The sequence below is a fragment of the Vulpes vulpes genome, chromosome 9, assembly GCF_048418805.1.
Source record: "Vulpes vulpes isolate BD-2025 chromosome 9, VulVul3, whole genome shotgun sequence".
In the NCBI taxonomy this organism is placed as follows: Eukaryota; Metazoa; Chordata; class Mammalia; order Carnivora; family Canidae; genus Vulpes; species Vulpes vulpes.
The window spans coordinates 74,232,883-74,304,971 of record NC_132788.1 but is presented as its reverse complement, the minus strand read 5'-3'; positions in this window follow the sequence as shown (position 1 = coordinate 74,304,971).

Below are 72,089 nucleotides of genomic sequence, written 5' to 3'. Positions count from 1 at the left end.
CATGTAAATGATCATGGTTATAATTTTACGTCACCTGATCAATTGTCTGATGTCTACTTCTTGGACTGGTGGCTCCCTGAGGAAAAGAAAGGCATTTATTTGGCTCATTATTATATCCCATGAAATTATCCCAATGCTTCGAATGTAGGGACTCAAAAATATTTCTGAGGGAGGGAAGAAATGTCAAGATAGGTTTTGATTATGTTTTCCTATGTTACAAAGGCCTGAAGTCTATAATATAATCTCTGGTGGAGCTCATAAGGAGTATCGAGGGGACTTGTTTATTATTCTGCCATTACTGGTCAGGTTAAGTGGCCCTAGTGTTTGTAACACACAAGCCCAGCATTTGAGCACTTTGACATAACAGAGGTTGATATTTCACTCTTGGCACCCCCCAAATGAGGATTGGGAGTATGGATTTGCTCTGCTCCACAGAGTCATAAAGAGACCTGGATTGTTTTCTCCACTGCTCATCCTCCCCTTGTTAAGTCTCAGAGTCCTCCCCTGAATACTTGGTATCTATCAGTCAATAAACAAAGAAACAGAAGGATGACACCAGGAATTGGATGTATCACTTCTTTCCACACTCTTACCCAGGGTACAGTCATATGATTGCACTTGATTGCAAGGCAGGCTGGGGAATGTAGCTTTCCTAGTGCAACACCTAGCTCTGTTTCTGCTACAATTAAGTATGATAAATACAATTTGCCAGCAGTTACTAGGTACTTCAAGAATCATAGCATCAGTGAGAAAAGGAGAACCGTGCTTACAACCAAACTCTCACGTAAGGCAAGTGCCAACATTAAATGGATTTAGTGGTATTGTGTCTGTCTAGGAATGTGCTACATGATTTGGTAAATACAGTTTTCCTACTGCAGAGAATCTCAAAACAAGTACATTTTGAAAATGAACTTTGAAGAATCAGCTGGAGGGTATACAGATTTTCATATTCACTTAAGGATTTTTCATTTTCATATTGTACTAGTTAATGTGCCAAAATGAAAATAGCTTTCCACAAAATGGAAGTTATACTATAAAGTTGGAATTGGTATTATCTATTGCTGAATTTCAATGGAATCTTAGAGTGATGTAACTATGAAAGCAGAATCCTCTCTCTGGATGTTTTCCTAAGATTGTGTCAAATAGATCAAGAAAACCAAATGTACGCAAGGTTGACTTTTCAATCAACAGACACAAAAAAGACTCTGGTAGATAAACCAGCTGAAAGAGAGAATATACAATAACTGACTGGCAGTATTGTAAAGACAACTTTTTATGCTTGACATTGAAGATATTCTCGAAGAATAATTTATCAGAAAGAAAATCAACTTGCTCTATACAACTGCCAAATTTACTATAACTCTACCTAATGTGTTGACATCAACCTTACTATTTGGGAAACATTTCTCTTTTAATTTACTTTTTTCTCTTTGGGAAAAATGTGTGGCATGGACCTGTGTTGTTCTTCAATATAAAAAGAAGACATTAAATTGGATTTCAGGTTAAGTGACAGAGGCAGACTAAGATTAAATGCCCACGTCATCTATGGAATCGATGTATCACGTGCTAAATGGCGACATCCTTTGCATTGAGAAATGCTTACCAACTTCGTACTTCGTCTTTGTCAATCTGCAATTCATTGAATATCTTTTATTATCTTTGCGTGTTGCTACTTGTTGGGGAGGGAAGATAGTGTCCTTGTTAGCCAATATTTTCGTCCCTGTATCTCTCACTCTTTTCTTTTCCTCACTTTCTTAGACAATGAAAGGTGATGTCTAAACTTAGTTCTGCATTTCGCTAAACCTAAGATACTGTCAGTTGTAAGATGCGCCATTTTTATTTACCACTAAGACAGAAAACACAGGGCTGCTTAAGCTAGAATGTAATGCTTTCTTATCACCTAGAATTTTTATTCTTTGCTTACCAAAAGAACAGTTTTAGACTTAGACACATTTTTATCATATTTCACACTTGTACAAACATAAAAAGTAAAACATAAGTAAAATAAATTGGTTAAAGTGTTCCTAAAATCTCCACATATTTATAGTCCAACTCTTCTGAATTCATTTTTGACACAGTTGTTGATGTTTGTGTTTTCCATACACTCTCATCTTCTGTGCCATCATGAACATTAGCATCCTTAAAAGAATGCTCCACTATTATCCCCAAGACTTTCTTCCAAGTCGCTGACAGTCTCTCAGACAGTAAGTTTTCATGAGCAAGCGCAGGTGGTATTAGCTTTGCCACAACCACTGCCCCACCAGCAGTGATGTTAAGATAAGTTCCACAAAGATGTGGAAAAGTTTATCAAGAATTTGTTAAATACTACTGATTGTTTAAGGTACATACGCAAGCATAACCCAACAGCTTATCTCAATTCCCTAATATTGTCTAGTGTTTTTGGAATATAAAATATCACTAGCATTACATATATTTTCTTTCTTTCTTTTAGCCTTTTATAATAATATAGATGTTTAATGGTAAAGGACACTCTCAAATTATTTTCACAGAAACAATAAACTGCCCATGAAATTCATGTAGGGAATATATATTAAAATCTTTGTCCCTGGCCTTACTCAAACTTTTTAAGTTGAAAATTTTAACTCTCTGTAGCCTCTCAAAATCAGTGATAATTCATTGTGGGCATTCCTGACATATTGCATTATTGTATTCTTGAAGAGCTCTGACTAAATCAGGTGTTCTTAAATAGAACCATATTTTCTACCACCTTAGATTTGTACTTCAGAATTTCTTTTCTTAATTTTTACTAGATCCTCACGTTCTACTCTCTCCCCAAGTGGGTCTTTAACTTTATCTCCCTCACTCTTGCCTCCTCTCTTTTAAAGATAGATAAAGTTCTGCAAACTTTAGCTTAACTGTACTTGGGAGCACTCAGTGTTTGAAATAAGCTCCCTAGAAATATTTTTGTGAAGTCTTAAACCTCTGTGTATTGTGAATAATAAACAATGATTATCTGGTTTAGATTTGTTTTTGTTTTACAGGCTGGCTTACAAACTGAAGACATTTTGGTTTCCATTTATGAGTTAACACCCCTAAACATGTCCTGTCGAACACTGTAATTGTGTCCTAACAACTTTGCCACAAAAGCAAAGAATTCCTTTTTAACTCCATTATTTTTTATTTGTTTTTTTCCTATGTGTTTGTGTTTTAAAATATATTTTCCATGGTAGTGGCTATGTGAATCTTAGAAATGCAACTAGACAGATGTACTGACCATGGTTACCAAGGGAGCAGTTTCCTTGGCGATGGCCAGCCGTCATCAAAGCAGACTACGTTCTGAGTCCTTCCCACGTGACTTGCTCTCACATGCTGTCAAACTTGAGTAGCTGAAGCAGCTCTTTGTAAATCATCAGCCCTCACTCACCCCTACTCACCCAGCACATCACTAATTTTCATGATGCATGCAAGTAAGAGCAGGTGGTAAATTGTTTGTGATGTTCTTTGAGAAGTTTTACAAGATCCTCAGGCCATCATTCACCATGAAGGATTTCTGGTTTCCCCAACTTTCAGTTTCAATCCAGAATATACTCCAGTCACTTGAAGAAGACCCAAAAACGTATCAGCCAATGCCCTGAGGTCAAAGCTGCAAGAGATCCAATAACAAGGGAGAAATTTTACAGAGTAAATATTTTCTAGTGGTTAAAGGGAGAGGCTTGAGTCAGGCATTTCCTTAACCATGACTTCCAGTCAAGCTACATTGCCTCTTTGCCTGTATTTCTGCAAGACATGAATGAGAATATTAATACTTGTTGGTTTTGTGTTTGATCCTCTGATAAAAGTGTATGATTAAGATTGGTTGATTTTTAAATCCTAAGAAAGATTTAAAAAAAAAAAAACATTTTGTTACTGGAGTGCCTGGATGGCACAATCAGTTAAACATGGGACTCGATTTTAGCTCAGGTGTGATCTCAGGGTCCTGAGATAGAGCCCTGCATGGGACTCCCCACTCAGCATGGAGTCTGCTTAAGACTCTCTCTCCCTCTGCCCCTCTCCCCCAACCATGTTCTCTGTCCCTCTCTCTCAAATAAATAAATAAATCTAAAAAATACTTTGTTACATTCTTGACCCCTGAAAAATTTAAAGTGACAAGCTAACACTACAAAAGACTATTGTTTCCCAAATGTAACTTGTAATATAGATGGTATGTATTTGCTGAGAGTGAGATCCCCATGTTACATGTCCTTATGTGTGCTGTGTCATTTTCTTTTTATAATAACTCCAGTTAGCAGACATTAATTTTCCTAATTTGTAGGTGAAAAACAGATCTTGAGAGAGAAAATAGTTTACCGAAGTCTAAACTAGTAATTAGTATGAAGATTTGAACTTTAGGCAGATTGACTACAGATCTCACTACTCTACAGCACTCCCTCATATATGTACAGACATCTTCCTTTGTGTGTCAGATTAACACACCACAGATTGCTTTTCTTTTTTTCTATTCTCCTGCCTGCATATATTAGGGTAGTTGCAACCATGTATAAAATCCAAGATTTTGATATATCAGCTTCAAGCTTTTATAAACATAGAAAATGGGCTTTTAATAAACTTCTAACTTTTCACCTAGTCACAGATTTTGGAAACAGGGAAATACCAGTGGAGACATTCATGTCCCTAAAGGTAGTAAAAAACATATTTACAATAGGAAGAATAGACCAAAGGTGCCTGGGTGGCTCAGCTGGTTAGGCATCAGATTTTTGGTTTCAACTCAGGTCATGATCTCAGAATCATGAGATCAAGCCTTGTGTGGGACTCTGAGCTCAGCTCAAGTGGAGTCTGCTTGAAAATTACCTCCCTCTATCCCTCCCGTGCTCATGTGCTGCTCTCTCTCATGCTCTCTTTCTGTCTCTAAAATAAATAAATCTTTTTAAAAAATAGATAAGTTTTCTTAAACTTAATCAGATTTTCATGCATGGTATTCTTTTTTTCTCACACCAAAATTTCAGCATGAACTTTTCAATACCTTTTAGTTTCCAGGTCTGAGTATGAAAATGCTGGTGGGGGAAAAAAAGAGCAGAAAAAGTAACAAAAATACTAATATTAGGAATTCATTCTGAGTATACAAAGATAGATCAAACAGTGGTTGTCATCATACACTACAGGTGTTCTTTGTAGACCTGGCTGGGTCAATGAAATAAGAAGGATTTGAGGACCACCTATACCTCCTTCAACCTGAGCAGGTTTGATGTTTTATATTAAAATTTTATTTGAAGAGAGATTTCTTAGGCCAAAACATTTTGAAAATAGTAGTCTCAGAGAAGAAAAAAAGATGTGATTTTTGTATCTCAAAAAAAATATGTAATATATTAGAAGCCATTCTGTTTTTACTAGGGACAAGAAGAAGGGAAATAGAGTTAAATAACATTTGAAGGAAAGACTTAAAAGGAAATGCTCCTTGATTCTGAGAGCATTGACTTCCTACAGAAATAGCATTTATGTGAATCAGACTAATTGAGATCTTCCCTGGGAACTTTACAGGTGACACAGAACTTTTCAGGATGTTTTCATTTTCACCATTTTCACTTTTACCCTGCTCCGAATGAGTCATTCTGTGTTGCCAGCTATTTCCTACTTGGGGAAGTTCCTACATGCCCCACTCAGTTCATAAACCAAGAATTGGGTTCAAGTAGGAGAGAACTGAACCATCTTTTGAGAAAGGTCTCAATCAATCTGATTTGTGAATTGGTTATATATGATTTTAAATATTTGTTTTTAGATGATCCTTTTCCCTTAGTTTATATCTTACTTTTAAAACCTAAATATGAAACTGTCCTCTGCCTTTCAGAGAGAATTTAGAAGCCTTTCCTGATTTGGCAATCGGGCACTAAGTATCAAGTATTTATAGTACTTTTTTTTCTTTATAAAAATGGAAGCTTCCTAACTATGGCCATTATAACTCCATCTTTAATAGCCACGTTGTGGTTTGGGGGTTGTTGGTTTTGTTTTTTTTAAGTGACACAACATGATTGATGTAATCTGGCACGATTCATTACCATGTCAAGCATCAGCAGAACATTTTGAAAAAATATTCATCAAAATCTATTACTGTAGAAATTGCCACTTGCAGATTCTTTTTCTGGCTAATTTCCTGCGTGGTGAAACAACACCTCGTTGACGTCAGAGCACATGCTTTTAGGAAGTGTGGTTATTAAAATAGGTGTTCCTGAAGTCCTGGCATTGCCTTAAGGTTTATCATTAAACAGCTAAGGAACATCAGGTAAAATCTTAAAGGTGTTTCTTCCATTTCCACACTACGTCTAACTAAAAGAAATACAGTGTTATGACTGGTGCGCCTGCCTAGGATCCTACTTCTTGATTACCAGGGATAAAAAATCCTTACGTTCAGGTTGGTTGCAACTTAATCAGATGATGACAAAGAGAAGCAAGGAGCTGAGTCATGGGCTCATTGGACTGTCCATTGCTGTCTTAGAGAAGATATTTGTTGCACAAAGCTCCAAGCCACAAGGCAAAAGTCTAATGCCTCTCTTTTTCCTCTCTAGTGGACACACACTTTGAAGTAGCTTCATTGTTTATGATGTGACTAACAGCGATCCAGATGGAAGTCAACCAAAGCCCTATTTACAAACACTCTAAAACCAGATCATTCTGACAGTCACAAACTCCCCAACGTATAATTCCTCATTCACCTGGTTTATGGTTTGGTGCCCTTCCTACATGCAAGATAGTGGAAGGGCTATAAATCAACAGATATTCTGAACAAATACGTTCCAGAAGTACATTATTAGATTAAAACAATCTCCGGTTTCAATGTAAGATTATTTCATTTTGCATTTAAAACATTTTTTTAAAAAGCATCTCTCCAGGGGTGCCTGGGTGCCTCAGTCAGTCAAACATCAGACTCTTGATTTCAGCTCAGGTCATGATCTCAGGGTCCTGGGATTGAGCCCCAAGCCCTGAGTGGGGCTCCACACTCAGCAGGGAGTCAGCTTGAGGATTTCTCTCCCTTTCCCTCTTCCCCTTCCCTTGCTCACAGACACTCTTGCTCTCTCTCTTTCACTCTTTCTAAAAATAAACAAATCCTTACCAAAAAAAACCCCATTGCTCTAAAAGTACTACTCATCTATCTGTGTAAGCAGATTCATTAATTACTGCATGAAGCCTCATGTTAGCCAGTATTCAAACATCTCTTCAACTGGTTTTTAAAATATTTGGTGTTCAGCTAATTTTTTAGATTGTAATCCTATCAGTCAGAAATGGGTTCTTTTTTAATCCTATCAATCAGAAATTTCTTTTTTTATCTTTGCCATACCATGTATTGTTAAAATCTTATCATTTATAAAAGATGTGAACTAAGGTGAATGTTTCAAGATACATTTTTACACTTATGGGAATTTTTTTTAAGAAAGGCCTTTTGGAGTAGCTTCACAATTCATTTTCAAAAACTATTTTGGCATCAAAAATCTCTCCTGCCTCAATTTCATGTGTGTTACCAAAATACACACAAATGTTTGCCATGACTTTATCTTTTTAGCTACCCCACCCCCAATTTCATATTCTGTGTTTCGAGTGTGGCATACAGAAAAAGCACTCATTCACAAATGTTTACTGAGCACAAAGTAGGTGCCAGTCACTGTTCTAGGTCCTGCTGACATGCAGTGAACAAGGCAAAGTCCTCCCCACTGGGCTTGTATTCTGTGAGGAAGATAAGCAGTAACTAAAATGCATACATCAGTATATAACGTGTCAGATATGATGAGTGCTAGGGATAAAACTAAATTGAAGTGAGTATATGGGGACAAGTCGGGACTCTCTAATTCTTTGGTCATTAATTCAAAATATACATTTGGAATGCACTGCACCCACTATGTACAAGGCACAACACTGGGAAGCAGGCAAGACAGACACAAGCCCTGGCTTATATAGCTCATCAGAGGAGTCATAAACTTAAATGTAACCAGATTATTATGCATTTCAAACCCTTGGGGGGGTATGGTAATCAGCCATGATGTGGTAAAATCATTACTTTCAAGTGTGCCCTATCCATGTTTCTTTTCCCATTCCATGACAGATATGTGCGAATTCTCCAAAATGTCCTACAAGAGTCCTCTTCTATGTAGCCTAAGCCTTTTTGATGCCTTGGTATTCCCCCCTAGGTTCGACCCTAAGTCCCTACACCTCACCTCTTGGCAAACAACCTTCTGTGCAGACAGCCAGTAAAATTGCAAGTACAGCCTGGTTGGTCCACTTGAGCCACAAAAAACCCAAATGTTCTTGTTGTTGAGTATAGCAGTCTAGCCAGGTTCCCTACTGTTCTCTCTTTACCTTATTGTCTCTCCCATTTCATTTTCTCAAACTCAAAGGGCACAGAGACAGAGAAGAAAATGTGCTATACAAGCAAATGTCCAGCCAGGAAATAGATTCCCAGTCTTTCTTCCTGCAAATACTTACCATCTCTACAAGAAAGTGTCCTGAAGCCCTCACTCTTGGTTAGGAAAATGGAGCATTCCACTTTCATTTTCCACAGGAGGAAAGGAAAAAAGGCACAACCCTGTTCTCAAAACCTTTAATCTGGGTGGGCAGCCTGCGTGGCTCAGTGGTTTAGCACCACTTTCATCCCAGGGCATGACCCTGGAGACCTGGGATCGAGTCCCACGTAAGGCTCCCTGCATGGAGCCTGCTTCTCCCTCTGCCTGTGTCTCTGCCTCTCTCTCTCTCCCTCATGAATGAATAAATAAAAATTTTTTAAAAACTTTAATCTTTCAGACTCTACATTTTATACAAACAGAAAATTTTATATTATGATATATGAAAAGGAATAAGAAAAAGTAACACCTAATCAAAAGAAAACATAACCAACAGAAGCAGATCAATAGATGACACATTCATTGAAATTAGCAAAGGCTCTAAATAACTCTTATGCATATATGAAATGGTTTATAGGAAAAGATGGGTATAATGAGAGTATTTCTGCCAGGAAAATGGAAACTTACCCAAAGAACCAAATGAAAATTCTAACACAAAAAAAAAAAAAAGAAGAAAAAAAGAATGATAATGCACTATTATTTCTGAAAGTTCATGGAAGAGGCTTAGTATGAAATTGAAAACTGAAGGAGAATGGACTAATAAAGACAGGTAAATTGAAAGTATTCATACTGAAGCCAAAGACAGGGAGAGGTTGAAAGAAATTAAATATATGTAGAGAGCATTGACTAACTATGGGAAAATGAACTAGTTGTATAATTGGAGTCCTGAAAGGGAATAAAGAGAAGACATGTTGTTGAATTTTTTCCAAGTGATGTGAAAAAAATTCAACCCATAGATCCAAAAAAACTCAACAAACTCCTAGCCAGTATACATGCAAAAGAAATCACAGTTTAAAATAGATATTAGGTTAGATCTGATAGGTTTCTTCTCTGAAGCCCTTCTTCACGTCTTCAGCATATACATTACAAAATTTTAACAGGGGAATATAATATACACATTTTGCAATTCCTTAAAAAAAGGAAATGCTTTTTTTAAGAGGGTTTTTTTTTTTCTCTGAGGCTACCATTCCCGGGTATTTATATTGTTAATTCCTGGAATGGTGATAGGGAGAGATAAATAAACAGACCACAAATTGGAAGCTTCTTTATAGTAATGTGGAGAATATGCTTTATAAACACAACAAATAGATCAAGCAGGGTTTTTTTAAGATTATTTTGGGGAGAGAGAGAGAGACAGCCATAGGGGTGAGGGCAGATGGAGAGGGACAAGGGAAGCAGACTCCCCACTGAGTGGGGAGCCCAATGCAGGGCTTGAGCTCATGACCCTGAAATCACGACCAGAGCAGAAACCAAGAGTCGGACATTTAACTGACTGAGCCACTTAGGCGCCCCAGATCAAGCAGTTTTACCTAAGCTGAGAACAAATGTACAAGTGAGCAAGATGATAGGAGTAAAATACCAAAAGAGCTTCTAAGAAAATAAAAAATTCAGTGTGACAGAAGGTCAGGATGCTGCAAAGAATGGCTAAGAAAAGCATCATAGGCTAATTTGGGGATGGCTTTGTATACCAAATGAAGGATTTTGAATTCTACCCATTTTTTTTCTTTTGCAAAAAGTAGGATAGGGTAAACAGGGAAAAAAAAAAACAAAATGAGGGATGGTCAGCTTTTTAAGAAAATTTAGTTTGCCAGTTATGTGGAGAATGAACTGGTATGAGGCCATTGGTAATGGGTAACCAATTAGGAAGCTACTAAAATAATCTAAGAGAGTGGGAAGAAAAAACAGATGTAAAAGCTGTCTAGAATTTCTCTCAGTGGAAAGAACCTTCTAATGATGATTAATTTGATGTGTCAAATTGACTGGACCAAAATGTGCCGAGATATTTGTTCAAACATTATTCTGGGTATATCTGTGCCTGTGTTTCTGGATGAGATTAACATTTAAATCAGTAGACCGAGTAAAGCAGATTGCCCTTCCTCATGAGAGTGGCCCTCATTCAATCAGTCAAAAGTCTACATGGAGTAAAAAGACTGACCTTCGCACAAATAAAAGGGAATTCCTCCTGCCTGACTGACTGCCTGCCTGAACTCGGACTCCAAGTCTTTTCCTGCCTTCAGATTCAGTTTACAACATTGACTCTAATTGGGTCTTGAGCCTGCTGGGGTTTTGGGGGTTTGTTTTTTGTTTTGTTTTGTTTTTTAGATTTTATTTATTTATTCATGAGAGACACAGAGGCAGAGACACTGGCAGAGGAAGAAGCAGGCTTTCTACAAGGAGCCCGATGTGGGACTCCATCCTGGATCCCAGGATCATGCCCTGCACTAAAGCCAGATGCTCCTCTGCTGAGTCACCCAGGCATCCTTAGCCTACTGGCTTTTAAACTGGAGCTTACCCCATTGGCTCTCCTGGTTCTCAAGCCCTAGACTCAGATTGGAACTACACATCAGCAGTCAGGGTCTCCAAGGTGCCAACTGCAGATCTTGGGATTTCTCAGCCTCCATGATTGCTTGAGCCAATTCCTTAGAATAAATCTCTTTCTGTAAGTATGTACGTTCTACTGGCTCTGCTTCTCTGGCAAACCCTGACTAATATATACTTGTGTTGAGCTTCTGGCCACTTTTGTTTGGAGAGGATATCTCTGAACACATGGCTGGAAGAGTAAGGCTTAGCTACAACTCAATTTGCCTAATTTACCAACCAACAGAAATTTGGTGTTGACAATGAGAATGACTGTGAGAGGTAGGAGTAGAACAAAGCAGAGAGGGAGGAAAGACCTATAACATGATGGCTCTTTTTATTTTAATCAATTCATAAGTCATGATGTGGAATAAACCGTGGGCCCCGATGCCAATTCAAAACTGCTGAGGATCCAAGGTCCACAGGATGCTGGAAAAGCAGCTTCCTGCACAAAATAAGCCTACAGCCAAAGTAGTATCTCTTGGGAAAACCCAAATGTCATTTGGAGGGAAAAGGAGGATTTTTTAAAGAGAGTTAGTAGCATTTGGTTAGGTCTCACAGGAATGTCCCAACTCAGCCCTCATTATTCATCCCTTCACCCCAGAGTTCAATTGTAACCCACAAAAAGTTATGTTCAAGTCCTAATCCCTTGTACCTAGAATATGACCTTAGTTAAATATAAGGTCTTTGAAGATGTAATAAAGATGGACTCATACTGGATTAGGTTGGTGTCCTTTATAAGCAGAGACACAGGGACACACACAGACACACACACAGGGGGAGCACCATATGAAGAAAGAGGCAGAGACTGGACTGAAGTAGCTGCAAAGCAAGCTGTGCCAATGATTGCCAGCACCCACCAGAACCTGGAAATGGTAAGGAAGGATTCTTCCTTAGAGCCCTCAGAGCGATCATGGCTCTGCAGATGCCTTGATTTTGGATTTCTAGTCTCCAGACCAGAGCTGTGAGAATAAATTCCTGGTGTTTTAAGCTACCACACAAACTGGGTGGAAACTAGTACAGAAGTATGAGTCTCTGAACCATATAAAATTGTTCTTTTCCTAAATATAGATGAATGTCAAGCCATTTCTATAATTTAGTCTATTAGCACTTTTTAGATGATGAACTATGCTAGAGACATGGAAATTCACATTTCCAAGGTCACTTAGGTAGAAATAGGCAGAGCCAGAATTGGGATTCAAAATCCAGCTCGAGAGCTCATAGTTGGATCATTTTGACACAGTAATTAGAACTCCAGAGTGTAAGTGAGTGATAAGTCTGGAAGGATTGGTTTTACTTTTTATGTTTGGTTTTGCTGTGCTGCTTTTTCTTGTACTATCATCACTGAGGAGCAGGGACCTATTTTCATCTAGATCTGATGAAACAGATGTTGATGAACATTGGAGAGAAATGGGAAGATGTTGTGATAGACTTGGCCTCCATGTCTACGGCATTACAGCTATTTTGAATCTGGTTCTGGTTTTATTCTACAGAGCCTTGTGGCAAGCCCTTTGGCTGAGTGCATTTGACAGTGAGACTATACATTTCTCCAGGTGCCACATGGACTATAAATATCTGTTTCTTGGTTCAGATCCTTGGAGGGGCTTTATGTGGGAAAAAATACATATGTAGTATAGTCTCTGCACATCATCGACACGCTGATGCAGCAAACTCCGAAGCAGGCCAATCATTAAGTTTTTCACAAAAAAACACCACCTCATTAATTCATATGTGGCCTCACTTGGCCTCCTCTGTCTCCCAGAACAACCAGAAGTTCTACCTGTTAGTTATGCAGGTTTCTTCAGAGAACCCCTGTGTACTCGCTTGAATTTTTGAGGTCAGTCAAAATTGACACTTATGGGAAGGTGATCTCATGCAAAATCTTTTTTCGTGTTGGTTGTGCCTCTTCTTGCTGACCTTCCAAGACTTTTGTTACCAGTCTCGAGGGTTTCTAAACTTCCTGAGGTGGAGAATATTTTAACAATCATTTTGACTCCCCCAGAAAAATGCACACAGGGTAAAACATTGCTTATGAGTTCATGGATTTGATTAATCTTCTGAAATCCATCTTGGACCACTTACCTTTAAAAGGGATTCTTCTCTTGAGCTTCAGGACCTAAATAAGTAAAAACAGTGTGATGATATGATGTGAAAAGTCGGGCTAGAAATTTTTCCACTTGCAAGTGAAAAAACCCACCCTTAACGATCTTAAATGCTAGAACAAAACAAACTAGAACAACATGGTGGCAAAAGTACTGGAGGAGATAATGGTTCACATAAATCTAGGGGTAGCACTGGCGTGGCTTGATATAGGTTGCACATGATTTGACCAAGTTCCGCCTGTTGTTTCTGCTTCCTCTGGATTGGCCTTTTGCTGAAAAAATGTAGTCCAAGATGTCTGTCAGCAACTGTTGGGGCTATTTTCTGAAAATAGCCATCCAAAAGAAAAGAAAATATTTCTTCTTTTAACTATTGATTAAGCATCCTTGGTGTCAGAGATTCAACCATCTTGGTTAAGGTGTTCACTTGTAAACCAGTCACTACAGCCAGGAAGGGTGGGCTCACTTTGGCTTTCTCATTCCAGAACTTGGAGTGAAATCAACTTTCCCAGGTTTAAATAGGCAAGGAGAACTTAAATAGAAGTAGCTCCTAGGAGGCCAAAAACAGCAAATGTCTACCACAAGGATACAAATCAGGGTTGATATCTGAGATTTATACACGAGTCATGTTTGAAAAATAACTCATTGGTTCCCGGATGTGGATGGCCATGATCAAATCATGTCCCTGAGTCCCAACAACATGTACCACAGTGAGCCAGTATCAGTTGGTCACTGGTGAGGAGTCTGTACCCTTCCCTTCCACCAGTATTTTTTAAAAAGATCCCACTGAAGTCATTTATATATTTCAGAGTACTTAATGTGGCCCAATGGGCCTGCAGCAAAAGATGCATTTTGAATTATCTAATGAGTAAATGGGGCATTTAGTTAGACACAGTCTAATTACTTTAGGTCTTTGTAAAATATTAATTTAAGGCAACTGCAACATTAAGGAGTAAGTTTGCCAAGTGGTGCTCAGTGATTTAGCTTTGCGACTGCCATTAATATCAATAGAAGTCTCGCCGCTCGCTTGCCGCCCATTGCTTTGGAAATGTACCCTAAGGTATAGAAATCAGCTACTGTGAATTTTTTTTTTCAATTAATGTTCCAGGAGGAAGTGTGGCATTTAGTTTTTGTATACAACTGTATCACCTTTGCTGATGGGCCATGGTCTCATGGGGGCTGATTGAAGTCCCTAATCTCAGGTTCACCTTCCATGCTCTGCCGTATTGCTGTTGCTGAATGTCTGGTGGCAATGAAATCCCCAATTCAAGAATACACCTGTAAGAATAAAACGGATTTTTTTTCGACATGTGAACATGATTTGCTTTGGAATTAAAATACCTTTTGGAGAAGATACGTTGTGAAGATACCACTCCAGATTTGTCTGCGTGTTTTCCTAAAGATGACAGGTAGTAAGTGCAAACCACGTGACATGAACCCTGAATACTCTGAATTGCCACTTACAGAAAAGTACATCTGAACCCTGGAGTTACCTTGTGCTGGGCTGTCTTGTGTAGGACAACCCCCTAGCTTTTGACTTGGCTGGTTTGGTGCCGATGGACGGGAATGAACTGGTAGTTTTGTGTGCCATTCCGAAGCATCTGACTCTGTCTAGAGTGCCCTCTCAAACACCCATCAGTGGCTTACTTGCCTGACACTGCTTTATTAGCCTCATGAATGAGTCCTCCAAACCTGCTGAGGAAGCTCTTCTGGGAAATAAGTACTCATCCTTTGCTCCTGACCCTTACACCATCTCAGGGCCCAACTCTAGAGAGGAGCAGCATCCATGATGTAATGGTGTGCAATGAGCAGCTGTTGGGGCGGGAAGGGGTTTGGAAGTGTTGTAAAGTTGAGCTGGGCTATGCTGGTTCCTTGGGAGAATCGCTGATAGGGAAGTAGCTGCAGAGCAAGCAGCTTAGTTCATAGAAACCCAAACCCCTCAGAAAACGCAGAAGCTTTCCTGCTAGGCTTTGCAGTAAAAGTTTTCCCAAACCATTGCACCGATGCTTTCACATGGAAACCACACGTATCGTGTAAGAGAACATGTAGCAAATGCATAATTTTGGAAACCGTCCAGGACCATCCATTATCATTCATGAATTTATTTATAGCCATGCCACATACCTTCATGTCTAACTTTATTCAATCCTTCTCTTAGAAAGTCCCTGGTATCATTAGTGTCTGGATCCCTTTGCAAATTGCAAGAGCTAATTTAATTTGGGGGCGGGGAGGCTAAGTCTCTATGCTCCCTTTCAACTCCAACAAATATTTCATTGTTTGTAATGCCTCTTAATACGCTAAACAATATTTATGCCGCACTCTACAACATTTTATAACTTTCTTCTAATTGCCTTAGCAGTCTTTAAAACCAGAGCTTAGCACTTCGATAATAAGCGTATTAATTTGTCTAACGTTTAAGTTCTTACAAAGGAAGAGACAAGCATTAATTTTGTTTAGTTAAAACAAGCTTTGCTTTTGAACAGCAGGTGGTAATTGAAACAAAACAAGGACTCATTAGAGGAGCGTCTGGTGGCTCATGATACAAACAGAGCACACTAGAAAACCCAAACACAAGAGCCCTGAAATAAAGTGGTCATCATCTAATTAACAGAACATGTTTTAATTACCGAGTAAACCATGCAGCGCCGTGTGTCAATTTAACTGATGTGCTAAGTGCCAGTTTACAATATCAGAAACAGACAAATAATTGGAATCTAATTACATGCAGGTCTATTGCACACCAGCGCCTCCAGCCCATCTTAATAAACAAGTTTTTACATCAAACCATGAATAGCAAATACAGCCGTGCTGTTAATTGCTACATTGTGATATTGGGACTTTGCCAGCTCTGACTATTAAAATAAGCTCTTGTGTGGATTGCAGTTTCTCTGCTACGCTTTAATTAGAATCAAATGAGAGGCAGAGATCGGGCTGTATTACTGCAATTCAATATATGTAAATAAGATAACTGGCTAATCTTTTTATTTTATTTCTGAGCCTCCATGCAATAGGCGGTTTAGTTATGGTAATAGGTTATCACTTTGCAAATGAAGTAGACTTGCTCTGTGAGATGAATCAAGAAACATGTAATCTTTGCTAGAGAGTCTAAATATTCCCCATCATCGCACATGGGATCTGGAGAACTTTCTTGCCCAAGATATATGATGCTATATTTTTAATGCCCATATTGGCCTAGTTTTTCAGCGATAGCTTTTGATGTTGTATTTCACTTGTCTAAATAAACGCGTGATCCATAACTTGCTATTTACAATGCTCAGACAGATATTTCAAGATAAACTCTTTTAATGGAGAATCATTTGTTTGAGTACTTGAAAGGTTGCAGGGAAGGTCTACATAAATACTGTATAATGCAAATTTTAAATTAAGACCGAGGCACAGATAATGCTCATATTTCATACTGTATATAAATGTGCTGCTTGTCAGAGAGCTAATCAAGGATTCAGAAATACTGAGTATGAAAATGACATCTATGGTAGGGACGCTGATGGGCCATTTTTCTGTATTTTCCAAATAGGGAAGAAGATGGTATAGCTATTGTTGAAAAATTACCAAGTAATGATCTCCTGGGAAGATCTCCTTATGTTTCATTAGAATTGTAATTAGAAGTGGCCATGACCTTGGGAAACCTGCTTCAGGAGCAAGCTCTCCTCTCTTTTGTTTAAGAAAAACCTCTAAGTTTCCCTTACTCATGGGCCCGAGGCAATGTTAACTGAACTCCACAGAAAGAACATAATAAAGCATTTAAAATGCACTTCTCTGCTGCAATAAACCGAAATAAGCAAATACAGAATGGATTATCATCCACTTAATTTTAGTTGTAGTTTGTCATTGTGAATTAAAACCATCCAGAGCCTTCTTTCTTGGAGGTATTTTGTGCCGTTTCCTAGATTGAGCCAGTCCTTAGAAATACCTTCTGATGAAGATGGGGGGTGCTTTATTAAGTACCCAGGACTTCTAAGACAACCCTAAGCCATTTTCAACTTCTGCCTTGAAGTACGCAAGCCAAGCCACTCATTGGCTTGAGCTAAAGTCAGCCTAAAACAATGCTCTGCAAACTTGGCGCGGGTCCTTGCCTATTTAAATTTCCATCACACCATTGTTGAAGGCTCATGCCTTTCACATGGTTCGCCTGGTGGACGTGTTCCAACTCCCAGAAGGGAGCAAGTGCACCACACAAAATACTGGAAGAGCCCACATGTTTCCAACACCTCATCGGATACTTTAGTGCAGGGGTAAAAACATTCCTGGTACTCATGTTGTTGGCCAAATCACAAAGGATTTCAGGCTGGTACCTCATCCATCTCGGTTCATAAATGAAATGGAGCCTCCTGGTCAATTGTCACAAAAACAAAAAACAACTCCACGTATCCCCTAGTTTTCTCTAGTCCTTTGTACCTTCTGCAAAACCATGCCAACCCTGCTAACAATATATAATCAAAATGTTTAAAATGCAGAGTAAATGTGTATTAAAAAAAAAAACGTACGGGGGCTGGAAAAGGAATGTAATAAGGTTAAATTTTACAAGCATAATTCCATATGTTGAAAGCATCTTGTAGTTATGTCAAATACAGATGAAGCTATAAATTACCCCAGAATCAGAAGTGTCAAGTTTCAGGCTAATGCTGAATATATATATATATATATATATACACACACACACAGCTTCAGAATTCTTATTAAAATATGAAAACATGCTAAACATAGAAAAGCTAACAATTGTACCAAAAGTAAGACAAAGTGTTACTAATGTCTGCCAACTGGTATTACTCACCAGAGCAATCAATCACATATGAGCAAACCTCTATGGCAGGCAACCAGGAAAGCTGAAACCCACCTCTCCCCCCATGGTTGTCTTATTTGTGGTTACTTTTGCAAGGATTCCACTTTATTCCATTTGCTTGCTGTTAACCCTGAGAGGGCATGGTTAGCAAGGGGAAAACGTTTATTCAATTATAATGTCTTTATTTCTACTTAAAACACATACGAAACTGTCAGCAATAGACAAATTAGTACTTTGGACTGAAGCATGTGCTTAGTTTATTCTATATTTGAATTCTAATAAATTATGTCCACGTTATTACAAAAATTATAACTGACATGCTGTCAGTGCAGTACATGTATATGCCTAGCAATATACATAATGCTTTGAAAGCTGTCACATTCAGTCCTGTTGTAAACATCACCCTCATTTGCTAAACAGTGTTGTTATGACTTTGGTGGGCTATAATTTTGCCCCCACATATGAGTCCATGATTCTGAATACGTCTCAACTCTACAGAAAAATAGTGTCTACCCTAAGAGTTGTAATGACCTATCACAAGCTTCCACGGAGCATATGGAAGTGGTTTCTTTCTAAACTACCCTATACCAACTAATAATATGGGCTTATCTGGTGAACTCAAAATTGGTCAACACTTTCCAACCTAAGTGATGACAATGTTTCCAGCAGACACCTTTAAACGGGTCTTCTTCAATATTTGGAGAAATAGCATCTGCTTTTGCTAATTTGGATGTAAGTGGTGGCCCTTCCCTAAAAGTTGAAATAACTATCACAAAGGTAAAAAATGTGACTTCACAAAGACAGTGACAAAACAGCATGCATTCACTGGGAGAAATGCTTTTGGTATTCATGCATTTCTTTCCCTTGTAGCTCATGAGTGCCAGCTGTGTGCCCAACACCATGCTATGCTGGTGGCCAAGGCCCTGCCTGCATAGAGAATATCATCTGGGGAGAATTCAGACAGCAAGAACCAAGTGTGAAGATTATGACCAAACGAGCAGCACTGGGTCCAGGCCCACGGTGCTAGAAGCCAATATTCACTTTTCAGCAGAGAAACAATTGGGTAAGAGAGCATTTTGCTGGCCTCTAAAGCCTAATAAACATGTATGAATTAGTCATGCTTAGGCCAGAGACCGTGTATGTTTTTCTTAGAGCTCATGGTTGCAAGCAACAGAAACCAGTTCTGCTCATCGAAGTAAAAGGGAGTTTATCAGAAAGAAATTTGAGGTGCAGATGCACAGAATTAATGGGCAGAGAACTTGGCTTTGAAATGGACGGGAAGAGAAGGCTGGACAGCAGGAACTAGGGTTTAATAGTAGAAATGGCCATGGTGAGCTGGTTGCTGACTTCTGATCAGTCTTTTCATCTTCATGTTATCTCCTCAAGATCCAAAGTTCTGGGAAACCATTCGCAATTGGTTAAGCTTAGTTCTTATACCTCCTCCTAGGCTGTCTCCAGGTCAGAAGAAGGTGAAGGTGATCCGTGATGACTTGCTTGCAGTGTGGGATCATCACATGAAACGGCCCTTTCACCAAGAGTACGTGCAAGAGGGAAGAGCTCATTTCACCTCCCCCTCTCAAAATGGCAGTACATCAAAAAAGCGGGAATGGACGTGAGGCTACAAATGACCACAAGATACACTCAGCCACTTCTTGTTTATTTGTTCAGAACCTTGAAGGAAATGTCCGTCCTTTGAATTGATCAAATACTAGTAGTATTCTTATGCTACTTAATACTTATTGTATTAATAATATTATATTATCAATATGATCAATAAGTATCAATATACTTATAGTTATATTGATCTCCATGACCAACTAATTTTGGATCAATATAGGTGGTGAAAATGGCTCTATCACACTTTAAAGGGGGGAGTTTCTGAAAGTACAAGTTTTAAATGCTTTAATTGGTCGTGATATTTAGGCAAAAATATCCTCAATATAAATTTCTAAATTTATGAATTCATAAGCAAAGTGCAGTATAGGGATAAGAAAATTACAACAGTTGATGTCAGAAAACCTGCCAACTGAGAATCTTAATAAGTTCTTAGTAACTGTTGTTTCATTTGCATGGAAGTCACACAGACCAAAGGACATATATGTAAGTCCTTAAAAAGAATTGTACTAAATTCAATGTGGAATCCTTGATTAGATCCTGAAACAGAAAAAAAAAAAAGTATAATCCAAATGAAGTCTGTACTTTAATAATATTATCCCAAAGTTATTTTCTTAATTTGATAAATGTTCTATGGTTGTATACAATGTTGCCATGAGGGGAAGATGGCTAAAGAATAAATAGAGCTCTGTAACCTTTCCTTGCAACTCCTTTGTAAGTCTAAAATAATTTCAAGATAAAAAGGATTTTTTTCTTAATTGCCAAATTCCGTGCACATAGTAGGTATTCAATGAATGGCAGTTACATCCTACTCATCTCCCTCTCTTGATCTTGAAATATTTATGTTGATTAGTTTCCTGGGACAATTTCCTATTGTTCCTTCTTTAATTAATCTCTCCCTAGGTGCCAAGAACAAAAAAGGAGAGGGAGAAAAGAAAAGCCTCAGTCTAATTTTGCTCTGCTTTGTTATGAGATGAACTTATTCTTTAGGAAATGTCTAGACATCTGTCATCCCAGGGCATCCTAATATTGGCACCACAGAAATACAGTGTTAATGATGACAACATATTTACTTAATGAGCTCTATTAGGTAGCTAGTTACTCCTTCTTTTGCTTTTACTTCTAAACAAAACTAACACTGTCACACATCTCGAGAATGCTATAGTTCATCTCTAACGGATGGAATTTTGTTCTTATTTTGTTAAATGTTACATTTACATAATTGTGTATGTCATTGATGTTTATGAGGATACACCAAAAAGTAAAAGTTATTCTACCTAAAGAATAGAGAATTATTAGCCTAAATCCAATATAGGTTTCCCTCACAGTGATAACTCCCATTATCCAAAATCAGGAACCAAATAGATGTTAGGTAATGAGGGCAAGTTTTCTTATTCTGCTCTAAGATTAGTCACTTATTCTTCGCACAGAAGTTACACTGGTGTCAGGGATGATTTTTTTTTTCTGTTAAATCACAGAGCATGTAGCTTTAGAAATTTCTGACAGTAGGCCAGTAACATTGCTTATGGTTGTTTTCATTTTTTGCAGTTAGCTGCCCTTAAAGTTTTATGTCTTGGTTATGTTATTCAATTCTAGTTAAAACCACAAAGCGACTCATGAAATAGCACCTGGTGATTGAAGAGTTAACGATGGAACTTACTGTTGTCGAAATATTCTTATCTCTAGACACAAAGATATTTATATGAAAACTGCATTCTTTGTGACAAACCAGAATCTTATTTTGCTGTGGCCAAATGTAATGGACATCTGTTGTTTTTGCCTGCCCAGCACATATTCCTCCCTTTACTATTAGCAGAGGCTGCATTTTGGGGGAGGTCCCACCCCTCTAATCCCCTTAGTGCATATGGTTTTGGGAGGACTCTCACCCTCGCCCACACTTGAAGGGTGGACCCGTGACTCAGACCAGGCCAGACATCAGAGTCTTTCCTCTTGGCCACAAAGACTGGCTCAAACTGAGTGTGTGATCCCAGCCAGACCAAAGAGATACAATTCAAAGAATCATACTGGAATGGCTGCAAGAAAGAAGTTCTTTTTCCTGGAAATGAATCCAAGAGGATGTCAACCTGGAGCTACTGGAGGTAGCCTTGTAAAAAGCCTTGTGGAGAAAAAAAAAAAAAAAAAGCTTTGTGGAAGAACAGTGGAGACCAACTCTAGTGGCATCATTTGAACAATACCTGGATCCAGCGATCCTGAAGAGAAGTTAATTTTTCCATTATTCAGGAAATCACCCTTTGTTTTTCCCCATAAACTAATCTGAATTAAGTTATTAAGTTTATGGGTCAATGTCTCTTGCAACAAACATAATTCTACCTAATTCATAAAATGTTTAAGCATATTCTTCTTCCTTAATGAATCTAACTCAGGTGAAGCTTGGATCTCCATTCATTTAATTAATAGGTATTGAGCACATATGGTACACATGAATGAAATGGGTTAAAAGATTTTAATAAGATGTAACCTCAATTGAAAATGTGCAGAAAATTTTGTAGAAATTGGTTGACTTTTTAGGGAGAGAAAAAGAGAAAATCTGAAATTTCTGTTGTCTTTTCTGTAAATGGAACGTTATGCTTTTTTCTCATGGGAGGTAGTTTAGAGAATCCCTATAACACACTATTTAGGAGCATGGGTTTGGGCATCCAATGACCTGGTTTAAAGTCTGGTTTTGTCTCTTACTCACTCTATGACCTACAAATTACTTAGCTTCTCTTAGTATTGGTTTTCCTGTCTGCAAAGTTAGCACAATTGTACAATTCTTCAAAGACAGAGAAAATACATCCAAATTATATATTATGTCTGGTGCATAGCATTAAATGGTATTTAAAAATAATTACATAATATGTGATTCAATATAGTTTTTCGCCAATTTTAGAATCTTTCGTTTGGTATCCAACAAGAAAAAGATTAGTTTAATTTACATCTCCAGCCCATATTTTATTTCTGTGCATCAGATTCCATGCAGATACACAAGTGCATACTGGTTATGGCCACTTGAGTTTTTCGCAGGCACATGAAATCTACCATGCTCAAAACCACGTTCAGTATTTCTCCCTTCCTCTCAGTTCACATCTCTTTCTGCAATCTCAATTTCAGTAAAGGCACCATCATACACCCAGAGTCCTGCTCACTCCCACATCAAATCAGTGACCAAATTAGCCTGGAAGCCTTCCAACGGTCTCTCTGCCTCTTTCCGTTTACCCGACATGAGCTGCTTTCCACATAGTAGTCAAAGTGATCTTCTAAATTAACACACTTCCTGAAAACTAACCATGGTTTCTCACTGCTCTTAGGATGAAGGTCAGCTCCTTAGCATGGAGTACCTTCCCTCGTGGTCTAACATCTCCATCACTCTCCACTCTTAACCCTTCCCAACCACAGACACCTCACCATTCCACAGTCGAGCCCCAGAAACTCCTCTCATCTCTCCCATGCATGCTCTATTTTACTTTATGGATTTGTACATATGATTTCTTTTGTCTGAAACAGTATTGACTTTCCTCTCCTTTTATACCTTCCATTGGGATACCTTTACTTTTATGTCCCAACCTACCTGTTACTTCTTCCAAATGTCCCAGCCTTCCTCCGCTCATGACTGCATTGGGGGAATACAGTGGCACCTGCACTCTTCTATCACAACAGCTGCCATCCATTATACTTTACTTCTATATGGATATATAGATATAGATATGGTGTGGATAAATGACCAAATTCATGGTCTATCCCACTTCCAGGTGTTCTTCACCTGACTTGACTAACCTCCAAGTGATCCATTAATAGAAATTTGGGGGTAGGGGGGGGCAAGTGTTTTATGGACTTAGTTGGGAAAAAAAATTACATTTTTTTTTGCTAACCTCAAACTGAAATTCATCATTTCCTTCCTTTATGAATGGAGGCAACAAAACACAGTAGTGGCAGCAGCTGCGACTTTGTCAACAATAGAGCATAGATATTTCATAACACATTACAGTTATTACTAATCTCTTAAAATATTTATGCTCATCACTATTATAGTAGTCATAAGACATGCCTCAAGAATTTATTTAATACATTAATAAAGAAACACATATATTATTATATCAAAAATTTTAAATTATTTAGACAATTTCATTATCATTGATTTTCTTTATAACCCTATGTATTTAATGCATTTAAACTAATATCCCGAGAAGAGGTTCGTAGGCTTCACTAAACCTCAAAAGGGCTCTATGGCATAGAAGACGTGAGAACTCTTGTACCTGACTGAAAGCTCTGCAAGGCCCAACCCCATTTAGCTAAATCCCCACCATATCACCAGAGCCCTGCACAAAGCCTGGTAAACAGCAGGTACACAGTAAATAAGTACTGAACTGAATTGAAATGAATGCTGAATCAGTTTTAATCTCATGTTATTTGGAAGTCCACTCACCATGAATCTGGATAGTTCTCTCGTCCCTGGAGGACAAGGTGGATCCTCTGGTAGCGGATGGCTTATGTCCCATTCAGAGATGTGTCAGGTGACACCCTACAGTTGTGTGGCATGAGCTCTTGCTGAGAATATGGCATTAAAGTTTACAAAGACATAATGGACCCAATTCCTTCCCTATGTAAAAAGTAGCTAGCACAATTGACCTTGAATGATTTTGAGACAGGTGAATAACTGTGTGATCTATTTTATAAAGTCCTATTTTAAATTTGACAATGGAGCCAGTTTTTCAACTGGACAACTCTCATGCCAACATCTGCTCCAAGCTTTGTTCTTTTATGCATAGTGGACAGCTTGTGCAACAAAGGATCTTGTCAGCCAGTGGTTGTGCTCTGGGGCCAGTTGACTGCCACACTCTTCTCAATTATCCAGACTAGGTATCGAGGCAGCAGAAATGCTCCTTGATCAAATCACTCCAAGCACATTTCAATTGACAGTCTTGACTTTGGGGTGGGCTCCACAATTTTGTTCCTGCAAAAGTATTTAAAGAGGTGATGCAGATCAAAGACTTCTAAAATCTATCAAATATGTATCAAAAAACCTCTAAGAGCTCTTTCTTGAAGTAAAATTAGACTCATGAGTCTATCCATTCAACATGGTTTTAAAAATTACTGTGTGTCAGGAATAGTTGTTTTTGAGGTGAATCAGTGAGTATATCATTGCCAAGAAGAATTACAACAAATCTTTCTGTCTGGTGTAAACTTTTAGGTCTGAACCAAACCAGTAGGAGCAGTGAGGACTGGCAGAGAGATCTACTTCACCTTCTATTTGGTACCCCTTTGAGTCCCCAGAGCCACCAAAAATGACTCTCACTCCAAAGAGGAAGAAGAGCAATCCAGAGATGGTGTTTTTAAGAGCGTCAACTGTGGAAGACCTGGGCCCTACCTTAGACCCCCTGAATCTATGGGAGTGGAGCTGCAAATCCTTTGAATGCATACTAATTTTGAGAACTATTGTTCTGGATGTTTTAAGGAAGTGAGGAGGAAGTCATCTCATTCAGTGAGATGGTCTCCAACATCTCAAAAACCTACTCCCCAGATGGCTGACATCTCCAGGTGGAGGGTCATAAAGCAGAAGCAAGAGTGTGTAGCTGGGAAACTCATTATTCCCCCACTCACCCAGGGAAGTTGTCTTTAACTTTCACCCACAGTGGTGAATAGGTCCATGGAGTTTGTCATCTCCAACAGGTTGGTAGGAACTGTTTGAAGTGCTGTATTGTAGATTCTGAGTCCACTGTTTGACTCAATAGGAAAGAGATTTCTAACCAATTATCAGCGTCAGCCATTGACTCTCCATGCAGGCATACCCTTTATACTCTTGCTACCCATCACTGCCTTGCTTCAGCCTCCATTGTTTTCAGGAAGGAAGGAAAGGCATGCCTGCAAATGTCTAACTCGGCTCCAACTCTGAAGAGGATATAGGGTTGGATAGGAAGTAAGCAGCTTTTAAGATTATACCATTGTGAGTTTGCCTGCTTTGTGGGGATCTGTCTACTTTTGCATCTCTCCCCTATGGGACAGATCATTGAAAAGTGTGGTCTAAGAAGGGAAAATAAAAGCAGATTCTTTTTGAAGTAAAGCAAGATAGATGTACAATCTGCTATGACCTGTCTCTCTTTTATAAGTTGAGTGTCAATGGAAAGCAGTTATACCCTTACTGCTCTCAATAAAACACTACTTACTTTAGTGGTGAGTTCTTTTATGTAGCCAGGGTCTGCATTTTTTTATAGAAGACCCCCTTAATCAGGAATATTTTTGTCCTAAGGCAGTAGAAAAGAAAACTGGTAACTGGAATCATTCACTGTTAGGGAAAATTTGTGTGAAACACTTTGTTGGCTATTGCTTTGCTTTGTTTCTATATTCTTTGACCAAAGCAAAGTTCCAGTAACCTTTGCATGAATTGCTCAGTTTTTTTTTTAAGATTTTATTTATCTGTTCATGAGAGACACAGAGAGGCAGAGACATAGAGGGAGAAGCAGGCTCCCTGTGGGAAGCCCAATGCAGGACTCAATCCCAGGACCTTGGGATCACAACTCGAGCCAAAGGGAGATGCTCAACCACTGAGCCACCCAGGTGTCCCTGCTCAATGTTTTTAATGAACTCTTAGATACAAGCTTATCCCTAATGTTCAAGGATATACATAGCAAATACCCATGCACCAAACACCTGTTTTTAGAAACAGTTCCACTCCGAAGCCCCAGAGTGCCCCTACCTGACTGGATGCTCCCATGGCCCTACACTAACCCTTCCAGAGACAACCACTATTTAGCTACCTTGAAATGTTCTAATTACCTAAGTAATGCAATAATTATAACACCTTACTAGGCACACTCTTGAAGCATTCTCATTGAAAATACTCTGGACTGGCGGGCTGTGATTGAACTCCTGCTTGTTCTCATTTATGTTCTTCTCAAATGGCTAAAATAGAAAAGGCTCTGGGTATTACAGTAAACCATCTTTCATTATTGGGTGAATGGAGGAAGAGGTTCTTGCCACTAAGTTTCCAAATATGACCAGAAAGTTTAGGAAGCCCATTCATGGTAGGACTTTTCTGGAAGGGAGTATTTTTCAGAAACAGAGATAGATGGATATATATAGTACAATAAGTTAAATCCAAGTTTCCTGGAAATTGTCTGAAGAGAGGATTTCAGTCTCACCCTATTGAGCTTTGTTTTTTTATTGTTTTGTTTTGTTTTGTTTTTTTAAGACCAATGCTAGGGTCCCATTTCAGACCTTCTGAATATGAATGTTTAGAGATGGGGTCTAGGTAGGTATATTGTATATGTTTATGTGTTTATTTCTACACATATACACACAGGGTAAATCAGATGTGTGATCTTGGTTAAGGATCACTATTCTAAAAGAAGCCTTAGATTTCTCCCATCTGGAATTACTTGGCTATTTCAGCCTTTACCCAGACACCATGGAGAAGAGTGAAAGAAAGCAACCTCTGTTCCTGCCCTCAGGAAAGTTACAGTGAAATAGAGGAGCAGTGTTTGCAAATGAGCTGAAAGCTGAAGATCCATCTGAGTGCTTCAGGATAGTGTGCAAGTAACAGAGAGGTCCACCAAGTGTAGCCGAGAAATGTGCAAATCTGCAAGCAGGCAGCCTGGGATTGTCATTGCTGTGCAACAGTCAGGCCCAGGCTCTTCCAAACCATCCTTAGGAAGTTAGCATTTGTCCTCATGCTCAATGCTTCATGTTGTCAATATGTCTGCTCCTTCTCCAGAAATCATATCCATGTTTCTGGCACAAAGGAGAGAGGGGACAAAGGGTATTTGGCTAAAATTTTGAAAAGATATACCAGTCAAGTCCGGCTTTTTAAAATTAGGAAAACAGTACCTTTCTGGAATCCCGACCCAACAGATTTCCATTTACAGCTCTTTAGCCAGGACTGTGTCTCAGAGAAAACCTAGCTGCAAGGGAAGCTGGGAAGCTGGGGTGTTTTTCCCAAGCACATAGTAATGCCAAATAGAATCAAGAAAAGGAGAATAATACTTGGATAGGCAAATGAAGCAAGTCTCACATCTCCTTTCATGGAAGGAAGCATGGACCATGAGCCTGAGGGCCTTGTCCTGGAAAAACTAAGCATGCTTCAGTTTTTCGGGAGCTCACAACCTATCCATTTGACTTATTATTTGCCCATAATAATAATTCCTTGCCCATTTGACTTATTATTTGGATTAACGCTGTTGGTAATAGCCATCTCTCAATGATATATTGATTTCCTAACTTTCAGAAGGCACTCTTTTCAGGTGCGTCTTTTGACACACACACACATTAACAGCAATGACTGTATCCTCAACAGATGCTTGGTCTGTATTAAGTAATATTTTTACCCTGGTCGACATGGACATTAACCATTATTTCTGCATATATTTGCCTCATTTAAGACATGTGATTTGGTTTGCAGGCTCTACTGCTTTTAAAAAAAACAACTATCAAGTGATGGTGCTTGCAACTGACTGAAATTTATGTCTGGTACAATCCAATTTTGGAGGAGGATAGATTAAGGGGAGGGGTGGGGATTAGAATGCTCTCAGGTATTATATTAATTCTGATTTTGTCCACATCCAAACTATGAAAAATATATTACTGTGTATTCCTCCTACATTTATTACATTTTGTTAAATGTAATCATAAGCCTATTCTAAAATTGCCTTCCTCCTATAACCAAATTTCCTGGGTTTAATTGCTTCTTAAGGACCAGTTAATTTGGGTTTTTCTTTTGCCCTATCAACATGCTGTCCCTCACTTCCTCCAGAGATTAATTTTAAATTCTGGAGAAATTTTTGGTTTCACCACTGTGCAAAGCTATCATTCCGAATGAACTGGGCTGGAACCACTCAGGATCCCAAACCCCCTTAAAGCTGGTAAGAGAGGTGAACATTGAACATCAGAAATGTGATCGCTGAGTATGCTCGCCCATGTCCCATAACTAAAGCTGCCTGCCGGAGTTACATGAAATTAGGTTTTGTTATTGGCATTCAACATGAGCTATTATGTTTTTCTAATAATAACTTCAATAATAATATAACCTTTGTTTAACATGGGCACCTGGTGAGCTAAATGAGACCCCAGTTGTTAGTGAAATACCTACCTCAGTATAGGAGTTAAAAGTTAATAAATTTATAATATGAGTAAAGAAAATAATGCCTCACTTCCCTCTAAGGAATTCAAAGCACTGTGTGGGTACCATTTCATTAATCTCCGTATAAATCTTAGGTGCATAGTAGAAAAAAAAGATTGCAACTTTAGAAGAACTTGACCATGAAGTTACAGTCTTCTGACTCCAAAATAAATCCCAAATCCATCCACTTCTCCCCCATCTGTGTGCTGTCCATATGGTCCAAACTGCTGTCACCTTGCCTAAATTACCAGGTCATCACCAAATCTTCCTAAGCCCATTCTTACCTCTCTCCAGGCAATCAGTGGCAGAGCAATCAGAATGTATATTTTTTCTTTGAAACCAAATGATGCCACTCCTAAATGTCAATCACTTCAGTGGATCCCCTCCACTCTGCTTTCTTTTCCTCCAACAAGCCAAGTATTTGCCGATCTCACAGTCTTTTTACTTGCTGACCCCACTCTCTACCACACCAGGTTTTGCAATGGCTGTTCCATTCTTCCTTCTCCTGGTCTTCTTAGTCATCTTATAAAAGGGACCTTAAAGTTCCTACTTAAAGGAGCTCCCTCCTCCATGTCGCTCTCTATCTCACAGTATTTATTCCCTTGACAGCTTTTACTCACACTGCGTTTATCTTTTTATTTGCCTGTGTGTTCATTGTTTGATGATCCTTCCTTTCACATCACCCGCACCTTGACTGGAAGCTCCTGAGAGCAGGCGCTACCTGCAATATTCTGCTGGGGATTCTCCAGGGCTTAGCATGATGTCTGGAGCACAGTAAATGTTCATACATATTTTTTAAATGAATGAGTGAATGTTGAGGTAGTTGTTGTCTGTACCCTGAAGAGCTCCTCTAACTGTTCTGTTTTTCATCATCACAACTAAGTTCAGAAGAGGTGCGTGTGTTTGTGCACAAGCATAGAGATACATTGGCTGAACCCGTTTTCCACCCAAGCTATCTGCTGAAGTCAATGGGGCCAAGTTCTCTCTCTCTGCCACAACACCCATATCCAATCTCTGTCCCTATAAAGAGGCTCATTGTCATCATTCAGGGCTCTTATTCCCTCCAGGCAAAACCTTGGTGCACACTGAATTGACCTATAATAAAGAAATTCCTTCTTTGAATCCAGGAGCTAAACTACTATGGATTGGACTTACCTAGGGTAAAAGGTGTGAGTCGTTAAAAGAAAAAATTCAGGGGACGGTATCCAAAAACAAGCAGGTAGAAATAAAATTCCATCTGCAAAAGTCATTAATGCCATAGATCCGGTTACATTAACGAATTTCATCTAAAGTCCCTTTTGACCATTGTGAATTTATCAAATTCCTGATGATACATCATAAATCTAATTGTGTCTTTAGAGACTTTTTTTTCCAAAGCAAATTTCTTCCAAGTGTTTGCGTATGAATCAAGCTTTGACTTTAATTCACTGGTAAGAATTAGCCTCCTTAATAAACTTAGAATCTGAGGCCACTGCAACGTCACCACACTCAGACTCTCAGCTGCTAATCAGATTCTCACTTCCTTCACAGAAGGCCACAAATGCTTTGAAGCTGAGGGAATCAGGACCATTTCTGGGAGTGAGTAACCTCCATGGGAGTATACTCTTCATTAGACTTTCATATGAGCCATTTCCAGTCTTATTCATTGGTGAGAGAGGCCCACTGTGCTGAACAGTGTTTGGCCCTGCTGCAGTGGGCAATGGGCAACGATGGGGCCAGGGCAGCAGAAGCCCCCCAGAGCCATGCCAGCCCCCATCGCCAGCTTGTCATGATTCACTGCTTCATCCCTTTTTTTGAATCAGGAAATAGACTTAGACGTATCTGTTGTATATGTCAAGGCCCCTCATTTGTCAAAGTATTAGTGGTCCAGTGTCAACATAAATATATCTGTCCATAAATCTTGACAGGTATAATGATTTGTTGCATTTGAAAGGCATGACTCAAACATTAGACCCCTTTTTGATTCCTAACATGATTATCTTTAAAGCCAGGCATTTCAGATGCCTTCTGAATTGACTTCTGTCAAGTGATTGAGTAGCTCCCGCTGACTTATCTACTCTTATGAAGTTAATACCATCATGGCCCCTGCTGTCACCTGCCTGGAAGGCCACCTGGACGGTGGCAGAAAATATGTGCTTGATGTGCTCATTATTCTTTGTGGAAATGCCTTAGTTCTCAGGCTTTTGTTTTATTTTTGAGTAGGACACTCTTGTCATTTGTTTGTTAGCAGGGAAATGGGTTTGGCACATTGGTCAAATGAAGGATTTCCTAGCACTCAGATAGCCAGGAAACTCATAAAACTAAAACATGAAAGCAGTCCTCTGCTGTGAGATAGCAGATAGCTTTATATTCACTGCAGTGAATCTGCAAGCCCAAAAGGAAGGAAATGTCATCTGGTGGTTAGACAGAAAGGGCCCTTCTTTGTACGATAGTTAGCATTTATTGAGTGTTTATTACTTGCCAAACCCGGCACTAAGAGCTTCCCGTGCTGTATCTCTTGTTGTCTCCCCAAAACCTAAGAGATACTGTCAAACTCAGCCCAGGAGCAGTCCCGTAACTTGCCTGAGGCCGACAGCTGGTAAGGGGTGGAGCAGATATTTGACACCAGCTGTCTGACTCAACAGCAGTCTCATTTGCAACCCTAAATTCTTAACCAGGGCTCCAAGCTGCAACCTCCTTGCCTTTGGTTCACTTTCTAAGGCACACAGGCTCGCTTAGTACGTTAATGTACACTGCTCTGCGATGGGCACAGTGATGCTGGGAAAGCTTGCTAAGATCACAGGTGTGTGCTGGCATGTGTCTGACTTGCGTCCGAACCTTGATTTTTGCCATTTAGGCTGTAGTTTGGAAATTGTCCTTCTTCTGGTGCAATTACATTGTAGTAAACTTTCAAAAACTGGCAGGTTAGAAATAGGTAATTAAAAAAAAAACTACCACTATTATGATCATTTTTTGAAATACTGAATCCCTTGATTCGTAGTTCAGTTTTTTTTTTTTTAATTCTAACTCTGTTTGCCATCCATTCTCTCATCTTTCTTGGTTTTCTTCCTTCCCTTTTTTTTTTATTCTTATTTATGAAATCACTAATATTGAAAAATCTACTCTGTTGATCCCTTTAGGGAACGCTTTCATCTAAAGCAGAGGTCTTCCTGTTTTTCTGTGATTCCTGTGAACCCTACCTTTGTTGTTTGTTTAGGACACACCAAACCAAAATTGTTGTTAAGGAAAAATGAATTCGGTGCTAACTCTGCCTCAATAATTCCTTTAGAATACTCACTTAGAGGCGCATCTTCCTACTTGAATTTGATATACCCTCATTAAATACCTTCTATGAAGACTCAGGGAAAACAAAAAATACTCGAATCTGATCTGAATCTGAACAAAACCAGGGTGTATGGATATATACATGCTTGCGTACACGCAGAGAAGAATTTCTTACACCTTAAGGCAACAGTTATAAAGCAATGTATAAATTGCATAGAGATGCTAATAGGTTTTAGGTTAGGAAAAAGTATTGATCATATATAGGAGGGCTTTGTAAAAGAAGCATGATTAATGTGATTATTGAATATAGTGACGCAGACATAGGTAGAAACCCTTCCAATTGGCATTGAGGAAGAGAAGCACGCAGGCAGGGTGAATGCATGGGCAAAGTGAGATGGATGTAAACGGGCTCCCTGGATAGGAAGGATGGGTGGTATGTGTCCCATGGAGGAATGCCGACTAACTCTGGTAGTGTTAGACGCTCTGGGTCAGGAGCCACATTCGTTTCTGGAACAGAGGTGTGGCATGAATAAGCGGGTACTTTAAGCATATTAACTTGTCATCCATGTGAAGGATGATTTTAAATAGAGAAGAGGGTAGGAAGATAGGACACTGCTCCTGATCTTTGAAAGGCCAATGCCTCTCTGGTCCTCCAGGTCCCCTTTAAGTGTCTCTTCGTCAACAAGGGTTTCTTTGCCCTATACATGCTCATCAGTCATGTTCTATCACATCCCCCAGGGAAGACAAGTTCTCTACTCTCAACAATGCAAAAAAGAATAAGGCCTTTTGTCCCCCTGAACTGAGCAGTCCCTCCCACAAACAACAAAGTTGTATCAGGTATGAATTTTTTTGATTTAGGTTTACTGTCACTTCCTGCCACCTTTCATCCCAAATGTGGCGGAAGATGAAGGCCCACAGGCCAGGAACTGGTAAAAGTCATAGAGATTTCCATTCCAGGTAGGTTATTAAGAAGTGGTACCCAAACCTTTACTTGCACCTGAAAGACTTGTGACAACACAGATTAACGGACACCACTCCCAGAGTTTCTGATTCAATAAGTCTGGGATGTGGCCCAAGGATTTGTGTTTCTAACAGGCTCCCAGCTGAGGCTGATACGGCTAGGCTGGCACCTACACCTTGAGTGCCAGTGACAGGCAGCCAACTGAAGGTGGAGGAGAGAGAGGGGAGTATGTCCAGGCTGACTCCAAGTCACCACAGAGCCTCCTATCCGTCAGAGCGGGAACTGCTCAGAAACAAGGCTCTGGCCACTGGAACTCCAGCAGGAACTGGTTGGTGCATGACCCCATCACCACAGGCTGTCCCAGCAGAGGGCTGGCGGGGTCCTTCTTCACAGGGTTGGACACGAGGATATCTCCCAGCATTATCAGCTGATCACACACATACAAAAACCTACTGAACTTATAATACAAATGGCATTGGCTGCACTAGCCCATTACCCCGTAACCTCTCTATATCATCTAATTTTCAATTTTAAAATATAAATATGTATTTTAAAATCTAAATATAGTTTGTATTTATAAAACATAAACTATAATTTAATATAATTTCATTTCAACTCACACATCTCCGATACCATCCTTCATGGATTCCAAATCACATGTTTTTTTCATATTTTACTCTCCCTGAAATCCAGATGCTTCTTTTAATCACTATCCACAGGTCCTTTGTACTCACAAAAGATGTATGAGAAGAAGCAGAGAAATGGACAAAGAGAGAGGAAGGGACATATGGAGCATCTGGACACAGGAGACTAGCAAATGCACCAATTAGAAAGAGAAGGAGAGAAAGGAAGGAGAGACTAGGAGAAGTGATGGAAACGAGGCAGGAAATAGAATGCCAAGCATGAGAACTTCTTTCCAGAGTTACCCAGAGTCCTGGAGTTTCTCTCTGTATGTTGCCATAGATCATGGCCACTTTTCTCTGTGTGTGAAAGAAAAATGTACGGGGCTCCTGGGTGGCTCAGTCAGTTAAACATCTGCCTTCTCAGGTCATGATCTTGGGGTCCTAGGATGAAGCTTCGCATGGGGCTCCCTGCTCAGTGGGGAGCCTGCTACTCCCCCTCTCTGTCCACTCCCACGACTCCCCCGTCCTACTCTCTCTCTCAAATAAATAAAATCTTTTTAAAAAATCTATCTAAATGTATCTGAAAGAGTTCTTTCAACAAGTATAAAATAGAAGTTCTATGTGATGAGAAAGCCTTGTGTTATATTTTAATTAAAGTATGTCTTTCTTCCTTAGTAGTACATAGAGTAATGGTGCTTCTTATAAGTGTACAGTCAATGAAACAGAGTGATCTAGGCAATAGTAAGATGGTAAAAGAAAGAAATGCTCATCATAAGGTTGACTTTTCCTTGGAAATTTTCCAGGTGGCCATTTCCAGCATATGCTATGTAGTACTTAGCATGACGTGTATCTGCTCTTTCAATAACATTGCTATTGTTTCCCTGCCCATCTTTTTCTTCTAAACAGGGGTTAGCATTTTCTGTTAAAGGGCCAGATAGTAAACATTTTAGGCTTTGTGGGCAATGAAGTCTCCATCACAACTACTCAATTTTGATATTGTAATGAGAAAGCCACCATAGATAATCTATAAACAAATGAGCATGGCTTTATTCCAATATAATTTTATTTTTTTTAAAATGGCTAACAGACTTTGGGCCAGATTTGGTCCACAGGCCATAGTATCCATCCCTGACATATAGGGTAGGAGACAATATGCATGTATATTCTTCATCTACCATACTGAATCAGAAAACGTTTATTTTTAATAATAGCTTTATTGAGTTATAATTTGCAAACCATACAATTTACCCATACAAAATATATAATTCAGAAGTTTCTACTATATTTACAAATATATATACCCAACACCACAGTCAATTTTAGAATGTTTTTGTCACCTGGAAAAGAAATCCTGTACTTAGCTATCATTCCCCTATCCCACCACCACCACCCTGGCCTTTAGCAACCATGACTCTACTTCCTGTTGTTATAGACCTGTCTGATCTAGAAATCTCATATAAGTGGAATCATACTATGTGGTCTTCTGTGACTGGCTCTTAACAAAAATTTTTTCAAGGTTCATCCATGTTGTATACATATCAGTACTTCTTTCCTTATTGTAGCCAAATAGTATTCCATCATATGATATACCACATTTTATCTTTTCAACTGGTGGACATTCAGGTTGTCCAAAAAGCATTTTTGAGTCTTTTAACTCTTCAACTGTGTCATTAAAAACTCTAGATTCAAAAGTATGCCTACACACACACACACACACACACACACACACACACACACACACCAGGAACCCCCTGAAGTAGAAAGTTATGATGAGTTAGGTGTATTTAATCCTCAATTTTATATATATATATATATTTTAATAGAGTTTTCTATGGTCATAATACCGTGTTAACAAAGTACCATATTCTAGCTCTACCTTCTACTTTCACCTAATAATATTAATGATGGGAAATATTTGCTATAGGACTCTTTCTCATTTGGAGTTAAAAGCAAATATTTTATTTAGTAACTATCATGTGCCAGGCATCATCTAAGCACCTGATAGGGTACACAACCTCTCTCTTCCCATGTTGTTGACCCTCTAGCACAGAGAAGACGTTAAATAAGCAAGCACGTATATGTTGATATTGACAACTGCTCAGACAAAAGAGTACAGTGAGGTGGAGAATGCCTCAGGGTGGGAAGGAAAGTCGCTGTTTGCATTTGAGGTCAAGAGAGGCCTTCCTTGAGGTCTCCCCCAAGAGAGAGAAGTGTTTGGGGTGAGACTTAAAGAGGGAAGAGGTGGCCATGGAAACATCTGGGACAAAGGTACTCTGGACCTGAGAATGTCCTGAGGTGAGAATGGGCTTGACATGGAAGAGAGTAGAAGTGTCGATGGCTGGAAGTGGATGAGCCTAGATGAGCCAAATCTTTAGCATTGGACATAGGGTGGTGTCATATGGAATACTTCTCTTTAACTTCTCAGGATGACCCGTAGAACCTTTTATGTAGCCACTGATGAAATCTTGGCACTGTTAGAAACCGTGAATACTCTAGAGCTCTCAACATAGTTAATGGATGTTCTGGTTATTAAGGGAATCTCTCAGTTACCACCCTCTGTGACATTGGCATTGGGACTCTACAAACTACATTTTTCTTTTACCAACTGATCTCCTAGTAGGTTGGCCAATCAGGAACACTAAAAGTAAACTCAAAGACACAGGAAGCAGAAGGAAGGGCCTTACTCCTTTCCTATGAGAACCACTCCTGCAGCAGTAGTCAGTTGCAGGACTTGATTTAGTTTCCAGAACCAGCGTCACCCATACTCCATCAGAGGTTGCAACACAAGAAGCAGTGTCTGCTCCTCAGAGGTCTGAGCTCCAGCTCTGGAGGTTGCTCTTCTGAGCTCTTGAGGTACCAGCACCAGCTGGGCAGTGCCCTTCCTTAACCACCTGGGCCCCACACTCTACAAGGCTCCTCCTCTGAGCTCCTGGGTGTTGATGACCCCAGCTCATCCCTTTTCTCCTTTCTACAGGAGTGAGTGGTGACTGTTCTTTCGCCTTTATTATCCAAATTACTTCCATGTCCTCTTTTCACCTTTTCAACCCATCCATACCTCTTTATCCAGTTCCCTATAGTAGTCCCTATATTAAATTATCTCCACTGAAATAGCTAGTGTGGTTTCTATCTTCCTGATCAGCCACAGCTAGTAGTTTGCAGGGCTTAGTATAAAATAAAAGTGTAGGACTTCTTGCTCAAAAACTAGAGGAAAAGTACCAATAAAGATACTAAAATATAGGTTTCTTTTCTTTTTTTTCTTTCTTCAGTGGTCTCCCTCTCTCTCTCTCTCTCTCAACTCCTCATAGGGCTTTTTGTCTGATGTTTAATATTCTCAGTAAAGAGAAATTAAAATGAAATCATTATCATGATTTTTACCATTCATCTTTATATGTTCCAGTTCCAGTTCTAAATGCAAATGTCAGAACATTTAAGTCATACACAGACTCACCAAAATTACACAATTTATATTTCGTAGCTCTTATATGTGCATGTACTTCATTCTTACCACAACAGTAGAAACACGATACAAAACCAACTCAACTATTTTTATTTTGCTTCTTGATTCACCCACATTCTTCCAGTACTCCATGGAACTTGAGGCTGCCATAACATACACCCTTTCTCCTCACTTTAAGTCTCAGTGAATGCCCACATACCAAGGACCTACCCCCTCCCCAAATTCTGTGTTCCAGGAGCTTCTGAAAGGTTATATGAAGATAAGGTGGCAAGAAGGGAGGAATACGCATATTACATATATTTCCTCTGTCCTCATGCATGGTCTGTGATCCCATTGGCTTTCACTTGCAAAGCACAGATTCAAGCTAATATTACTTAAAATTTCATGGTGGAGACAGCAGAGTACCAGAAGCAGCACAGACCCTTCTGCACTATGATCCTGTATGATTCACTTTCCCCTGAAACAGAATGACATGGTCTACTTGTGTATATCCTGGAACATCCCCACATTTTCTTCAAAAGCTGGATACTGGACATTTAAGAAGGATGAAAATGGTCTTCCCCTGCATGCCATCTCTGACATCTTTCAGAAACATTCCTTGGCCCCGAAACAGTCTTCTGTGTTCTCTGGAAGTTACAGGTTTAGATTTGGTCACTGCAACACAAGTTTTTACTCTCTTCCCTAGAGCTAGGGCATACCTCATGCAAATTTCAGCAAATGTGAAAGCCAGGTCTACTAATGACATCAAAAAATGCAGGACATCAGACGGATTTGGCATAAATTGTCTGCACATTTCAACCTCTAACTGAACAAAGTCATAATTGCAAATCTCCCGGTTTTCCTTGTCAGTAATAATGGTCTCTTACTTGACCAGCATGAAGTCAGTATTACAGTTCCACAAGCTCTGAAAATTGTAATTTTCAGTGAAGAGGGACAACTTCCCAGCCCTGATTTTTACACAAATTATGTTTCCTTTTCTGTGGCAGCTTTTAACTTCCTTGTGTAAATTTAATTACTTGAGGGGAAAACATACAGGCATCTTGGGTGACTATTTTAATGACCATCCCTAATTTGTGTAGGGTTTGAAACTTTATATTGGGTTATTTTACAATGGGAAAATGATAGTATGCTTAGGAAGTATACATGCTTCCTTCTGGAATTCTAATTTCAAGTCAGATATTACTAGAAAACATCAAGTTAACCTTCCGGAGAATACTCTACAAAACGTGGTGTTAGAAAATGAGAGGAATCGGATTCCTATGTCTCTTCTCACCAGTTCGAACCCAAAATTACGCAAATAAAATGTTCCAAAACTGACATGCAAAACTATTCCAATTTCTTCTTTGCTTTCTAGAAGGAAAAAGAAAAAAACATTTTTTAGCAGAAGACCCTATCTGGCAAACAGAAAAAGAATGCAAATTAATTAGGCAGAAAAACCTTTCTCACTAAAGGTACACAGAAGGCCCAAAAACACATTAGACATTTCTAAAGATCACAAATTTGCAAACACTGAGTGTGGGCTGTAGAAAGAAAAGAACAGAAAAAGAAAGAAGGAAAGGAAAGGAAAGGAAAGGAAAGGAAAGGAAAGGAAAGGAAAGGAAAGGAAAGAAAGAAGAAAGAAAGAAAGAAAGAAAGAAAGAAAGAAAGAAAGAATAAAGAAAGAGAAGGAAGCCTTCTCAGAACATAAGGTTCTTAAAAGACATTTTGAGAGGAATTAAATCTCTCTTGCACCTTTAAAGTCTCTTTCTCAGCTATCGATAGAGTTGGCTAGAGATGGAAGCGGTTCAGGGTGACACACCCTTCACTTATTTGGGGAATGTGATTTTCCACCCTGCCATTACCTGGCACCCAGACAAGTGTTAGAAAAATATGTCATCATAAGCAGCCTAGAATAAATACTCAAATCCTCAGGGTTGTTTATCATTTCTAAAATGTCTTTCCCGGATTTTACAACCCTAGCTTTTTGTTACATTTGGGGAAGAGATGTTTGACACACGCATGGATGGCCAACCCAAAGGTCACCGCATAGAAGCCAGGGAGCATTACGGCATGTGGCTTACATCGGATCCCTTTTAGGTGGATTCCTGGACTGAGGGTCTCACTGAGGATCCATTAAGACCAGCCCAAATATTTCACTCTGCTTGACAGAATTATTTCTTTCAATTACGATCTTCATTTTCTTGGCCAATGAATGAAATGAATTAGTGTCCTTCCCCTGAAGTTGACAATACACAATGGCATCAATTTTCTGACATTTTCTGCCTATTGAGCACGTTGAGGTGCAGAATGCCACCATAGGAGCCAGGGAAGGAATAGAAAGATGACTTCACAAGTGTCTGTCCCGAAGGTTCTTGCCATGCAGTGGCAAGAACATGTAACACTGACCAATCAAGTCAAATAATTCTGCCTCTGGAATGCTGCTGACATTTCATGGTGACTCTTCTGATATGGCTCGACTCCATTTTGTAAAAACCCTGTGTACACAGGATGTATTCAACATACAACTAGATCAGGCTAATTTAACTTTCACTATATCAGACTTGAATTGAACTCAATCTAGATTATTCTATATGTCACATTGGAAAGATGCAATGATTCTGGCCATCTGGAGAACAGCTTCACGTAGGTACTATTTTGAATCAATTTGCAATAGATTAATAAGCTTTTATTGAAGAGAGAATGTGTGCCTGTATGTCTGTTTATAAACAAGTCCACCAGCCAAGGCATACGTGTGGAAACATCATCACGCGTTATAGCAGGACGTCTGGTACAACAAGGATCTGGCATTTTGCATGACCTTAAAGGGTGCCTGGAGGCTCCTAGTTTTCAATGACAGCCTGCTCCGTTTGTTAAATAAATAACAATACTCAGCTTTCGTATTGTTATAGTCTGCCTTTTGAAACATTTCGTGTAGCACGACTTTGCCAGTACAGAGCTGGCTTTTTAAGTGATTTGTCTGTAACCAGGCAGTTTTAGAACTTTTACTTCCTTAGTCGGTGCTAAAAAGCAATTCAAGAAGACTTAAAATTCTCCTGGGGGCTGATTTTATAGCAACAGTGAAAACGCACAAACGTTGCACGAGCAGCCAATTTCATTCCTTGGTGAGGAAAGCGGCATGGAGAGTAGAGCCTCAGCACAAATGGTTTAACGCCATCATAAAAACCACTAACCATTGGGTATTCACATGCTTTTTATCATGAAGTTTTTATGGAAAATGATATTTGAAAGCTACTAATTTGGCAGTGATTTTTACCTTCCAGCCCTTACAGTGGATACAACTTTCCCTTCCGCTTGAAGGGTCAGAGAATGCCTTGACCCAGCCACACTGGGACAGGGAGATTAGCTTTCTTGTCCACGGCCTTTGTGGTCATGAGCTCACGCACCTGCAGGGGTGGCCATTGGCTTTCAGTTCCACTCCTTAAGTATGTTTGACCAAAAAAGAAACTACACTGGCTCTGTAACCACCCCCCCCTTTTCTCCTAGAACCGTACCGTGGGCCACTTGGGGGGTGACTGGTACTAGCATAAGACCAATCTGTGCCATTGGGAGAATACTACTATTGGTCTTAATATTGGCCATACATAAAACACATGGGAAAACCTGTTCTTCTCAAAAAGAAGTCAAAACAGACTGCACATGCACATAGATCAGAGAGATGCATCCAAAAAAAAAAAAAAAAAAAAGAAAGAGAGATAGAGAGAATGTTTGTGCCTGCAGTCTTCATTCCATCTGGCACATGATCGGAGTAAACTTATTTGGGCAAATGTTGGGCTCTGATCATCACACTGCAAACCCTAGAGCCCTTACATACAGAGTCGATGAGGCCGTCGATGTATGGGTGGACAATGCGCAGGGGACACACACAGCCACACACTCTGCACACACCATCCAGAAAAACCTGGGCCTTTCCCAAAAGGAAGTGAAGACAGACCGCACACGCACGGAAATAGCGTTTGTGCCTTCCTGCCATCTGGAACAGGAGCCCGGCAGGAGTAAACCGAGGGGGAGAATTCTGCTTTTTCCCATTGGTTACATTAGATCTGGATGTACCCAAACTCTAGAGGGTCAAACCACAGCCAGATTTTTCCCTCAAATGTCACTTTCAATATGAAGCTCCTGATGAAACTCCTGTTAATACCCACTGGTGGCTGGTTTATTTGAAAGCTTTGAAATGTTTGTGTGTGTGCATGTGTGTGTGTGTGTGTGTGTGTGTGTGTGTGTGTGTGTAGAAAACCTTTGTGTGTGACTGTGTAGGAACTCTATTATTAGGGTTGTTTCTTTTACAGGAAAGGGAAATTGCCTGCTCAAGAAGACTTATAAGCATTTAGTGGGGACATATTTTTTATTGTTATTGGATGTTGCTTAGAATTGTTTTATTTCAGCCTTTCGTCCTACCAACGAAACCAGGTTGCCAGTCCCCAAATCACTCTTTACAAGTCTTACTTTAGAATCCTATGAGGTTCTTAATAAAAATAACCCTTCCAAGAACAGCTGAATCTGGGTCTTTGGAAGTGAGTCCTTAGGCATGTGCCCTCTTAGCTTCACACTCCGCTGTGGCATCCCCAGGTGATTTCAGTACATAGCAGAGGTCAGAAGCCCCAGGACCATGGCTTGTTCTATAGCACAGCTTACATAATGCAAATTTCACAACTTTCACGTTTCCCTGTGTTCTTTCTCTATGTCCCCCATGTTCATCACAACATGTAAAAGTTAACCTAGGGAATCCTAAAGAGAAGAAACCCAAACACAGTCTCCAGCAGACAAAGCGAACTTCATAAAACTTCGGCCACCTCCACGGGCAATCCCTGGAGACTCCCAGCTTCTCCAAACAATAGTAAGTGACTGAAGCATGATGAAACTCAGGAGTCCCCAGAACATTACAAAAAGAGAGAAGATGCAAAGCCTCTTCCCAGCTCAACAGTTATTTTAGCATGGGAAAGGGCCGTGGGTTCTAATAACAGAACAACCATCCCCCAGGTGACTGATCTGCTTGGGGGGAACCCTTCCAATTCCTGTCGTTGCTCGTGGCAGACAGATCTGGAAGGAGTGTAGGGGCTCTGAGATCCTACTAATGTTCTGTTTCTTGATCTGGGTGCTGACCTTGAAGATGTATGTTCACTTTGTGAAGATTCTCCAAGCCCTTAAGTTGATGATCTGGTCCTTTTCTTTCTCTATGTTCTACTTAGTGATTCAGAAATCACATTGAAAATGGAAAAGTCAAACCATGACAATTCTATAATATTGACTCGCATAATCCAAGCTTCTCCTCAGCTCTCCGTTGCCTTTATACTCTAGAAATAACTAGGAGTACTGTTTAATCACTCTGGCCAGTGTATTTATGCTGAGACCAAAGATAAGGATGATCTGCTATTTATTTAGCAAAATAATTCAACAGGGATGTGTTGATCATCTGTTAAAGTTGGTGACAGTTCTTTTTTTAAGAGTATTTTTATTTTTCATTTTATTTGAGAGAGAGCACACAAGCAGGGGGAGTAGAAGAAGCTGAGGAAGGCTCCCCTTTGAGCAGGGACCATGATGCAGGGCTCCACGCCAGGACCCCGGGATCATGACCAGAGCTAAAGGCAGATGCTTTACCTACTGAGCCACCCGGGCACCTTAGTGATAGTTGTAAACAGAGCAGTAAGCAGGCTGGTATAATGCCTGCTCTCATGCCACTTATATCTGTGGAAGAAAAGCAGTAAATAAGTAACTGGAGAACTATTGGCAAACAATACAAAGACCACCAGAGCTGACAAGTAGGCAAATATAATTTTTTTAAAATTCAATTTACTAATTTGCTAAGCAAGGGCATAGACATCAGAGACACTCACTGAGTAGTTGTGCAAATGAAGGACTAGGTTAGGAGCCCGTGAGCGCAAAGGTCCACGGGGAAGTAGTCAAAATAAGCCCTGCTGCTCGTGATCAGTAAAGAGTCTTGGTGATGGGGGCCCCTCAAAGTGCATGTCATAGTGCTTCAGTCATGATAAAGGACAGCACTCAGTGTTGGGTTCCTCTAAGCAGTTGCTGCTGAAAGTGGAGCATTTTCCTTTTATAACATATGAGATCATTTTACACGGTGATACGGGGTTTGTAGAAAAACAAAAGGCAGAGTAGGACCATAAAGAGTGACTGGGAAGATGGGTACAAAGCATAGTTAAAGAAAACTTCTCAGAGGGAAGCATTTTGAGCAGAGACTTCAGTTTGGGGGGTGGGGGGAAGAACAATGGGTGAAGGGAAGAGCACAGTCCAAGGTCCTGAGGCAGGGACTTAGTGTAATGCCAAAGGTCAGACTGCTAAGGGCAGTGGGGAAAGGTACCCCAGGAAACAATGGATGAAGGGTGTTAACATCACTGAAGATGGGAAACAAACTGAAACCTTAAGTGTCTTTTATCTTGCCAGATTTTAAAAAAAAAAAAAGGTGTGTGTTTCTAACCCTCCTATATCCTACATGGGGCTCATGATTAATTACAACCAATCAGTATAATAACTCTGGGGTCAGTTGTGTCTTTCTGGGCACCAACATGCTGCATACCATACCAGGAAGTCACCTCTCCCTAAGAGTGGCAAGCAGATGTTAGAAAACTCATTGTGCTTCAAGCAACCTCGCCAATAAGCTGATCCGAAGACGGTATGGCCAAGGTAGTCAGCTCGTTATTCTCTCTAGCTGGGTAGTTTCCACTTAGGTCTAAGCGAACAGGACTGTCTATTCAACATGAAGAAAACATCAATGAATATTCAATCCCGGTTCTGATTTTTGGCAGAACCCAGCAACATGAAGAAAAAAAAAATCCCTTTCTTCTTCTTTCCCCTGGGGTTTTGCGAATCTCCCTTGAAAGGGGATGGAGAAGCCTCTGCAGGAAGGCCAGTCCCATGCTTCAAGAAACTGCTTTGGTCTCTTTATGTATATTAGAACAATTAACATCTAGTTTCGCCATACAAAGGACTTTTCTCTCCTTTTATGTTTTAGTTCTTAAAATTCCCAGAATGGTGTACAGTAAAACTGTTCACTTGAGAAATTAAGTACCGTATGTGATAAGACAGTTGGATGAAATTTTTAAGCTGTCATTAAAAATGATTATAATTAGGACAAACTACAAGAAAATGCTTTAAAATTGAGACCCGAGTGAATTAAAAATTAAGGGGTGTATTATGTATTATCATGTTGAAGGGCTGGGTTTTACACGTCTAACACCCATTAACACTAATACCGGTTGTCTGCATAAATCCCCACGTACTGAGACAAGAAGGCACCCCTTTCGTTTGTTTTTGCTAACAAGATAGCACTTTCTGTGCTCAACGGGAATAGGGCAAGGAGCAAATGTAAACAGTTTACCTTTTCTCTGCTCTGAGAATTTCTCCCAAGAAGTTTTTTCTATCCTGAGAGGACATTAGAATGTTTCATAACAAGGCTGAGTTTTCTCTTACCCTGAAGAATGTTCCAGAATCATCTAGGGTGAAACTCTAACTGTGTCATGTTCAAACACTTTTTCTCCCTTTAAGGGTGAAAGCATCCTAATCCACATTGACTTGGAGAAATTAGAATTGTAAACTGTATTCCTGCCCGTGTACCTAAGAGACGTGTAAGCCACTACTAGCAGGTCATGAAGGAGGTACAAGGCAGGTCATTACTTGCCTTATCAAGTCACACATCGGTCATCCCACTTCCATGTCCCATGGGTACTCATCGGTTATTCTCCTCTCTTTGATGTCTTTCCATCTTTGATGCCTCACCATGCCATTAGTGTTCTCAGGATTCCCAGGCACCCACCTGTGAGGAAGCTGAGATCAAAGCTTATACTCTCTTACGCTAGTGTTGACCTGCTGTCATAGCATTATTTCAATGAGCTATTACACAAAGACGATCCCAAACGTTGAACCCTTTCTCTCCTTGGAGTTAGGGAAGGAATGGCAGAGATACAAAAGGAAAGGAAGGGGAGCAGGCAAAAAGCTCTCTTTTGCTTCAATACCTCGAAGAAAAAAGAGTGAGCAAGTATAACTGAGTACCGAGGACATGCCTATAAGTCCACCAGTAGTTTATAATTCCGTGAAGGCAGGGCTGCCATTTAGTAGCTGCTCAAGAAAAAATTGCTGACTGGCTGTGTGAGGCAGGAACTCTTGAGAATGCAGACCTTTGGTATCTACAGAATTAATACTGATAATTTTGAGTATACAAGAGACAAATACTACAATCCTTAGTACTTGCAATCATGCAGACACACTGTCAGGGGCAGTCTCCAAAGGTGGCCCCCATCATTCCCACACATTGGCAATTCACACTTTTATGCAATATCCTCCCCTTGAGTGTGGATGAGAACATGATTTGCTTCTAACCAATGGGATATAGCAAAGGTGACAGGCTGCATGTGATTTCATGTACACAATTACATAAGATCTTAGTACCCATCTTTTCTGGAATCTCTCTCTCTGTCTCTCTCTCTCTCTGGCTTTGTCTAAGAAGCCCATTGCCATAAAGTAAGTGGAATATTGGTAAGCCCCTCTGACAAGGAACTGCAAGCAGCCTCCAATTGCTGACAGCTAGCAAATAGAAAAAAAAGAAAAAAAGAAAAAGTTCTTAGTCCTAGAGCCACAAGGAACTGAATTTGCCTAGAATCTCAGGAACAGGAAAATTGACCAGCCCAGCCTCCAGTTGAGAAGTTGAGAACCCAGCGCTGGCCGACACCTCCACTGCAGTTCTGCAACTATGAGATAATAAAAGTCTGTCACTTTAAACCTCTAAGTCTGTGGCAAGTTGTTATGCAATAATACGTAACTAATAGAGTTACTGATTTGAATTGATGTAGAAGCAAGCTGAGTTCAAGAGCTCATCTCTTCATTCATGAGTGAGTATCTTAATGTCACTTTATTATCTTACATTTTGTTGCATACAAATGCCAAAATTCTCCCTAAGAATGCAAGACTTCCTTAAATTTTTGCAGGGGTACTTGACTGCAATTTTTGGCCAAAATTATATTTGCAATGGTCTCAGAACATATTTCTCCTAAATGTCAAGTGTCTGCCACATAAGCTCACAGGAGAGGTGAGACCTTTTAACAAACAGTCTCCTTAACCCCAAGTAGACATTTAATCACTTCACCTACAAAGGAGTTGGCTTTTTTCTTTTTTTTTTAACTTTCTCATAAAAGATCATAGGTGGGTCTGTTGTTCAGGAAGATGAAGCTAAAAGTGATGACAAAATAAGTATAGGGTTCAGTGATTAGACATAGTGATACACTGTAGGCTGGCACAGGTTCTCAATTTCCAAAGCAATACCACTGTCAGTGATATTTAAAATATTTCCAGGGGACACCTGGGTGGCTCAGTGGTTGAGACTCTGCCTTTGGCTCAGGGTGTGATCCCAGGGTCCTGGGATCAAGTTCCACATCAGTCTCCCCGCAGGGAGTCTGCTTCTCTCTCTGCCTGTGTTTCTGCCTCTCTCTGTGTGTCTCTCATGAATAAATAAATAAAATCTTAAAATAAATAAATAAAATATTTCTAATTCAGCACAAAAGAGTTTTGGTGGGTTACTTAGATTGCTTGGTCCAATTTCCTTTTTTTTTTTTTAAATGTCCCTCAAGGTCTATCAAAGTTCTTTTGAATATTAATTTTGTATATTAAAAAACCCTGTCACCTCGGGGTGCCTGGGTGGCTCAGTCAGTTAAGCATAGTTGAGGACCTGAGTTCAAGCCCCCCAATGAACTCCATATCCAGCGTGGAACATAACAAAAAACACAAAAAACCTCTCACCTCTTTCTTCTCTGTCAACCCCAGAATTATAAAATCAATGTCTTTATCTCGTTGAGCTTACATGTCTGTGTTTTTGTTTTGTTTTTTAACCACAGCAGCTCTCCCTATGATTCCTGAGATGGTTTCCTCCAGATGTGACACATTACTCAGCCAATCCATGTGATACCACCTTGTTTGCTATCGTAGCAGAAGGATAGACTAGCTTTTGTCTTCAATCCACATATTCAGAGAAACATCAGTTTCTCCTGCCAGTATGGAATTTTCAGGTCACCGTTATCACTGAAACCATCTATTATTAAGCACTTACTGTATGCCAGGCACAGTGTGGGTGCTTTCCACACATTTGGCTCATCCATAGATCTATTTTGTGGGGCTGGTGTTTGTCTTCTTGTTTATCAGAAGGAGAAACTGAGGCTCAGAGTCTCTGTCACTACAAGCTTCCATAGGACCCCAGTATAAATCACATGTGACCATCTGAAGGGATCATTTGATTCAGGCCTAAAAACACCAGTGCTTGCATCATTTAAACAAAATGAAAGCTTACTAAGCCTTTTTCCATATGAAAATTATACTAATATAATTTGGCATTTAAAATAATAAAAGCTTTATTTATCCCAACTGCTTTTCCCAGTGGCAAAATAGAGGAACCTAATACTGGCAGACACATTCAGCGCATAGCGTGTTCAGATCTTGGTTCTGATCTCAGTTCCTTTTTGGTTCACTCTGCCACCTTGGACAACTCCACAGTCTTAGCTCTCATGGACTCATCTGTGAGAGGAAGGAAACAAACTAAAATTTCCTCTAAGGCGAGTGTCTAGTTCTAAGACTTAAAAAGTTTTATTATATTCTCTTTGGAAGAAAAAACATTCCTTTTTCTGATGACAAGAGGAACACCACATGCATAGTGTACACACAAACATACATTCACATACACATACGCATATACACATTATTTTTAAGTAATACAGAATAAATTAGCTTTCTCTCTCCTTGGTCACTAACTATTCCAGAGCTATAAGTTCACTTTTACTGATCCTGGTGTTTGGATCTCTACTCTTTGGGATGGGGGGGTGGGGGAGGGAGGCAATACCTGAGTTATAAGCATGAGGCCTTTGGGGGATGGCTAGCCACCTCCCACCCCCACCAATCTGGCTGGACTTCAAGATTAAAGCAGACTGATTAGCAAGGAACCCCTTTCTCCAGGTCGTAATATGAAGTTCTCAGGAGTTGCCAGACATAAAGTGACTTGATGCCAAAACATCCAGGTGGGGAAGAAAAATTAATAAATTATAGGGATATTTTATATATACAATTCCAAATATGGCTACACGGAGTTTGGAAACATCTGGGTGATGAATTGAAATTTTACTTTTGCTTCAGCTCTTTGGCATAACGTAAACACAGCCTGCGAGTCCCTAGAGATAAATGGGAGCGTTGGAAACCGCAAAAGGTAGATTGAGAAAGAATCAGATTTTAAAAACTGTGGCCCGTGATGCTTGCCAAACGGAAAAAAATATTCTAAAAATCCAAAGCAGTCCAAAGCATTTTCTTTCAAAGTGAAATTGAAGATACAGTGTCCCAGGTAGCTAAAATTAGAAACTATTTTGCATATTCTTTCACCCTTTGTTGCAAATTTGGGGAACTATGTATTTTTTTTTCATTTTAGTTTATATTTGTTTTAAAGACCTATTAATGTGCTGTTGGTTACAGTTTTCTCCTACTGATTCTACATGTGAACTAAGATTTTGGGCATTGGAGAACTATTTTCTGAAAATAGTCTTCAAAAGTGCTATTTCTTTAAAAGTACCAGCTGAGGATATATGGTATATAGTACAGGCAGTTACAGTATGAATTTTAAAGGCTTTCACATCCAATTACTTGCAATAACTTAGTTTCTTTCCCAACCTATAATAAATCATGTGTATATAAACGGTACAGAATTTAAATATGTGCAGAGTTTTAGTATAATAGTATATCACTAGGAATCGGTATTTTTGTTATATATAGTACTGTTTAACATATGTGAAGTAAAATCTCATTGATTTGGGTTTGCTAATTCAGAGTTTGTGGAGCTGGCTTAAAGTTGACTCTTCATTAGGGAAGTCGTTCTTCATAGAAAGCTCAAATTAAGGGTATAAATAAGACTGCAAATGGGAATGTATAAAGTACTTAAGAGTAAATTTAAAGTACTTTAGAAGTACCATTTGCATATGAAATTGTTATGCTAATTATAAGTAATTCTTATTAAAGTAGGTCTCCTAAGAAGATCTTCTAGGCAAGTTCCCTTAGTGAATTTAAGTTACAGAATGTGGCAGAAAGTAATAAACCAGGGTTTCTTTTAAATACTGTATTCTTCAATTCAGAATTTTCATTAATTGTAAATTACTTTTTGCTAATTAATCCAAATTGCTAACATTTTGCTAGCAATTTCAGTTCTCTTCCTAACTCTCTTCCGTAAAGTTCTAATATTGTATTTTTCCCAGTGGTTAGAATTGACATGTAGATAAAAGGTTTTTTTTGTTGTTGTTGTTTTGTTTTGTTTTTAATTTAGAGGTTAAGGAAAAAGAAACACTTCCTAACAGAAGTGGCTCAAATTAAAATTGGTTGCCTCCTCAGGTACATGAGTTTCCTTGTCAATAAAAGAATACAAGGGAAAGCTGAATAACAGATTGAGAAGACCTAGTACTACACTAGTGGTTAGACCTACCATGTAAATGATATCCTTTTTTTTTTTTTTAAAGATTTTATTTATTTATTCATGAGAGACACAGAGAGAGAGAGAGGCAGAGACACAGGCAGAAGGAAAAGCAGGCTCCATGCAGGGAGCTGGATGTGGGACTCTATCCCAGGACCCCAGGATCACACCCTGAGCCCAAGGCAGCAGCTCAACCACTGAGCCACTCAAGTGTCCTATAAATGACATCTTTAGTCAACCAAAGGCCAGTTGTTGATTCCCTGAGTATTCATATTTATGTCCCTGTTGATATAACACTGAAGCAACTCCATGGAAAATGGAGACAGTGTGGACGTCGATTTGAGTTTCAGCTCCTTGAAGCAACAATGATGGTTGAGAACTCTGACCAACTCAGCCTATTGGGTTCTGAGAAACCTCAAAGGACTACCTTGCTCTCATCTATTCCAAGACAACTCGTACAAAGACCTTTCCTCTCAGATAAGACCCATCTCCGTCTTTCCTTGTGACTCCCAGATGATCTTTCACTTACCTACTTCTATAAAACCCTAAACTCATTTCCCTTTTGTGTGTGTGTGTGTGTGTGTGTGTGTGTGTGTGTGTGTGTGTGATGGTTCTCATTAAGATATGCTCTCCCTATTGCAATAGCCTAAACAGAATCAACTCTATTTGTCCTGTGAATACAATTTGGGACCATGGCTTGGATAAGATTTGACCTCATCTTCAGATCCCTGCTTACTCTAGCTAGGTAACAAGGACAGTTCTTTCCTGACTGATGATCCAAGGACCCAACAGTGAGTCCAGTTCTTGATCCTGTGCTCTGGATCCTTGTCCCTTGGCAGAAAGGTATGGATTTGATTTTTATTCTTTTTGAGTTCTCATTTGACTTCAGGTGCTTACTGGGGGCTGACCACTTGGTGATTTCTGTAAATAGATGAATGGTTTTTAGAAATCTTGTCTCTGTTGGTTCCTGCCTACAAATTGGACTGGAACCTTTTACCTTACTTAAATTGTCAATCTTTACCAAATTTTCAATCATTATAGCAGCTGACTACCATCCTCCAAACTAATATTTCCAATCTTTCCTCTCCCCTCCCTGGCTTAGCATCACCAAGAATTTAAACCTGAATGGCCAGATCCCTCTCAGACTCTAAAAATCTCAAGAAGTTCTGCACCTTGAAGCCGAGAGATTTGAAATAAACATCAAAGGAGTCATCACAGCTAACTATATGTAGACCAGAATTCTTCCTGAATAAGCCATATCTGGATTATTAAGGAAGCCTGGTCATGCATGTGCTTGTACCAGAGGGTAACCATTAATGTGGACAATGTCACCCAGAGCATTAACATCCTACCTGAAGAACATCAAGAAACTCATAACTGCATAATCAAAAGAGTTTCCTCCACAGACCTCTTAGAATCTACTGGATACATTACCCTCAGAATTCAATATGACTCTTTAACTGGAATACAACCTTTTATATTAAATTTTTTCTTTTTTGCTTTAGGCTTTCCTCCTTTAAGATGCCCGCTCTCTAGGACTCTCAAACAACTGATCTTTGCCACCACCTCTCAACAGATAGTCCAACTGGGTTGGAGAAATGCAAGCAAGAATCCTCAAGACATGATTTTTTTAGACCCTGCTTAGCACCCCTCAGGAGGTTTTGGATCACCTCTTAGTTGTTCAGCAACAAATAATATTCACTCCTCTTGAACAAAAGGGAATACTGACACTGTGGAATACTGCCTCAGCCCTATGCTCCCAGAAAGCAGCAATGATTGATAAGGCCTTCCTACTCTTTGGGTTTTGAGAAAGAACTACCCACCAAGAACCACTCTGCCCCCACCTATTCTGAGCTATGACTCACCTTCATCCTTCCTCAATGACTCAGAGAAAACTCATCTCCATTTGTCCTTGTGACTCTCATAAGATCTGGGATGACTCTTCTGGTTACCTGCCTCTGTAAGACCCGAGGTTCCCTTCCTTTTCTTAGAGATATTCCTCATTAATGACATGCTCTCTGTTGCAGTAGGCTGAATAAAATGATCTCCTTAATTGTCCTGTGCATTTTGTTTTTCACAGTGGAAATTTCTGTTGAAACACGGATAGGACCGCTTATACCCTGTAGGATGGAGGATGCGGCCTATACAGAGAGGCATTGGAGGGAGAGGTTCAGAGTAAGGTGGAAATTCACAATTCTTCAGATTTCATCAGTGGTTGTTCAGGGCGTAGAGTAGTCCTCCATATAGTTCAAACTAATGGACTAATTGCCAGCTATCTCAGCTGGGGCTGTGTAAACACCTCCACAAAAACTCCAGTCCTCATTAATTTTATCTCTTCCCACAAAACCCAATTATTCATGCCCAGAGAAACACAGGACATGAAAATTTCCTGACTGCATGGCTATTTATTTTCTGTAGATGAAACTGAATCACTTGTCAAACTTAAAAAAAAAAAAAGTTGTCCACTTTCTGCTGCTTATCACTAAAAAGATGTCAATCTAAATCTGCTGTACAGGTCAGTTCCTGTGTTCTCATGTCAAAAAGATTTTCTCCTCCTTCTACCTTCTGTATTTTATGAGGACTGGCAGTAAGAGAAAAAAAAAAAGATCGTAAGATAAAAGAATAGCGGAGAAAATGTAAAATTAGAGTAAAATATGTAAATTGGAAAACCAAAGATTGCCCTCCATAATGGAAGATATCATCATAAAGGAGACCTTATCTTCATTATCTACTTTGTCTTCAAATTAAAAGTACAGAGGAAAATAGATCTACCTTTTGACTAAGAATACAAAGTCTAAGTTGCTTACATCACTAGTGCCGTTCAAGTCCTGTTTTCAAAAATGGCATCCAGAACACTCTGTCTTAAGAGGATGAACTGTTATTTCTGTAGCTTTTAATAACTGACAACTCCACATTTAAATCTCAGGCTGTACATAAACTGTCAGCATCCAAATTTGCCCAGACAAACAGAATTGGAAAAAACAAAAATAACATGGGGAAAAAATGCGTTATTAACAGCTGTGTAAATAACAGCGACAACATTAACTAATAAAAGGAGACCAGCAATCTCAGTAAGAACCAAAGAAGGAATTCAAGTTGCTGTAAATAGATTCAGAAGGGTTGGCTGTGCTTCGACTCCTTTCCAAATTCAGTTTTCTTTCAAAGTTACTGTATCAAGGAGCTTAGAGGGAAACCTTTTATGGCAAACTCTTATGTTAAAGAAAAAATAACAAGAAGTGATAAAGTTTCTTACCTACCATCATGGAGAGAGGGAAAGGAAAAGGAGGACAGTTATTACCCTCATTTCCCTAATCAATTGCCTGATTTATACATTTATATTTGAATGGGATGGCAAAACTGCTCCAAGTGCAAAAACGGAGTGTAGAAGTTTCTTCACTCCCCTCAGCACAGCCAGTTACCGCACTCTGCTTGCTGGCAATAGAAACGCTTCCAAACTTGCTCAAGCAAAACAAGGGATTTTGTTTAAGAGCTTCCAGAGGAATCACTGGGAACTCAACAGTGGGAAGTACAATTGGATCTTGTCAAGAAATAATGATTGTGTACCTGAAATTTGCCAGGCATCATTGTACGTGCTGAAGGCCAGGCTGAAACAGACCAGCAGAGGCCCTGCTCCCATGAACCTGCATTCCAGGTGGGGAGACAGACAATGAACACACAACCACATAAATAAGAATGTCAAATACAAGTATGAAGAAGAAGATAAAATAAGTATGTATTATACCAAGTAAGATAAAACAAGAGTCCTGGGAAATGAGGGCTTCCTGCAGTTGAGAGAGCTTTCTTGAAGAGGGGACATGGGCCTTGAAATCTAAATGAACTGGAAGAGCCTATAGCTGTGTGCCCTGTAAGATCTAAGGGAATGGCTTTGGTTGCAGAAGGAACAAGTCAAAAGCCAGGAGACTAGAGCCTGTTGTCCAATAGACATAGGATGTGAGCCACATATTTAATTTTTAAATTTTCTAGTTGCTGCATCCCCCCAAAAAAGGCAAAAAGGAACAAACAAAATTAATTTTTACAAATTTCATCTAACCTAATGTATCCAATACATTATCATTTCAACATATAACCAATATAAAGATTACTGACATAGTTTACATCTTTTATACTAAGCCTTCAAAATCCAGCAGGTGTTTTATACTTAAAGTATATCTCAGTTTTGGTGCTAAATTTTCAATTAAGTAAAATGTAATCTTATCAAAATAATAAAGTAGTTATTTTTAATGGAAAATATTTTATACTGCTTCATTTTTAACTTAAAATGTAAATTTATCAAAATTCAGTTCCTCAGTTGTATGAACTATCTTTAAAGTGCTCCATAGCCACATTTGGTTTATGGCTAACATTTTGAACAGTATGGCACAAGAGGATGAGAAATTCAGTATAGTAGAGGTAGATGGGGTGAAAAGAAAGAGAATTGGCAATGTAAGCCTGGTCAACAATGGTAAGGAATTTGGAATTTTGGCTTTTATTCTAAGTATAATAAACAGATATTAGAAGTGTATTAGTTTGCTATTTCTAATGTGACAAATTACCACAAACTCAATGGCTTAAAACAATATAAATGTATTATCTTATAATTGTGATGAAAAAAATAAAAAACAAGCCTACAGGTCTAAAACTAAGGTACCAGTAGGGCTGGTTGCTTCTGGAAGCTCCAAAATGGAATCCATTCCTTGCTTCTTCTAGTTTCTCGAACCTGGTGGCATGGCTTGCCTCCCGGTCACATCACTCCAACTCTGTTTCTTCTATGCTTGCCTTTTTCTATCTGGCCCTCTGCCCCCCTGTTCTAAGGACTCTTGTGATTGCATTGGGCCCACTCAAATATTCCACAATAATGCCCTATCTCAAGATCCTTAGCTTGATTACATTTGCAAACTCTCTTTGGCCATGTAAAGTAACACATTCACACATTTGAGGATTAGTATGTGGACATCTTTGAAGAGCCATCATTCAATCTATCACAGACAGTTTAAGTACAAGCAAAGTGACAGGTTCTCATATAAGCTTAAAAAAAAAAAAATCACACTGGCCATTAGGTCAAGAACGATCTACCCATAAGAAGTAAAAATAGGCTAAGAGGCTTGTTCACAGAAATCCAGGGTGTGAGTGAGTGAACACAACACAGAGATTTGCTGGTTCTTGTCCCTCTAGCACATCCCTTACTCTTCCTTTGGGTAACTGCTTACCATCACTACAATCAGGAGGGCTGCCCAGCTTGCTGGTACCCTAGCAAATAAAAGGGATACAAGCCTCAAGCCTAGCCAGTCATCACCATCCATTCACTCAGCCATGATGGTTAGTGCAGGAATGAGCATGTCACTCAAAATGAATTTTTCATCTTGAATCATTCAGTTTTGAACTGGGGGAAAACTCACCTTGTCCTATAGCTCAAGGCATTGAAAGCACACAAATCAGTAACTGCAAGTAGCTGACTTTTCTACATGTGGAAAGAACTTAAATGCAGGGGGAGAGAATGGCACCAATGGATAGAATAAGATCTAGCCTGGGAAGAAAAGGGAATCTTGATCACACAGTTTGTGTCCCTTTATCAAAAAGTGTCTGAAGCCTCACTCTTGGGCTCTCTGATTGCATTAAACAAATACATTTCCTTTGCTGCACATTTGAGTTGAATTTCTGTCACTTCTGACCAAAAGAATCCTGGGTAATACCAGGTCTCAGAAGGAATGGAAATTGGAAATTGATGCTTTTATTCTCTCTCTCTGGGACTAATGTTCTCTCATTCTTCTCTACATTTAGATTCTCCTTTTCTCCCCTTTCCCTGAAAAACCTCACTCAGCTTGTCTATGCACATGACAAAGATGGTCTTATCATTATAATAGCCTTCCTGAGAATATCCAACAGAAAGGAACAAGGATGAATTCCAAAGAGAAATTTCCAGGACAGAGAATGTGAATGACCCAGCTTGGGTCTAGTGACTACCCAAGGTTTAAAAGGCCTATCTGTTGGGGGTAGTAGTGAGGACATGTCTCAGAGCAGTAGTTGACTATTACATGCAAACTCCTCTCTGCCCCTCTTCCTCATTAACACCTCCCACAAAGAGCATGTAATAATACATGTGATTAAAGAATGGACATCTAAAAACTCCTTTATTCGGTGATTCCTACCTTGGGTGGAGGCAAAGGCTGCTCTTTCCATTGCCCAATTAAGACAAGAGATTTCTGGGCTCTAGTCATAAGCGAATCTGCTACCAGTTCATCAACTTAGTTTAGAAATGACACTTAATATGTTGGCCCATAAATCTCCAAGTTTATTTTTAGGACCAAGGATGGGGATATTGAGCTGTTCGAAAGGAGAAAGATGAAGTAAGCTGATGACCAGACTGATAATGAAGGTTAGGAAATCTTCCAGTTCAATAAAGTACTACTAGGCTTAAGATCACTTGCAAACTATCTCACTGACACTATGGTTCATTTTTTACTGTATTCTCTATTAAATAGCAATGTGCTGGAATCGTTTCTTAATGAAAACTTGCCCAGTTCAGAGAGTTGATGATGGTTGAATGTTGATCAAAATGATAGAGATTTTTATGAAGTTTGCATCCCTACCACCCCTTGCTTATTCATTCACCAATTCAACAACTATTTACTAAATCTCTAATATTCAAGCACTGTTCTAGGTACTGGAATGTAAAGAACAAAAGACAAAAATCTCTACTGTTGAGTAGCTTCCATTCTTGTGGGAAGAACAGATAATAAACAAAAGAAATAAAATAAAAACTGTGTTAAATGCTGGTGAGTAAAATGGTGAGCAATAAACCTGAGGGCTATATTTTCTTCTGTCTGGGAAAGGAGAGGACAGAAGGTATATGTTGCTTAGTTCAAAGATGGTAGTCACAAACTAGCTACAACCTCACAATAGATTTTTCAGCTGAATTCCTATCTAGGGAACCAGGTATCAGAAATATTATGGTGGAAAGGTCTGATCAGAAATCTGACTATTCTGGGGCCAAGAGAGAATGGTGTTGATTACTGACTAAACAGATAAGGTAGTTTATATATCTTATAACTCAAGTAAGTAAAACCGTTGGTTCACCACCCAAATTTTGCATACTGAGTAGGTTTCCCATTCTGACCGTGAGAAGCAGTGTCAAGGAGAGCTGAAATCTTGAGTAGTTAACTGGGAGGGGAAATGCCACTGCCATTCACTTGGTTCTTTGACAATTGCTTGGATAAAAAGTACCCTCTATCGTTCATACTGCCATTCACTTCTGGCATGTTAATATTGAATCTCATAAATAACAAAACATAGATCTCATAGTTTTCAAATTTGAGAAAAGGTTAAAATATGAATTTGCTGCTATTTGGCTACAAAGTTTAGACAATGACCAGGAATCAAAGTAAGCCGAATCAAAATGTTAATGTCTTCCCACAATTGCAAATTGATTTTTATAAATATACACACATTTTCAAGCAGTGTTTTTGGCATTGACTTTTCCATTAACGTGAATGAGGATAAGGGTTTAAAACAGAACTTAAATGAAATGTTCTTGTCACGGGATTTAGTCCAACCTATAATAAATACGCTCTTGAGCACCAGCATATGGGGCAGCATACTGAGGTCTGTACTTCCTCAAAGCTCAAGACCCACATATCTACTTGCCCATTGTCCCTTAGATGTCTCAAGGTCAGTTCAAACCTGACCTAAATAACAACTAGCTGATGGTCTTCCCTCAAAACCACCATCCCTCTCCACTCTCCAAACCAGGGTTTCATCAACCCTGCAGAAAGCTTCCTATCACCTGCCATACCCAATCTCTATGCCAGGCTTATCAGTTTAACCTCCAATATGAAAGGTTGGCAAACTATTTTTGTAAATGGCCAGATAGCAAATGTCTCAGGCTTTGCAGGCTACACAGTCTCTGTCACAGATACTCAATTCTGCCTTCATAGGTGAAAGTTGTAATATAAGCAAGTGGGTATAGTTCCAATAAGACTTTATTTTACAAAAGCAAGTGGGTCAGATTTGGCTGTTAGGCTGTTTGCTGATCCCTGTTCTAGACCATTCATTCACCCCCTCTCCATCTTTGTTTTAATCCCTGATTCATGCTACTCCTGCAACTTGCCTGGACTTTTGCCATGGTTCCCTCACTGTTCCAGGGGCCCATCTTCTTTTATTCATCCAGTCATCAACCAGGCAGCTAGTCACATTCCCAGGTAACACAAATATACACTCCTCTTTAAAAATCTGCACTGACTTTCCCTTGTCTCATCATTATAAACCTGCAAAATCCTGGGGGTGCACCTTCCGCTGCTTCCTACCGCAAGTGTCCCACCCCACCCTCTGCTGACCTGCTCTCAGTCCCCCAAGTCGCCGTGTTCTCTTCGGAGTCTCTCCAGAGCCTTTGTTCATGACATTTCCTCTCTCGGGAAGTAACCCCACGAGGCCATAAGTTCAACAGGACAGGACTTATATGTGATTTTGCTCTTTATAGCATTAGTGTCATGCCTGCCACACACTAGGTTATCTTAAGAGGAAGAATTTTCTCCTATCCCCACCTCACAGAGATGACCACATCCTAATCCTCAAAACCTGTGAATACATTACCTTGCCTGGCAGAGGGACCTTGCAGGTGTGGTTAAGGTGAGGCTCTTGAATTGGGGAGCGTACACTGAATTATAGCCAGGTGGGCCCAGGCATCCTTATAAAGAGAGAGGCTGACGCCTCAGAGCCCAAGCTATGCCAGGCAAAGCCAACGTTGCAGCTTTGTGGGTTCAAGAGCCAAGCAATACAAGGAGCTTCTGGAAATTCGGATGAGGTAAGGAAATGGATTCTTTGGTGGAGCGTCCAGAAGGAATGCAGCCCTGCCATCACCTTGATTTAAGCCAGGTGAGACTGATTTTGGAATTCTGATTTCCAAAACTGCAAAGTTATAAATTTGTGTTTTTTATGCTGCTGGATTGGTGGGAACTTCTTACAAGCAGCAATGGGAAATTAATAAGGTATGCTCGTGAAACATTTATGGAATGAGCAAAGAAATGAGTGAGTGAGTGATAGTAGGGATTCATTAGTAAACAAGAGAGACCCAGAAGTCCTCATTTCATAGTCTGATTGATGTAGACATAAACAAGTAATTACCAATATGCTGAGGTAACAAAAAATATTTTGGACTGTAGATAAGTGCAGAGAAATTTCTGTCTCTTGCCTTCTTGAATCTTTTGTGACCGGTAGGGTGTTAGGGCAGCCTCTGAAGTTGGGTGAATGCTTAGTGGGAATGACCACTATGGCCATCCAGTGGAGAATGGCAGCCTCAAGGCCTTAGGTTTTCTGTCTGTGAAAAACAGAGGGCTAAGTAGTCTTTTGATTTGTCCTTTAACAGCTAAGACAACTGAAATTATTTTATTAAAAATATGGGGAGACTTTACCCCGGGTGGGGGGATTCCCTCGGGTGCTCCTTCAGGCTTTCTTGCCTTCTGCAGGCCTGAGTTTGGACGTCTTAGAGAGCTTGTCTAGCAAATAGGCGCTCCTCATGAGGCGATGAGAGGGGCAACCAGTCAGGTTTCTTCAGATTTGCCAGAACTAACCTGTGAGCCAGTCTGGCGGCCTGGCCCACTCTAAACACTCACGTGATTGCTCCTGAGCTTTTGTCATTCTCCTAAGTGGAACTGACATGGTTTTGGCATCCGCTTCACAACTTCACTTTGTGCCATCAGGCAGCACCGAATTATTGTCTCAGAATCATTGTGACAATCGGGAGTCACATTCAAGTGACAAGGAAATTATTGCTGGAATAAAAAAAAAAAAGTTGAGGGAAGTGATTATTGTGTGTTCTCATTATCTAGCTTTCAAACTTAAATATTTTGGCCATTAGGAATCATTTATTTTTCAAAACAAAATGAAGAACATAGACTACATTCAAAGGGGGGTTTCTTAGAAACCAGATTTTTTTTTTTTTTTTTTTTTTTTTTTTACCTTTTAATGAGGCACTTAGCAAGGATGTGTAGACACTGTCAGCCTTTCAAGACTGCTCTGTCAGAGGTTGAGGAAAAGTTAGTATTGAGGGGAAGGGGGCATTTCAGAGTCAAGAAAGGGTTACTTTTCCAGAACCATCTGGCCACACTCCATTCTGACGTCTATTGACCTCCAAACATTCATAACCCCCTAAATTCCTCAAAGGTCAACCTGATTTACTTCTTCACTCTTAGAGCTGTGTTTGTGTGGCTGGACAATCTGAATATTGCTTCAGACCCTCTTGGCCTTTGAGTCTGACTATTCCCTTGCTGGGAAGGGATGGTTTGACCTTCATTTCTCAAACACTTGCAGGTTGACCCTGGGAGTACTTGAAGCCATGGTAGAAATGGCTTCTTGTATTCTTAATGTGAGTCTGTTTTTATTTTTGTTTTGTTTTTATATTAGTCACAGCTACAGTATTAAGTAGAACCTGAAATACAAAAAGGGAAAAGAGAAAAATATACCTTTGGAGAACCACCCTCCCCCACCCCCCCACCCCTATACATCCCTTTGAGTTTTTTATGTCTGGCTTTTACCTAGATACCTCCAGTTTTTCCTATGCATTTATGAGTACCACAGTGGAAATCATTTGAGAAACACCAGTAATTCTTTGACTCAATATAATGTAATTATCTCTGGGCTTCCTATCTGTGAAACCTTGAAAAATGTAAACTCTAATCCCCATTCCTCCTTCTACAGAATGGAGGTAATGATAGTACCTTCCACAGTTTTAAGAGTGATGCTTCACACATTGGAAATGTTCATAAAGGTTGGCTGTTGCTCTTGTAGTTAACATTGTTTTGTTGTTGCTATTTTGTTAGAGCCTTTGTGACCATATCAGGGATGTAGAGGAGTAACAGTTCTAGAAAGGTGAACTGTTCTTAAATACTGTTCTTTCCATCTCCCTCTTAGGGATATCATGACTTGGGACATTATACACGCTATTCTGATGGTTCCAAGGTTATCCCATCTACCATTGGTTTTCCTTCCAGGAGAGTCAAGGATCACTTTAATGTGTCCATGCTGGGTTCCAAGCAACTCGGCCTTTCTATTCTCTATTACTTCACCCTCTGCCTTGGCTACCTTGTGATAACAGAGAAAGCCAACACATAAGCAAGAAGCTGCAGATCAAATCTTTCATCTGTCACCATGGTATCTGTAATTGAACTTTAAGACAAACTTCTCCAGGCAGGCAAAGAATGGAGCTTGTGAAGCGTGAACAGGAAAATACGCAAAACCAATGAAAATGTGATTTGGAAACCTTCACATCAATCTTTGTTGTTAGCTACTCAATGTCTTGTATCAGCCATTGCATGAATGGTATTTACTATAAACAAACCATTGTTTCCCCAGACCTAGCATGCTACAGGAATATTGAAAAAGGTGGTTGCTTTCCCCTAGTACCAAAGCATGCTGGGAAGTTGGGGAAATCCTGATGTTCCTAACCCTTTATTTTAGCTGTTTGTTGTATTTCAGTTAAAACCCACATCTCCAGAAAATAAAGAATAGGGAGGTCCCAGAAGGCTTGCCTAATTTCAAACACATAATTTAGGCAAAATATCCCAGAACAAGTGCAATGCACATTACTTTCTAAGTATGACTTTATTGGTATTTTACTATGACATCTTTTTTTTTTAAACTAGAAACTGAGATTTGCTTTAAAAGACTCCCAAACTGTATATGTGCAAGTTGTGCTTTTGTTCTCTGAGATGAGCACACCCTGAAGCATGGAGCTCGAAGTATGGCAGAGAAAGGGATGGCAAACAAAGATGTATGGGACAAGACCATGGCCATTTTTAGCACCATCTCCACCTGCTTTCCCACTGCCAATGGCAGAACAGAGTACTTGCAACAGAGACCATATGACCTGCAAAGGCTAAAATACTTCCTACCTGATAGGAAGAAGTGTGCCCTCCTTTTACGTAGAGGTTACATGCCAGTGACCAGATTTGACTTTCAAAGCTAGCTTTGACTGTATAATTTTGCTCAACTAACTTCAGGATCCTAGGTTTCTGTTTGCTCACCTGTAAAATGGGACTGATGATCCTAGTTGGTACCTGTGGCAAAATGTGGTAATGAGCTAAAAACAAGTCCAGGTATGTCAGATCATAGCCAGAGGACTCAACACATAGAATGAATAAAATAAATGTTAGGTCCAGGATCCAGTATAGTGCCTAATAGAAAACTAAAGAGAGGGAACTCCTTGGAGAATTTGGAAATAAGACCTCACTATGTGAGGTTAAAAGGCAAGATGAACACAGAGTATATCTGGGCAGAGATATGCCAGACCTCTTGAAGACCCAGCTGGCACTTGGCCGGTGAGGCTTACACAGATCAACATATTTGAAGGAAGAATGTGTCAGGCAGGAAACAGAGTTTGGGTTGGTATTGATCTGAAATCAAAGCCAAGAAAAAAAATGTGCATCTGGACATTGAGCACTGACATTGCCCATCCCAGCTTTGCCTATGGAGGAGAGGGAGCCTCCCTATAACTGGGCTCCTTCTTGCGCCAAAGTAAAGCTATTCTCAGCATGGAGTAGATACACTGTGTTTTCTTAGTCTGATACCATTAAATATGTGAATATTTGCTCACCAAGCAAGCTTCTTATTCTGATTTGGCTTCTCAGCTGTTTCTACCAGAAACCGATAGTCTTACTTGAGTCCACAGATTGTATTTGGGGATCCATGAACCCCTTTAAATTGTACAACTCTCAATAATCAACATATGTTTTTCTGGAGAGAGGATCCAGAGCTGTCCTCTGGGTCTCAGAAGTATGATTACAAAAAACTAAGAACCTGCTTACCCCATAGAATGTGAATTATGTCTCATGTAAACTAAAATTTTATAGCTTTATTAATCAGCTTTGTTGACAAAGATTGTGCAGTGTACAGCCTGTACAACCACCCATGGTTGCCCTACTTAATAAATATGGCTACTGCCTGGCAGAGATGGAGGGACAGGAGAAAGAAAGATTTGTGGGTTAGCTGTTAGACCTTGATGAATTCTCTTAAGATTATCTAAGACTCTACTGCCTTGTCTAATGACCAGCAGGTCTCTCCTAGAAATTCTTCTATCACTGGTTAGAAGTGCTTTTTTTTTTTTATTTGAATCTCGTTTAGTAAATTCTTCATTTAAAAAAAAATCCTTGACTTAATAATCTAAGGCACATATAGTAAATTGGACTTGATTTTAAAGTTTTGTTTTGTTTTATAAGTTCCAACCAATTCTAAACTTGAGCCTGACCAAGGACAAAAAAGAAAAAGAAAAAAGGCCAGGTTTCTCTGTAACAGCCCTGGCAAGAAAGAGGAAAGTTTCATTTATCTCAAGGAATAATAAACAATGGCTAGAAAGGTATGGCTAATGAAGTGAGAGGTTTACAGGTTCAGCTGAGTGCATCCACACCGGTGAGGTTGGCCGGAACCTGACTGATGGGTTGTTTATGAATGCTTGTAGATCCTGCAAAGCACACACTAAAGAGGCCAAACAGCTGTAACCTGTCCCTTATGAGACCATCGTTTTTTCTGAGTTGAGGTAAATACCAGAACATTTCATGAGGTCATTGGGATACACTTTATACTGAGTATCTCATGAAAAGACCCTTGGGTATCTCCAGGTCTAGGAGGCCCCTGGAGGCCTTGTGTATGGTATATCAGAAAAAGTGGTAGGAAAATAGGCTGAATTTTGCCAGCTTTTTATTTTTTTTCCAAATATCAAATGAAAATTTGATTTTAATTCCCTGGACCTGTGAAATGAATGTTTCTTTATTTTGCTTGAAGAATCTTTGGTTAGGGCTTCTCAGAGCTCTGCTCCTGACCAGTCAGGTTCCCCATGATGCTCTAAACAGCAAGAACATTCTAGAAGGCGACAAAGCCTCATTCATTTATTTTGGACCAGGGAGGCAATTTCTCTCCTGTGTAGTGGGGTTGCACAGAGTAGCTGCAGGATGCCCTGTCTGCTTTGTGCCAGGTGGTTCTGGGAAGTGGACTTGGAAATGATGTAGGTTCATACCCAGCTTTGCTGATTCCTAGCTGGAACCCCAGGCAAATGACTGATACTTACTGCATAGAGTTGGGTAATGTCATTCTCTCAAGGATGTGTGTCTTGCTGAGATGGAAGGAGTACTTCTCTGTACTCTGTCACAACATAGTCAGTACTTCTATCTTCTGTTATCAGTGATCATCATCATTATCCCTTGGTCATCTTATTCCAGCTCAACTGCCCTCTTTCCTTCCAACTTTACCTACTGCAAATCATTAGAATGGATGTTTTTGCCAAACAGCTTCCAAATGACTAATTATGAACTTGCTTTAGCAAGCTTCTTCCTTTAGCAAAGGAAGAAAATACTGAATCATGAACCTTCAAACACTCACGTCAATCCTATATATTTAAACTATTCTGCCTCATAGATCAGATTTACAGGTTGCCAGGGGCAAGAAAGAAGCTAGAAGCCACCACAGGGCCCAGTAGTCCAGTCTTGGTTTTGTATCCCAGCTATGCTAGCTGGTGGTTAGTGTGTAGAAGAGATATTCCAGAGTTCAGCTTATGATGATGATCTCTTAAAAAGTCAAAATATGCCAAACTGAATGGTTTGCTTGAGAACGTATCTTGTAAATAAGAATTTCAGGTCACTCTCAACTGGTCAGGACCTCTGGCCTTCCATGTTAACACTAAAAGACTACTACCTAGGTGGCTGGCCTTCTGCTGTGTTTTTTGTCTATTCGTCCTTGTCACAGTCTAAATTGGGTCTTCTTACTTTCGTTTGGTCTCAGTAACCTGAAGCTCAAAGGTGTTAAGCAAAGGGGTGAAAGTATTTGTAAAGCACTTAAGCACTGTTGTGTAAGGTCAATCCCTATTGACATTCCCTGCTTCTGCTGTTATTCCCATTATTATTGAGGGGTAAAGTTCCATTTCATTTGCACTCAGGTACACTGCAGAAACTGTGCTCCTAACCACCATACATAGACTGCTTCCTGAAAATGTTTCAGTTCTGAAAATTGACTAAGCTTGGTCACTCTGATCAAGAGAAGCTGTGGAGCTTATAGCAATTAAGACCCAGTGAGTGATCGGAGTAAAGAAACCAATGAATGATCATCCACTGCTTCTAAAGGAACGATGTTGAAAGTGAGGCATGAGGCCAGAGTGGTCATTGTTCTGACTGGCAGATCTGAAGTGGAGGACAGAGGCCATGCAGTATGGGAAGGCTGATCCCTCATTGCAGGGTGAGGAGACCAGGGCAGTTCAGGTCTTAAATGGAGAGTGCCTCGAGATGCTTCTACTTCTCTGACTGTCCCCACTCAAACCAGCAATAAATATGCAGGTCCTGCAATGATTGGCTGTAGTCAGAAGTATCATTGCCAGTGCCTTGATGCCCCTTTCCTCACCCCTCATTAATCGAAGACCTGCTGGGAGAAAGATGGATGGGCAGTTGGAGGATCATGGGTCATTCTGCACCTGCTTTGTCTACTCCACCCCAATACAAAGATCTTCCTCCCTACCTAAAGGCCTGCTGTTGAATCTTCAGGGTCACTTCATAAAGAAGCATAGAAAATCCTTCCTTAGCTCTACTCCCCAGTCCCAAGTTGGAAAAGCTTTCCCTGCACACATGTCTAGTTGACTCTCTAGCTTAGAGGATTTTTCTGACCTATAGTTAAAAAGCAGAAACATTTTCTGACCTATAGTTAAAAGTCAGAAAGTAATTTATATCACAAATCTTATCACAAAGCACAGATCCAAAAATACTGCTGAATGCTAGCAAAGAGTTGACCGCATTGGCTTTCTACATGGAGCCAAAATCTCGGTCAGCGTCAAGAATAATTAGAAAAACCTCAATTCTGGCCGTAATACATGATCCACAAAGGTTCATGTTTAGTGTACTGTCTTAGGTAGAGTTAGTTTCTTGCAAAAATAGAAAAATGGACTCTAGCTAACAAAAGCAGAAAAACCATTTGTTAGGAGGAGTAACCATTGGAATGCTCTCAACTGTGAGTAAAGGAATCCTAGACTCTTAATGCCTTAAACAAGTGAGGTTTCAATTTTTACTGAACAGCAACAAGTCTGAAAGGAGATAGTCATTGGAATTGGTTTGATGGCTAGAAAAGGTAAGGACTGGGTGCTGGGAGTTTCAGCTTTACTCTGATGATCACAAATGGCTGCCAGCAGAATAAAGTTCATCTACCTTCAAAGCAGGAGGAAGAAGGGAAGGTACCAGCTGTGCCTGTCACTTATGTTAAGAAAGTAGATTCTGGGATGCCTGCGTGGCTCAGCGGTTGAGCTTCTGCCTTAGGCCCAGGGTGTGACCCTGGAGTCCTGGGATTGAGTCCCACATCAGGCTCCCAACATGGAGCCTGCCTCTCCCTCTGCCTATGTCTCTGACTTACCCTCTGTCTCTCTCATGAATAAATAAATGGAAAGAAAGAGAGAAAGAAAGAGAGAAAGAAAGAAAGAAAGAAAGAAAGAAAGAAAGAAAGAAAGAAAGATTGCTTGTGTCTCACTGCCCAAAACTGTATCACTTGCATCCCTGTTCTCTAGTTATAAGGAAGGCTGAGACCATGAACATTTTTTTTACCCTCTAAAGGGAAGCAGGAATGTGAGGGGTATTGGAAATAGGTAGTGGGTTAGCCCAGGATTTCCTGACCTTGCCAAAACAGACACTCTTGGGCTAGGTAATTCTTTATTTTGAGGGCAGTTCTTTGCTTTGAAGGATGTTTAGTAGCATCCCTGGCCTTTACTCACTTGGTACTAGCAGCCTCCATCTCCCCCAGTTATAATGACTAAAATGTATCCAGATATTGCTGGATACCCCTGGGAGGATAAAATCACTCCCAGTGAGAATCACTGACTTAGTGTATCCACAGCATCTGCCACAGATAATATGGGTACTATAAAATCCAAGACAAAGTGATAGAACCAGAATAGTGCCTGGGTTCTAGGGAACAGGACCCAGGAGACCATCTCTACTAGACTGTTCCCTTGGGATGAATCCACTCTAATCACTTCACCTGTTCAAGACCTAAATCCCAAGGAAAGAAAAACAAAGATTGGTCCAGGGTAATAAGCTTACCTTCAGTGAAAGAAGAACTGGGCGTTTTGATGAACAGTCCCACCAAGACAATAGCCAATGCAGAAGGGATAGATTCCCATATCTATAACCCAAAGGTGATTGGGAGTAGTGGGGGGTGGAGTGGAAATGAATACTAGTCAGAATATGTATACATGTGCACACACACACACACATGCTGAAATGACTCAGGACAACGGATCCTATTTCTGACTAGTGGCAGAGTTCCTTGTATTAGTTTGAGGGGGAAAACATTCTGAAGAGCAATTTTAAGGAACCATCATGTGCTGTATGACTATGCCTCTTTGAGCCTCTCACTTTTAGTGTATAAAATACAGATTTTAGTCAAGGGCTCTCAAGGATCCCTTCAGGCTCTAACAGCACTGAGGCTTCCAGAAAGTGACTCAGATTCCTGCTTCATCCAATACCCCAGTTCATTTCCTCTCCCAGAGCCACACCTCCATTGCCTAGATTGGGGCTGGCATGAGAAGGAGGGCAAGAGACTTTATTTAGCAGGAGCTTGGTCCAGGAAGCACATTTGCAGCTTGAGATGTAGCCTTAACCCACCCCAGTGAAGGCTGTTTATGGGATTTTCATTGTTTGTTTGGTCTCATCTGGGACTTAGTGCATCAAACTCCCAAAATGAATTCCAGCTCAGCTCTTAGGCTTCTGAGGCCCTTGAAGGATTCTGACCAGAAAAAGCAACCTTCCTTTGTGTGGTTGGCACCTGCCAGCAGATTCTCAAATGATGGTGATAGATGTTATAATAGAAAAGCCCATCGTGGTCCTGTACTGTAATTTCAATGTTACCTTGTTGACTTATTTAGTTCAGTGGGAAGAGAGGAATTGGAGCAAGGGGTGGAGGGAAATGGGGATTAAAAACGTAAATATGTGATTACTTTTAATGACCTTATTACTCAACATCAAATCTGTTTGTATTGACAAATAAGTATGCAAATGTTTATATCAACACTCACTTCATTAAAATAGTAAATGGTTGAAGTTAATATTAGTGCAGCATTGAAATCTTGAGTGATTTTGATTACATAGCAATAAGCCACTGATGAGTATCATTATGTACCAATCATACAAAAATGAGCCACCGAAGGCCATATTTCCAAAATTGGGTTGAGCGAGTACATCCACAAAAACAGAGACATACACTAAGTGCCAGAGACTTTCTCTGTCTTCTATCAAAGCAGAGTTTGAAGGCACAAAATGGGGAATTACATGCATAAGAATGCGGTTGGACATGCAGTCATGCAATCAGTGTGCCCAGGAGACCTATTTGCAGGCGTCTTAGACTCTGGGGACTTCCCTACCCTTCAGGTACCACCTACCTCTATTGTCTTGATTTCCCTCCTACCAAAGACCATGTGTAGCTTAAAGACAAGATAACTTTCAAAGACCAGAATCTTTATAAGGCAGCAGGCATGAGTGTGCATGATTTGCCTATTGTGTGGCAAATAGCTGGGCTTAATGTTCCTGTGAGAACCCAGCATGTGGGCCCAGTTCTTCATTTCTGTTAGTTCTCAGGTTATTTTTGCTGAATACACTTTACCATGCAAGTGTTACCAAGATAAAAACCAACAAGAAAAGAGGGTTGAAAGATGGCTGAGAAGTCTCAGATGGACACCCAGATCAAGTTGTTTGTTGGAAAATATTTACAGCTGAGCTTTTCTTAGGCTTGAGAAAGTTGGCTCTTGGACCTTCATTGCCACATGTTTTAAATTTTCAGTAAAGCCCAGGAAGAGTAGAAATCCTTTGAATTAGTGAAGTGCTGAGTTTTTCATGGAGAAATGAATCCTAAATAGGTCTTTATTCTATAACCATGAACATCTGAGCAGGCATTGCTGAACCAGGGATCAAGTGTTTATTGAGCATGTACTATGAAGAAGATATGAAAATATCTGCAATTAAGCACTGCTTCCCAACAGAGTCCATTTGAGTTAGCAAGGAGTAGATATCTTTATACAGGTAAATATTAAATTGGCTGCTAAAAGCTAACAATCCAATTGATGAGATAAATGGAGAGGGCTGCTATAACCAGCGTGCTAGCTAAAAGATGAGTTTGACCTCGGATTTGGACTGGTAGGATGGTGATGGGCAGTGGGACAAAGGGAAGTTTTGAGTGTAGATGGAAGCACAGAGCAGGTTTAGAAACATTCTCCCTTAGAATAGCTGAGGACAGGAGCAGCAGCCTGAGGACCCATGGGCAAAGGGAGGGTGGGATCCTACTATAGAGGTTCTGACATAGCCACCAGAGGCATTATGGATAAGCATGCAGCCACTGGGAGCTATCTTTCTTTTTTTTCTTTTCTTTTTTTTTTTTTTAATTTTGAAACAACCCAACTTAGAATAAAGGTACAAGAACGTTAAAAACATTAAGTGGCTGGCCCTGTCACCCCCAGTACTTGAAATAGTATTTCCTACAAATAAGAATATGTTTTGATGTCACTACTGTGCTAAAGTCAAAATCAAGAAAATAACATGATTACATTACCACCATGGATTCAATCTTCAGACCCCATTCTGGTTTTGCCAGTTGGCCCATTTTAGAGCAAAATGATCCAGTTCAGGGGCATCTGGGTGGTTCAGTTGGTTGTGCAACGGATTCTTGATTTTTGGCTCAAGTCATGATCACCATGGAGCCTGCTTAGGATCCTCCCTCTCCGTCTCTCTCCGTCTCTCTCCGTCTCTCCCCGTCTCTCCCCGTCTCTCCCCGTCTCTCCCCGTCTCTCCCCGTCTCTCCCCGTCTCTCCCCGTCTCTCCCCCTCCCTCCCCCTCCCTCCTCTCAAAAAAAAGGAAGGAAGGAAGGAAGGAAGGAAGGAAGGAAGGAAGGAAGGAAAACCTGGTTCAGAATCACATTGCAATATACTTTGTCTCTTTTGTCTTCTTTAGCTTGCAGTCATTTCTTTGACTTTCATGACTTGGATCCTTTTGGATTACAGGCCAGTAACTGGGTACAATGTGCCTCCGTTTGGGTTTGTCTAATGACCTTTCATGAGTAGATTGAGATAATGCCACTTTAGCAAGAAAATCACAGGAGCGATGTCCTGTTCTACTTAGGGCCCCCTTTCCAAGGTCTGGAGTTCCCCTGTGTCCCATTCCTAGTGACAATAACTCAATCACTACATTGAGTGTCTGCCAGGCTTTTCTACTGTAAATTTACCTTCCTTCTTTTCACGGGGAATGTTAAGTAGCAGAAGACAGAATTCAAAGTCTTGCGTAGGAAAAATTGGACATATTGTTGTATCAAGTAAACTAGTTAGAGAAGGGATTTGGGCCCTGGGGGTAACAGCCAAAATCAAGAAGTTCTGTGTAACATGTGAGCTGTTGTTGCATTTTGGAGAGGAGGAAATACATTGTCCTACTCTTCTGACCTTGAACTCCAGTTCAGAAGTCTTGCCAACAATGCTCACTGGACATCCTGAGTTTCTCAACAGCAAACCATCTGGCCAAGATGTCAGAGGACCTGCTAAGTATAGAAAATTAAAGAAGACAGCGTCTGGTTTACCAGCCGAAACTGCGTCTTTTCTAGGAGGTGTGCTGGGGCACAGTGAGCAAAGGATGGGCATCGGAGCCAGAATATAATGTGATAAGGGGACCTCATTTACTTAAACACTAGGCTTTGGTTTTCTGGTGCCAAATGCAAACTGAGGGCAGGATCTGAACTGCATGGTATACCAGGCCCAATTTTTGAAGGATATTTATGATAGGGAAAGAGACCATTGGCAGGGGAAAAGAATTTTACACAAGTGCACAGAGAGTGGAGAAACTGAAACCTGAGTCTGAGTGCAAATCCTTCTGGTCTTGTCCCACCAAATGACAATCTCCCAAGGACAGTGCATATTGTATTGATTCAACGCATATGTATTTATGTTAAAAGGACTGAAACACTTAGGATAAAAGTCCCCAATTCAAATGCAGTTTCTACCACATGCTGTCTTTGAAGCACCTTTACTAACTTAAGTGATCCCCAATTTCCCCCTGGGATTTTATGAGACTTAAATGCGCTTATGTATTAAAATTGCCATGTAAAACTCTGGACATCAGATTGGTGGTGGAAATTTTAGGTGTGGCTGATGGTATATGCCCAGGCACCTAGCCCCCTGATTCTGCAAATCGAAAATGTCATGGGATATCCACCCAGTGTTTTAAAAATGAACTATTAAGCCAAGAAAAAAAACATGAAGTAAACTGACATGCATATGCTAAATGAAAGATGCCAGTTTGAAAAGGCTACATGTTCTATGATTTCAAGTCTATCTTTTCTGGAAAAGGTAAAACTATGGAGCTCGTAAAAAGATCAGCAGTCAGTGAATAGAAGAAGGAATGAATAAGGGGAACACAGGGGGGTTTTTTAGGACCATGAAACTATTCTGTATGACAGTGTAATGGCAGATATGTCACTAGCCATTTGTGGAAACCCACAGAATGTACAACAACAGGCATAAAACCTAACATAAAACATAGACCTTAGTTAATAAAAGTGTATCCATATTTGTTCATCACTTGTTACTCATGACCCATCCTAATGTAAGATCTGGAACCTGGAGAGGGAGAGACAGGAAGGAGAATGGGAGACCACATTTGACCACTCTCTTCATTTCTCTGCTGAATTTTTTTTATGAACCTGAAACTGCTCTAAACCTAAAGTCTATTAATAATATGTTAAAAAGCTCTCAAGTGCTGATAAGTGACTGAATAGATGCTTTTCAATAAACAAGTGACCGTGTTTAATCATTCTTCAATGCTACCTAAACTTCAAAGGTCCTATACAGCTCTGTGTCTGCTATGGGGTCCTCCAAATCTCAGCCTGTTCCTTCTCCTATCCCTGCTGATCTTTGACTCAGCACCAGCATGAACATATTCCCTATCTTTGAGAAGATTAGAAAAAAGCTACCTCCTCCAGGTGGTACTGCCCATGGGGATTGAGCTTTGCAGCAGAGCCTAGTCAACACTTAGCTCTTGTCTCCTCGCTGAGAATTGCTGTTAGAGGTAGACAGAAACCTTCATGATGGCTCGGTTGTTTTTGGATAAGGGCTTCACTGACAGAGCAGTCAGCCTTGCTGCCCTCTGCTGGTCACCTCCTCTGACCTGGGGCTTTTCCTACCAATGCCCTTGGTGCACATACAGGAAATAACCTACCCTTCCTGCATTTCTTGTTACCAGCTTTGGGGACCCAAATGTTCTGCTAGTGGCCAGGGATGCATCTGCTTGAGCAGCTCCACCAATCTAACTAGGAGATAGCAAATCCCTGGGATTCTCTCCTGCCGGGCTTACCTCCCCCTGAACCTCTCTTCACCAGCAGAATCACTGCTATCTTTCAGAGCTGGTATCTTTCAGAACTGACATTACCCCAGCATGCCCACAACCTTGAAGCAGAATTTCCGTTAAGTACATTGTGGGCTAGCAGAGCAGGGCAAGGTCTGGTCAAGGGGATCTAACAGTCAAAATGCAGCGCCCAAGAAATGGCAAACCTAGGGGCGCCACTGGTGGCGTCCTGGTGAGGACAGATCGACAGACCATGCAATGTGGTAAATTACAGGACTGGGGAGCATAAATATATTATGTGAAGTCCTATCCTTGCCTCTTATTAGCTTTGTGACTGAGTTTCCGACAATTAAATTCCTTGAGCCTCCAGGTATTCACCTGAAAGAGAAAATAATTGTAGTGCTGGATTGTTAGCATTTTAGACCTGATAATAGAAATAGCTAACATTTACTGAGAGCTCACCCCATGCCAAACATTG